This window comes from Fringilla coelebs (assembly GCF_963513975.1).
Source record: "Fringilla coelebs genome assembly, chromosome: 9".
NCBI classification, from domain to species: domain Eukaryota; kingdom Metazoa; phylum Chordata; class Aves; order Passeriformes; family Fringillidae; genus Fringilla; species Fringilla coelebs.
The window spans coordinates 14,290,332-14,362,183 of record NC_140067.1 but is presented as its reverse complement, the minus strand read 5'-3'; the positions used below and the strand labels follow the sequence as shown (position 1 = coordinate 14,362,183).

At 41.7% G+C, this 71,852-nt stretch overlaps 2 protein-coding genes across 2 annotated transcripts; both read left to right on the top strand.

The window, feature by feature from the left end:
- Positions 1-31,305: 31,305 nt before the first annotated feature.
- On the top strand, positions 31,306-44,381 carry SSX2IP (SSX family member 2 interacting protein; the record flags this gene model as incomplete). Its single annotated transcript, XM_084211123.1, has 13 exons — positions 31,306-31,348; positions 32,066-32,229; positions 32,480-32,680; positions 34,290-34,400; positions 35,643-35,778; positions 37,386-37,461; positions 37,539-37,710; positions 38,501-38,651; positions 39,828-39,964; positions 40,392-40,559; positions 42,627-42,768; positions 43,588-43,708; positions 43,888-44,381. 13 exons carry the CDS (start codon positions 31,306-31,308, stop codon positions 44,036-44,038), a joined length of 1,773 nt encoding a protein of 590 aa, XP_084067249.1. The 3' UTR covers positions 44,039-44,381.
- A 4,685-nt stretch (positions 44,382-49,066) lies between these two features.
- Positions 49,067-71,570, top strand: LOC311156951 (vitellogenin-2-like; the record flags this gene model as incomplete). Its single annotated transcript, XM_084211296.1, has 35 exons — positions 49,067-49,136; positions 49,251-49,271; positions 49,373-49,524; positions 50,806-51,057; positions 51,548-51,709; positions 51,800-51,948; positions 52,530-52,680; positions 52,782-52,939; positions 53,029-53,194; positions 54,056-54,181; positions 54,536-54,754; positions 55,682-55,899; positions 56,032-56,129; positions 56,412-56,536; positions 56,645-56,746; positions 57,396-57,515; positions 57,601-57,790; positions 59,025-59,118; positions 59,230-59,415; positions 59,956-60,100; positions 60,216-60,438; positions 60,517-60,692; positions 61,059-61,829; positions 62,295-62,345; positions 63,242-63,328; positions 64,353-64,565; positions 64,655-64,797; positions 65,191-65,329; positions 65,821-65,956; positions 66,404-66,590; positions 66,899-66,987; positions 68,037-68,134; positions 68,886-69,045; positions 70,416-70,577; positions 71,452-71,570. 35 exons carry the CDS (start codon positions 49,067-49,069, stop codon positions 71,568-71,570), a joined length of 5,658 nt encoding a protein of 1,885 aa, XP_084067422.1.
- Between the last annotated feature and the right edge of the window lie 282 nt (positions 71,571-71,852).

Below are 71,852 nucleotides of genomic sequence, written 5' to 3'. Positions count from 1 at the left end.
GTGAACTATAGGAGCAATACTTCTGATATGATTCTTTCACAGTTTTAGTGAGCTCTGAAGATGCATGAAGATTCTAAACTACTGGTTAATGGAAGATTATAGAGGAAGGGTCCTTTTAAGCTTGACATATTTCTTATGCTTTTTCCCTATGGTTCTGACTACAGGTCACCATCCAAGCAGATGCAGGGCAGGATCAGCCTTTGGTCCTGCCCAAAGCAATGATTGCTTACAAGACTAGAGCCAAAAAAAGAAAATATGTGGAAATGTTAGAAAGAAGAAGACAGGAACCTTCTGTTATTTATCCCAGCCTATAATTCTAATTAAATCACTTGAAAGAAGTGATCCCATTTTCCCCCTTGCTCCCACTCATGCTGGTGCAGCCGTTTGTGAGATCATATTATGAACTGTAGTAGGTCTGAAAAATAACCCTGGATGTAACATTTTGCTAGTAACTACAGAAGATTTTTTGTTTGTCATGAGCCAGCAGCTGCATTATTCCCTCTGCTTGCTATGTGGAGTCACACAAATTATTTTTTTCTAGAAATGCTATACTTTGCAGTGACTAGGCATGCTTCTATCAGGGAAAAATAAATCCATCTGGAAATGAGGAATTAGGTCATGATAGTTCCTCCCCACCCACAAGGTCTTTTGGAAGACAGGGAATTTAGACTCATTTGCTTTCAGCCGTGATTCAAAACATCCTGCTTATCTTTCAAGTACCATTTGGTCCCTGGCTTCTTTTGTACACATTTTTATAGTATTGAGAGTGTTTTTTCATTGCAGCAGGCAGAAGCATCTGTTTTCTTCCAACCCACTTAGAAGCACTACTTTGCAGCTCACAGGTACGCTGTTGTGGATTGTCTCGTACGTGCACCCGTGCATCTCCTCCTGTGTGAGCTGAAGTGAACCAACACCCAAACCACCCTCTGCTGTACTCAGCACTGTGAGACAACTGAGTTAGGCACAGCTTTTTTTCTGAACTGGCCTTTACTGAAATCCCATTGGTGCACTTCAGGTTCTGATGTATGGCCCGGTAAGAAAGTCAACATGCAGGATAAGAAAAGCACAAATCACTTGTTAATCTGTTCTCCACAACAGCTGTATTTGAATTTAAATGTTAATTTCATTGCAATCATAGGTATGGCCTAACTCCTCTAAAAATACCCCAAAGAAATAAAGAAAAACTCCCATTAAATATGCTATGGCAAGCAAAAGAAGCACAGCAAACCCAGCATGATATCTGTAGGCCAGGAGTAAGTCAGCACACTTATCACCCCTGGCCTTTAGTTTCCCTGACTTGCTCTGAGATATAGGAAAATAAGGAATTCTTGTTTCTGAGCACAGGTAATTGCTTAGGGGTTTGGTGTGTGGTCTCCTGAGGACATGTTTCTCATCTAGACAGGTTCTTTAGCTTTCTTCCTAAAGCTTCTGTGGAAGGTGGTGGGATACTGGCCTGGGAGCATCGTTTTATTACCCATTATTGCATTGGTAAGAATATATATATATATATATATATATATATATATATATATATATATATATATATATATATATCTACTATATTGTCCCTAAATATTAAGATTCTTTTCCTTATGCTAAAGACTCTCACAGTTGTGTAGCACTAATTTTATCCCCAGGTTCCATTTGTATTTATGTAAACAAGTGCTTGGTGTGTTTGCTTGACTTAGATTTTCGTTAGCAATATGCTCAGTCGCTAAAAGATGTCAAAATGCACGGAAGTGAAAAGGCTTGATCTCCAGAGATGGAAATGTTATTAATGCTTAAATGACTCTATTCAAATCCCAGTTAACACATCAGTTGTTATGAATGTTAGGGTATTGGCTTGTGCAGTGCACTCTGTGATGCTGGCCTGGGATTTTCCCACAGGTATAAATGAGTTAATTTAATTAGAAATGTAAGGGCTTGTGCCTGTAGGGGTGAAAGGCTGGTGAATGGTGACCTTGCAGTTGGTCCCCCCCGTGCTTTAACTCAGTGCCCCTGCTGCCAGTGGCCCCTTTTCTGTGAAAGGAGCCCTGTGAGTGTCGGCAGTCCTGAGATGAAGACATTTATTGGTGTGGTCTAGATGGAAAGTCCCTGCTGTATGGGAAACTGTCCCTATAGCAAGAGGCTGGCTGACAAACACACCAGCCCCTCTCAGACACAATTACTGATTTTAAAGAGGAGATATTTGTGCTCATACCCACAAATGTACAATATTGGATCATGTCCCAAATTTGACCTACATTTTTTTGGTCCTGTTTTCTCCTTTATAATCTCTTTGCATGGTCCATGTAATTTTTTGTGTGTTCTGCTTTGTTCTTCAAAGCACAGATTAAACCACACTTCTCTCTAAACAGATAAATTCCAGCAGTATTGAGTCCTATAGCTACCCTTCAATTTCACAGACCAGAGAGCCACAAAAAGAAGTAAAGATGGTTGAGCAGAGATTTTAGTCTTGAGTTTTTGCAAGGTCAGAATACCAAAAATAACAAAAATAGTTTTGCTTGCATGTATGGCTTAAAGATTTTGGAAAAAAATACTTTGTTGAAAGAAAAGGAAACCCTGAGCTTATGGCTGATTCTTGCAGTTAAAACGTGAGCTGGAAGCTCTAAACTTTTAATTTGTGAGCTTTTTGGGCAACAGAAGCAAAGAAATCTGTTTTCTGATTGGTTTCTCTGAACTGGATAGAAGCTGCATTGTGCATTCAGCTCCTTCCCAGCACGAGGGGATCCAGGCAGGAGGGTGGTCTCCTGAACCCCTTCCCCCACCTAGACTCATGCTTCTGTTTCCATGGGCTCCAGGAGCCTTGCTGATTTATAGGAACGAGACCAAGGCCAAGGATGGAGGAACTTCTGCAGAGTACAGTGTGAGATCTGGCTGGAGACTTTCTGGTAGGTGCTTGTGCCTCTTGTCCCCAGTGGTGGCTGAGGTTGCACCATGGTCCTTGCTTCCCTGGAGCACACTCTCTGCCCAACTGTTTATTTTCCCAAAACCTGTTGGTAAGGCAACGCCTTTAAATCTTTGCCACTCAGCCAAGCTTTTTGAAATGGAGTGATGATTTCAAAAATTTCAAGGACTAGTCAGGCAAAAAGTGGCACACTGCCCATGCCTCATTCCACTCAGAAATCAGGATACAAGTGTTTTATGGATGCAATTTTATGCTTGCCTGTGCATAGGTGAGGACTTGCAGGAAAAGGATGAAGGCAATCCCCAAAGTGGCCTCCCAGCAAATCCCCAGCAGGCTGATATCCCATCACTGCTGTGCCTCTAATCTTTGCGCCCAGTCAATGCCAGGAAAACACCAGTCTGCCATCTTCATCCATTTTGTAGTCAGCAAAATCGTTATGGAATTTTTGAGGTGAAATAGTCTTGGCTCCTCTCTGCAGGAGTATGAATATGGCTTCTCCCAAAGGCAGCAGGATGACTTGCAAGGAGCTGTGAGTCCATCTGTAAACACAGAGTTGTATGTGAAGGAAAATCAGGCTTCTGTGGTCACTCACCATGTGTATGGTCTGCTTACTTTGTGATGCCTGAGGTTCAGAGGTTTTGCAAAGTGACTTGAGGATTTACCTCTGAGTTCTGAGACCTTTCATTTGGTGGAAGTGGTTCAAATGAACCAGAATCACAGAGGGATTGACATGAGGGGGCTCAGGGGATGCAGATGGTCACAGGAGATGCCCAGTGCAGAAATCTTCTTGTTAACAAAATCTGCTGCTACTGACTCCTCCTTGCACTGTTTGTGTACCAGCTGGGGGTGTAAGTTGTGGTTGTGGTTGTTTTTGTCTGATTGGGATTTGGTCACCCTGAAGCTGTGTGTGCTCAGAGGCTCAGATGTCTTGCTCAGGGGCAACAGGACCAGCTGCTGATGTTCAGTGCCCTGACAAGGGTAGGAAGATGAAAGGAATATTAGGAGGTGACACCTCAGTATCTCAAGGGATTGAAGCCCAAATAACTCACTGAGGGTTTCTAGAAAGGAATCTTGGGTGGATGACAATTCACTTCTCTCTCTCCCCCTTCTTGTCTTGCCTTCTGTCCTTTCTCACCCTTTGCAGCAGCAGTACAAGCTTCAGAGTTGAAGTACAAAACCTTTTGGCCAGTCAAGCCAAACGTTGATTAGAAGAGGTGCCAGGGATGAGATAACACTTGGATTTGGTATGAGCAGTTCATCCTCCCCTGAGGCAGTCAGACTGAATATTTTGACTTGCTACAATAATTTCCTGTGCACTGATAACCACTGATTCAGTACAAATGGTAGTAACAGGCTCCATCAGGAGCTGTCCTGAAGGGCTGTTGATTCATTTAATCCCACAATGAAGATTGAGTGAGCTATTATTTCGAAAGGCAAGTTGGATCCAGCGTGTATTTGTATCAACACGCCAGAGATGACACAACCAGTGCCTCACCCAGCCCAGCAAAGTGGGGCTTTGCTAATGTTTCGTTTGGTCTCCATGTTTGGCTGGGAGACAAGCAACGCTCTTTTGATGTGTTGTTTCTATGAACAGTACGCTGGGAACATTCTCTGTGACAGGGTGGCACTCCTGTGTTCTGCTCACTTGATTTCTGTGCACCTCCCTTCTGCCTGGGCTCCAGTGGGAGATGCCACTGTGAGAATAAGGACCTAGGGCTTCTGGAGTTGCCACAGTGACTGGGACTGCTTGTCCACCAAATGCAGCTGGGAGCTCCTCACAGTCGCTGCCAGAGTTTGGGAGCAGGGAGGAGAGCCTGTGGGTGGCCTGGCAGAAGGAGCCCCGGTCAGACCCTGTGCAGTATCTGGCTCCCCCCTGCATGTGGGCTCTTTGCAGGCTCCTCGTGACTGCTGTCCTTGGAGAGCCCACAGGCACTCAGGCATCTTTCCAGGTATGAGGTTCAAATTTTTGCCCTTTCCTTTTTAAGGAACATTTTTGATATTTTCAAAGTTGAAGCAACTGGAGCTTTCTTTTATCTAGGAGTGAAGTTGACTCAGCTCTGCTTTGCCCAGTTTTATTTAAAGACCATGACTCCTACTTCTGAAACATTACTCATGAATGCTGTTATTGCTTTATCTGCTTTTCCATCTGTTAGATGCCATGGCCTCAGCAGCACAAATACCATAACAGTAGCAGCTGTCAAAGGTCTATTTAGGCATCTTCAAAAAGTAGTAAGACCTGATACCACCGAAGATAAGCCAAGTTTTATTACAAGAAAGTTTTCTTTGGGTCTGATTTTAAAAATGTTACTACTTAGAGCACCACTGGAATTTTACTTTTGATAGGAGGGAGGTTGCACTACTCTATTATTTTAAGTATAATTGTTTGCTTATTCCTGGTTTAAACAATGCTGTCTTATTGTTTATAACCCATGTACAAATATATAACCCTCTGTTGGATGTGTCTGCAGTGCTCTGTTTGGTGGCTTCCCAACTCTGGGAGTTCCCATAGGATAAAAATGGATCACTTGGGCCAAACCCGTGTCTCATATTCTGGGTAACCCCCATGACTTCATGACAAATCAAAAGTCTAATTATAAGCATAGCTCATGAAGCTGGAGATGCCCTGAACAAAGTCCTGTGTATTACTTAGAAATGCAAAACTACGATTCAATAGTGCATTTAAATTTGAATGATAATTGCAGCAACAAATTAACCTTGTTTATGCTAATTGAGTGGATCTGAAGGCTCCTTGAGGACAGGTGTCCCATTAATAACATTGCCTAATGGACTGCAGTTCCTTCAGAAGCCTCACAGGCTTGACCAGGCGCATGGAAACAACCAAAGAATTCTGCAACACTACGGCTCCATGGTGCTGCACACAGACCAGCCGCATGCTGGCAGGAGGCCTGGGCACCCTGCTCCTGCTCCTGGCTGCTCTTACACCCCTGGCCCCATGGGCTCAGCTCCTGCTGGTCCTTCGGCCAACCTGGAAAACTGCAGGAGAGCACAGTTCTTCCTGTCACAGCCCAGGAGGGACGGGGATGATGATGGAATGGCCACCAGCTCCTCTGGGGGGTTGGTCTGCCCCAACAAGTAGTCACAGAGGTGAGAGGTGCCCTGTGGCAGCTGCACATTACCCCAGATCTGAAGGACACAGCAGCAGCACCAGCAGCCTTCCCAGCAGCTCTGGGGCATCTCCCTGCTCACGACTGTGGATGTCTAAAAAGCACATTGGAGAAATGCATGGTTTAGGGCTAAAGCCAGAAATGGGAAGCAGTTGTGCTGGGGCCCAGGCTCTTCCTGGTGATACCAGCTGCAGCCTGCAATCTGTCAGGTAAGGTGTGCTTTTGGTGCAGCTGTTTTTTTTCCCTGACAGGGCACCCTTGGTGCTGCCGTGGGGCAGCCGGCAGGAGCCACTCTGGGAGGTGGCACGGCACGTTCCCTGCAAGGTACATGGCACTCCTGTCCCCTCCTCCCCGTGTCCTGGTGCCTGCCAGGACAGCCCAGCACCTCGGTGGCACCCTTGTGTGGTGCCTGCTGGTCCCAAGGGCTCCCTCCCTGCCCTGGGGACTTTGCCCAGGGTGCTGATCCTGCCCAGCCCTCGGGAGCCCCTCGGCAGGGACAGGGCAGGGGGTGCCGGGTGCTTTGGGGAGCGGGCGGGCACAGGAGTGTGAAGATGGGGCTGTTGATAAGGCTCCAACCACCAAACCGGTCTGGAACCGTGTGATTTGGCACAGAGCACGGAGCTGTAGCTAACAACACAAAAGATGAATAATTGCAGGTCATGGCATTCATTCTCTGAATTTAAAAATGATTAAGCTCTTGGTGAGGGCAGGCAGCTGCAGGTTCGGGCTGCCTTCGTCCCCCCAGCCGTGGGTACCATGGCACTGACGTGCGGCCGGCGAGCCCGCGCCTCTCCTCCTCCAGCTGTGCCCTTCGCCGGAGCGGGGCTGCTGCAGGGCCCGGCTCTGCCCCTGCTGCCCCGGGCTGAGCGGGGATTGTGCACGGTGTGACCGCCAAGGATGGCCCTGCTGCCCCGGGCTGAGCGGGGATTGTGCACGGTGTGACCGCCAAGGATGGCCCTGCTGCCCCGGGCTGAGCGGGGATTGTGCACGGTGTGACCGCCAAGGATGGCCCTGCTGCCCCGGGCTGAGCGGGGATTGTGCACGGTGTGACCGCCAAGGATGGCCCTGCTGCCCCGGGCTGAGCGGGATTGTGCACGGTGTGACCGCCAAGGATGGCCCTGCTGCCCCGGGCTGAGGGGGATTGTGCACGGTGTGACCGCCAAGGATGGCCCTGCTGCCCCGGGCTGAGCGAGGGATTGTGCACGGTGTGACCGCCAAGGTGGTTCTGCTGCCCCGGGCTGAGCGGGCATTGTGCACGGTGTGACCGCCAAGGATGGCCCTGCTGCCCCGGGCTGGGGGGGGATTGTGCACGGTGTGACCGCCAAGGATGGCCCTGCTGCCCCGGGCTGGGGGGGGGATTGTGCACGGTGTGACCGCCAAGGATGGCCCTGCTGCCCCCCAGCTCCCCCCAAGTCAGGAGGTGATGTAAGCAACAAACCTGGCAGGTGTAGAAAATATGACCAGTGAGGAAAGTCTGAAATAATCGAGCTGGACCCTTGGCCTTTCTCACTAGAGAGGATAAGCACCATTAGTGAGTGTTTCAAAAAGAGATGAGTGTGCATGTTGGAGCCTCAGGTGTGGTTAGGTGCATCTTAAACAGAACAACCCTAGGTTTCATCCAGTACTGTGTTCTGGGATCTTCCTGTGCTATTGCAGATGCTGAATTGGGGTTTTAAACTTTTCACCCTTCTTGTTTTGCAGGATGGAGTGGGAGGAAGGCAGGCTGGCAGCCACAGCACAAGACCTCACCACCACAGCTCCCAGACCCCACTACCAGTTCCACTGCTGATCCTGAGCAGCATTATCTGCAGGTAATAATCTCACAACCCCTGGACTTCTCGAAGGGGTTAACAGCTAAACTCTTTCCTGAACTGGGCTGAGGTCTCTATGTGAGTGGAACTAAAGATCTGCTAAGTAATATCATGTTGCTGTTAAGGCGGCAGGAGGGATAAACTATCCTGGCTCATATATAAATATTTGCACTTACAAACAGGAGCAAGGGTAACTGAAGAAAAATGTGAAAGGCTCATGTTGTTACCGTTGTTTTTTGCAGTTTTCTGTCCTGCAATGAAATACCTTTTAGATAATTCTATGGCAACCACAGCATAACAAACCCCACATGGCCCTCTGCTCAGTTACTTCGACCAGCACCAGAATGCAGGTTGGTCACGGAACCTCGAGAGCTGCTGGTGTTTTAGCCAAAACACAAGTCTGCAGGAGCTGAGTCCTGCTTCTTTCTTTGCCAAATTTAAGAAAATAAAAATAAAATAAAAGATGTTATATACCAGGCAGTTACAACAGGAGAGATACAGAAATAACCTGCTTTATTAGTAAAAGACAGCTCTGAGCTGAGTGCTAGGCCACTCAGTAATTAAAAATCATCTTGGAACCATGAACCAAGCTGTGCCTTACACACTCCCATTTCAGACCGAGCAATTACATAAAACAGTTTAAAACAGACACTAAAAGCAGCAGACATCCGGTTAATAACCATAGGGTACATTAGGCACATTAGGGCACATTAGAGGTTTGCCTGTTTACTTGCATTTTTTCTGCCATAAAGAAATCACATACTTCATGACCCTCTCCTCTCCAGGGCTGAACGTGCTGCAGACATCCGGTTAATAATCATAGGGTACATTAGGCACATTAGGGAACATTAGCAAATAAGAGGTTTGCCTGTTTATTTGCATTTTTGGGGGGATAAAGAAATAACATTGTTCATGAGCCTCTCCTCTTAAGGGCTGAATGTGCTGCTGGTAGAAGGCTGAGATGGGTGATCAGCAGAGGTTCATGACTGCCAGTAGCAAATCCTGTAGAAAAAGCGAAGGCAGAGTTGTTAAGGATCATCTTCTCAGAAGCAGGAGTGGTGAGCCCTGGAGCTTCTTCCTCCTTTACCAGCACCTTGTAGGTGGGTGAGATGGGGTGCAATGAAATGAATCTACACAGAACATTCTGGAAGGAGAGGCTACTAGGGCAGGAAACCCCTCCTGCCCAGCAGAAGAATGAGGCTGTGACTCAGGTGGTGCAGAGCTGTCTTCCTGCTGCTCTCCACAATCGTGGGTGAGGCGGGTCTGTTTTTGCCAGCCAAGGCAAATGCAACTGCTCCTGGAGATTAAAACAGGTAGAGGGCGAGTAGGACCTACAAACCAGTGCCAAATCTGAGGCAGAACTGTTCCTGGCAGTATGATCCCAAGCAATTGAGTAGATTTAATTTTAAATGCCCCTCTCACTATGATTTTCTCTGCTTCCTCCAGGAGGTTTGGTTCATTAGGTCCATTAGTGCAATTAGGGATTCAACACAGCAGATCACTTGAAAAATATCAGTCCAAAGGTCATCTCACTGATGGCTGATGTGGCTTCTCTCTTACTCCACCAGAAAAGCTGCAGGAAAAACATGAAGAATGTCCAAGTGTGTCCTTCCCTGGAGAAACTTCCTTTTGCCATGAAAAAGCAAGGGTGTTCATGTGGTGCTGCAGTGTGATGGCAAAGCAGAGCTTACAGGGCTGTGTGGTGTGGGGCCCAGCCACTGCTGTCTCTCCCAGCCCTCACATCCTGGGCACACCATCCATACAGGAGGAGCTAGGATGGTCTCTTATCTGGAAGCAGAACACGAACAGCTGGAGGAATGGCTGATCCATAATGGGGGTCATCATGGCCCTGTATTCTCTAAAATGTGCTTGTGGGTAGTGGCAACACACATGGTGGATGTCTCTCCTGAGCTGCATCCTACCATGGCTGCTCTTGGCGAGCAGGGGGCCTGGGAGTGAATCAGGAGTCAGGTTTCAGCCTTCCTTAGGCATCACTTTTCTTCTCTCACGCCTGGAATGGAGCTGGTCAGGGTGTGAGGGAGCTCTGGCACCATTTCAACCAAGCTGCAAGCCAGAACTGAGTTATTTCTTGTTGTATGCATTTGGAAGAGGCCCATTCTCCATATTGTCCTGCTAGTAATCTGCTGAATCAGAGGACAGTCAGTGCAATGAGAGGAAAATCTCTTGTCAGGGAGAGAGTGGTGGCATATGCTAAAGCTGTTATGAAAATTTTGCCTGGTTTTGGACAGCTAGTTTCCGTTTGATAATGTGGGAGATGATCAAGATCCACTTTTAGATTTCAGTACGGAATAATCTAAGACAGCAGCTCTTGATGTCAGTGGGAAATGAGCCTATTTATGCCAGACAGAATTTGGGCATGGCAGACCAGAACAGCCATATGTTGCACAGTATTATGCCACGCTCCATGTACGTGTCGTGTTAGCTCCCTACAATTCAATATGCTCAAAGTAGAAGCAGGCTGTGCTGTGTTTCAGGATCTTGTGCAAGCAGCAAATCCTGTTAGGAGAATAAAGCTGCCTAACCCACGGGTTGCTTGTTGCACGCTCGGCACCATCAATCACCGCTCTGCCACAGCAGCTGGGGAAGGTGCCAGGGTGCCAGAAGCGTTCTGGCAGAGAGCAGTGCCAGCAGGGCTCATGGCCACCGCTCAGAGTGCTGCAGCCACAGCCCCTGGGGGACCCCCTGGCCCCTGCCATGCACAGATGCTTTAGTGGGAGATGTGGCTGAAGGGAATGTGCAGCTCCACTGAGCCACCACATCCTACAGCTTGGTGCGCTAAACCAGAGTTTGGCAGGTTTCCTCTTGTGTTAATATGCAGGGCAGTCAGCTAGGGCAGCTGTTTGGCTTCCAGGAAGGGCAAGACATTCCCCTGCATCTGGAATGACTCCAAGGGCCACAGCTACATCCAGCTGCTGTTCAGCCTGCAAACAGTGTGTGCAGGACATATACCTTTCAAAAGGCTGTACTGGTTTTTCCATTAGTTGAACACTTAGGAATCTTCCAGAGGTTTGAGTATTTTTCTCATACAAACTTCATTAAATTGCACAAATTCTTCCTGAGACCATTTGTCCCATCACATCCACAGTCTATTCAATCTACTGTCAGTCACCACATTCCAGCTTACAAACCTGGCCAAACAACTACCCCTGGCACTCTGTATGCACAGTGTTACAGGGCTGTCATCCCCTGCCAAAGGCTGTGAACAAGTCAGAGCTGAAGAGAAACAGAAAAAGCACTTCCTTTAAACAAACAAACAGGCAAACCAAAGAAAGAAGAATCAGGTCAAGTTTCGACTGCAAAGGCTTGGGCTATAACTAAAGTGCAGATATTGAAACTTTTTAGACAATAAACACTCCTACAAAGACTTCTTTTATTAATTCTTTAAAAAGCTAAATTGTACAATAACACACACAGATTAAATTGATAGAATATTTCTTTTTCTATTTAATTTACTTAAGAGCCTGCAGTGGAGACTAATTGGTACAGCTGTGTGGATTGTCATCAGCCATGCACTGCACAGGAGCCAAACATTACAGCCCTCTGTGAGACAACTTTTCGGACAGCTGCATCTCATGTTGCCATGGAAATGGACCTGAGCTCACTGAAAGCCAGGTAATGGGCTCTAAAATCATAATTCCTTACATTGAAAAATTGCTGGGGGGACCCTGAGTAATAGTAGTAATACTAATAATGTCTCAGCTTGTGGAGCATTGGTCTTTGTTGGTTTTATTTTGTAGAAGTGTTATGTTCACATCAGTATTTAAATTATCTGGTCAAGGCTAACCCTTCCCTTTGCATTGCACCGACTGACCACAGTGCTGCAGCAGTCAGATGCCATTCAGACCCAGCAACAGGGAGAGCATCGCTAAGAAAATGGAATTGAGAAGGAGGATTGTTTGTTTAAACTAACCAGGCATAAGGACACAACTGACCTTTCCTTTTATCATCTCTGTTCTGTTGCACAACCATTTTCCATTAATCCAGAAGTGTTTGCTTGATCCACTGCCATTACAATTTGTGATAAAGTTCAATAGTGTTATGTCCCACATTAATGTCCTTTCACTTTGCTGTGTTCAGCAATCTTCAGCTTTGCCCTAGTTTCACAGTGTTCTTAATTGTACTGGAAATGTTTGCCTCTAGCATCAGAGTAACATCTTACTAATCAAACAATACTGGCAAGGAAAATTTTGCTATGCAGATAAACTTGACCATGAGAATTTAAACTGTAAAAACATTTAAAGCATTTAGGGAAAAATTGTTCCTGTAGTCACAGGGTGAAATGCAGGGCTGCAAACAAAGAAAGAGTTGGAAGCCATCTTCTCAGCCTATGGTTTTATGAAAAAACCTTCTGCATTTACAAGAGTCCTGCAAAAAAAAAAAAAAGGGGCTTATATGCCAGTCTTAATCTTGAGATATTTTAATAGGTTGCTTTCAAGTTATTTAACTTTATTGAATTAGAACAAGGGTAATTTTTGTACCTATCTATTTGCTCTAGAGAAACAACATTGTCCACCAGAAACTAGCATTTTTTAAAAATTACTGTAGCATACCAAGATATGATGCTGAAATGATTTAAAATCTGAGTCTTGAGCCTATCAAGATATTGTAGCAAATTGAGATATACACTTTTAATTCCTGGAAAAATTTTCTCCCTTGATCTGCAGACACCATACATTGAAAGACTTCTGAAATTAAGAGTATGTATGTACTCTCCACCTTAATTTGTGGCATGCTCTTTTTTACTTACTGATCAGCTGATTTGTGGGTAGATTCATGGCATTTCAGACTATTTGCTTGCAACATGTCCTTTGCCAATCCTTTGTCAAATTAAAGAGAAAAATTTGTAACCATTTCAATCCATTTCCCAAATCTGACTTGCCTCCTTATGGTGCCTAGCAGCACTCCTCAGCAGTATTTCCAGGCCTGTGCAGAGTGTTCCTGCTGTATCTGTTTAGAAAGATGCCTGAACTTGGCCTACTATAGTCAGAAGAGCTCTGTGGCAGAGATGGGGTTTGCACATTCAGAGGGGAGGCTGGTGATGAAGGAAGCTAACACTTCTGCAGTAAAAGTCATTAGGCATGCAGCCAAATTCAGATCTTAAAATCTTCCTCTAGGCCATGCTTGTGAGATTCAGGGTTGTTTTAATTATATTGTTTCTTTCAAGTAGATTTTATAGGAAGAGGATTGCTCTGTTTTCCTTCAGTGACTACTTTTTTTCAGAGGCTCAGAGGTCAAGTATAAGATCTCTGGTGGTTAATTAATTTCTGCATAACCTTCTCACACACCCATTATTGTGTGGGGTTCATATTTTAGAATTAGGATTGTGACAGGGAGAGCTGAGCTGGTGCAGGCTGCCACTTGCAGAAGAGGAAGTTCTGTGAGCCACTCTCCAATCAGCACAGTCACTGTGTACAGCCCTGCCAAGCTAACACATGGCCTCTGGATGCTCAGGAGATAGGGAGTGCCTGTCCACAGGGCAAGGGTGATCTCCAGAAGAGACAGTCAGCACAGAGTTCTAGGAAGAGTCTTTCACAAAATTTGTTTGTCTTTCAGCGTGATCTGAAAACTGCATCCCCTTTTCCTCACGTTTGCTCCCAGTTTCAGTTTGGATGAAGCCAGGGGCAGATCTCCCTCTGACTTCAAAGCAGCAAAGTCTTGGCATTTAGAGGAAAATCAATATGAAGAATAATGATGCAATATAAACACTTCTGTTATAGATGCATAATGTAAATAACACTCTTTTATAGCATTTATTTAAATCCCCAGGCACTGGTAGAAAATAGGTCTCCAAATAACCTAAATAGTTTGGCACATTAAGCCCTCAGCCCTTACATATATTGGTAGTGTTTCAAAGAATGCATTTTTAAGTGAGCAATAAAAAGCAATTAGGCATGTAATTGTTGTTTTAGAGATTTAATCCAATTCCCACTGCAGTCAGTGGGAGTCTACAATCACTTCAATGGGGACGGAGTTGGGACCTGACACATTTGAAGGCAGGGAGGGAAAAAGAAGGGGATAGGCAAACCTGAACAAAATCAGAATTGGGAATTTCATAAGCCTAAAGAAAGTGCACTAAACATTTGACATAGAAGACATCCTTTTGTTGGGCAGAAAGCATCTACTAACCACAACTGAAGATTTCCCCCCTCCCCTCCATACAATGCCCCTCTTATCACATGACAGCCATACAATTAAATTATGGAATAGTAAACTTTTCTGAACTCCTCAAAGAAGATAACTCTGTTTTTCTCTGTCAGATGTCCCACCACCTAATTATAATTAATTGTATTTCTGTATTTTTCAAGAAGCACAAATGCTGTTAAGACAATGTATAAACCTGAAAGGGATAAGCACTTATATTTAGGACTTATATTTGATGTATTTAGGATAGACATGAATGCTATCAACACAGGCAGACTGAAAGCTTCAACACATTTTATGTTATTATTTTCAATGAAAGTAAAAACTGTATTTAGTTTTTAAGGTGGAAATTGGAAAGATATACTGTTCAGAACATTCACAATTACTTGTGAGGGTCATATATCAATATATCAGTATCAATATCATATATCAATATCTACCCTGCAGAGATCTGAATCCAGGTTAAGTATTTTGTTTTCCCCTTGGCTGATGTGCAAAATATATTATGACTATCAAGCTACGTAATTCAAAACCAAGTTCCCTGTTTGAATCTTTAAACTCTTGTCAGGATCCTATCTGATGGGAAAAAATATTATGCTTGTTACAAGATGTTAGAGTAAGTTTTTTGCACTTTTCTCCTAGGTATCTCAGGATCTCATTTATTTACAGCATTTTGTTTCCTGCAGGACTGAGACTGCAGCCAAATATTTTGTCATTACTGAGTCAGGGTTAGGTTCATTGCTTTGGTTGAAATCTGAATGGAGTAAACAGAAGATGGATGTAAATGAGCTACTTGGAGCTCTGGTGGAGAGAACACCCCTTTCTTTTGGTGCAGGAACAGAGGCAATGGGCATTAGGATGATCAGCCTGGTGTGAATGGAAGCTCTCCATCCCCAGTTTGAAGGTAAAGCTTTAAACCAAACAGGGCAAATCATATTATCCTAAAAACCAATTTCAGACTAGGAAGAAATGGTTTAAAGCCACACAACACATTTTCCTAATAGTGAAATGGCTAGTAAGGAGACATGATGCAACTGACTTCAGTGACATGACAAAATGAGTTCCCAAGGATTTATAGCAACCCAAGTATTACTTCTGGTGATTTATAAAGCTGCACACAGATCTTCCTCCAGACAGCCAGAGGAACCGAAGACAGATGCAATGATGTATTACTGTTTGTTTGACCTCATTTGTCACAAGAACAGGGCCTTTACAGCAAACGTGTTTGCATCAAGGCCAACTCTGCCCTCCCTACAGTTACTTGCCAACTGCAATAGGGCCTTGGAGAATTAACATTTTAACTATTGGACTTTAGAAAATGTATTTTACTCTTTGTACAGCAATGCAAATACACTCTGTTTTCAAGGAAAAGTACTATCTACCTCCATTCCAAAAAAAAAAAAAAAAAAAAAAGCAGTCAAGGACAGACTATGAGCATATCACAGAATCTCAGTGAAACCCTGGAGAAGCAGGGCTTTGAATTTGCTGATTGACCACTGGATGCCACTATTGTTCCACTGAAATGAAGTGCAGCGTTGTCATATTCTGACTGGCTTACTATCCCAAAGAGGAGAGTTCAAATAGCACTGGCATGTGCAATTTTCTGTAGAAAACAAGCAATTAGATTTGAAATTATTAATGCTTTTCAGTGTGTTTAGAAATCTGATTTTTCTCCAGTCTCAGAGCCCTTTCCCTGCAGGAATCTCAGCACCAGTCTATCCCTTTGAAGGCCCTGGCAGACTACCTCCATGTTCTGACTAAAGAGAAGCAATTCTAAATCCACACTCTCATCATGCAGAATATTTAGGCATTATTCAGGAAAAGAGGAAGAGATGAATGACCTTACATTAGCCTCCAAAAATTCAGAGACCTGAACTGGAGAGATGGTCATGGTACTGCGGTCCCCAGCTGGCAGAGCTGCTCAGAGCCTCTGTCCGTGATAAGCTCAGCCTTGGATGTCACAGAAACATTAAGAAGACAATAATGTTACAACATTGTGAAATTGCTGCATCTCTGGGCCTGAGTTATCTTGCTTTTAAAATCTCTGTACTGATTTTAACATTTTAAACTGTAGATTTATGTATTTGAAGCCAGACCGGCTCTGCCTGTCTGCGGAACCACAGGGCATGGATTGCTGTATTTCTCACCATCCTCAGGTTTGTGTGTGCAGCTTGTCAAGATCTCTGGAAGCCCACAGGGAAGTCCTGTGGCTCTCTCTCAGGACAAGGAGCAGTGCTGAGGTGCTGCCATGACTGCTCTGCAGCCTTCCCCCCTGAAAGGGCTTTCCTTTCACCCTTGAGATAAGCACAGGGTGTAGCACTGCCCCACGCTTGCATCCCACGACTCTGGATCCCTGTACTGCCTCATGCTGATGTTTTCCAGGATTAAATTCCCTCAGAGCTGGCACTGAGCCCTGCTCCAGTAACAGAAAGTCTGAGCAGCAATGTTGCTTGTGAGCCCCTCTGCTCTCAGCTTTTCCTCAGTAATTTTCCCCTGCAAGTTCCCCACACATCAACCATTAATCCCTCACTGTCTGGGCCATGGAGCCATGGTGTAGATTTTTCTCATTTCCAGGAGATAACTCTGTCAGGAAGGAATAGACATTCTTCTCTTAACTGCTCTACTTGATATTCCAGAGGCAGTCACCTCCAGCAAGAGGTGAAGAAAACAACTGCAGGTAGTAATGCCTTAAATCCTCTGCTCTAAAACTTTGCACTAAATCAGAGAATTATGTTATATGCTGGCACCTCACTGTACAACTAACTCCCTTTCCTCCAGATAGTGTAAGAGGGAAATATAGGAGCTTTTTTCCCCTCATGAAACCCATACACATTCCTTCTATTGGCAATTTCACACACACACACAAAATACTGGATGTTTGAAATTAAAATCATGATTGCTTTATTCTAGCTGTGGAATCCCTAACCTCATTTTTCAATTGCCTTTCAAAATCCAGCAAGTGTACTTGAGTCACCAGGGAAAGACAACTGCCAGCTATGTGGACATGGAGCCAGAAATAACAGCATAATTTATGATTGAACCTAAAACAAATCACCATGATTTTTTTATTTTGCAGTTTTCAGCAGTTCAAGTGATTTCAGTATGACAACAAACCTGCCCCACCATGCTTTGTGATCAGTTTCATTCCAAAAATGCCCTTTTTATTCATGGTGGATTCCTTTTATGCTCCAACGCAGATGTTTAAAAATATTTATTTGGTTTCATTTCAAAAGGGCACTGCTTAAGTTTTTGCAAATCCAATTGTACAATGCAGAACACCAAATTTCAGTCAAAAGGAACCTGATATCATCATCATCATCATCATCGCGTTCTAGAGGACATCACAGCCTGGACAATGACTGCAGAAGTGCATAAAAGGTTTGTTACCACAGCATACAAGATTAGATGTTGTTTCTGCAGATATTCAAAGAAATAAACTAAGCTTATGGAGTGGAATATTCCGGTGTTTCCTGGAATGCAATTCCTGATAACAATTTTGCAGAAATTACTTCACTCAAGGACATTTTTAAACATCCATTTGTTAGCCTCAGTCTGTTTTTTTTAAGCAGTTCACTTTATTTCTTCAAATAACAGAAAACTTTTCTTTAAATATTACCTTACAGCTTGGTAAGAACAAGTTACTCATCACTGTCTTTCCAGTTCTAGACAGACTGATTGCACCAGCTGTATTTATCGTGTTTGGACTGTGTGTGCTGGTGAATGAGAAGTTTCTTTGTGCAGGCTTCAGATCAAGAACTAACAAGACAACAACTCACATTACCAAGACTTTCTTATTATCTTTAAACCTTTAGATTTAAAAATACTTTCTTCAGTTTTTGGCCTTTGCATTTCTGCTGCAGGCACAGCGTGCAAGAGGCAGGCCAGCTCTCAGCAGAGACAGCATGTCTGGACAAAGATATCTGAGAGATACTGCTCTCCCCCATACTGTTGTCCCTCAAATTATTTTAAACCATGTTTGATTATATTTTAAGATATTAACTTGAATCTTGCATTTTTTCTAAATAGTTAAAGGGCCTTTCAGCTGGTAATCTGTCTTGCATTTTCCTTTTTTTTCCTAGTGCAGGTGATGGCACTTGTGCACGTGAAGTTTAAGTTGTACACAGGCACCCGAGCATCAGCACTGGCCAGACTGAAGAGTGGTAGAGAACCACACACACAATTGTTCCCTAAATTTTTGGTGTGCTCATCCTGAAAGAAAAAAGAAAGGATTTTGATTGAAGTCTCTTTAACTCACCATAGCTCAGCCACTCCAGTGGAGTGACATGAAGCAGAGGCATTGTTCAAAACTAGTTGCAGCTGAGAATGCTTCAAAACTGGAGTATCAGCTGTGTTCTGTGTGGACAACTGCAGTTTAATGGCTCTGCAAGCTAATCAGAGATCAGCTAAAGAGAGACTACTGAAATAATTACATTGTGCTGCTTCTCTAACACTCCCTGTTGCTTTGTGGGCATCAGACTGAAAGGACAGTGCCGTGGTGAAATATGATTCTAGAAATTTTATTTTCTTAAATATTTCAGCGTATGGTTGATAGTAGCACCGGATGGAAAGCTTTTAATTCTTCTTTTTACAGTCAAAAAATTATGCTGCAGTAAATTTCCTCAAGGAAGCAGAAGATTTGTATTTACATGCAGTGCCCTGGTAGCTCTGAGGCCTGTGCTGCTTCATTGGGCTGAAAAATGAATGGTAAACTCAGCTGAGTGTGTCAGGAGCACATTTTTATTGAAAGTTCATGTTCTAATGATCTGAAATTGGAACTAAGAAAATAAATTGCAGCCCTTGGTTATGGAATGGGTTTCCCTAAAGATACACTTAATACTTTGGTGCTTAATTTCCCAAAATTAACACCACTCCTGCTCCCTTTTCTCTGACAGCTCTTCAGAGTTTGGGATTGTGTGTTTATTTTGGGGCGCTGAATTATGACATAGATTTATTTGTTTGCTGACAGTAAAAAAGTCTTGTTTTTATGACTGGTGAGAGATCAGATAAACCACACACTGTTTCTGCAGGCACCAAACTAAGGCACTTCATTTATTGCTTTCCCCTGAAATGCTGTTTTGCTGCTTTTCACAAGCTGTGGGAGCTTCTCTTCATTTCCCTGGTGCTACCTTTGGCTCTTCCTCCTTTACAAATTCACTGCAAGAATTTCAAACACTTTTGAGCACCTTAGTGTTTGGCAATGGCATTTACACAACTATTTCAGCAGCTGGTCTAATGAAGGAGAGCAGTTAGATGCACACAATTCAGTGACATTTGGCCCTGCCTATAGTGATATCTCACAAGTGTGAGATGCTGAACAAATTTTTGTGAAGCTTTTTCAGATGGAGAGCGAAGCAGACATGCAAAATATTGCACATACTCTCCAAAGATGATGTATGTGTAGTACAGGATAGGGTGGGAAGGAGAACAGATGTTTCATGGCATGAGTTGCTATAGCTACTAACATCAAAATTTGTCATGAAATATCTGCATCACTGAAACTCTTCTAAAGAGTTCAACTACATGGCATTGTCTGTGCTGCTCCACACTTCATGGAAGAGGTCCCTTGAATTACTGTCTGAACAATTTCAGAAGGGAACCAGAGTTGCTGCAGGCATTGTGGCCAGCTGATGTTTTATCTTCCTCCAAAGGTCTTTGGGGTAAATTCAGTGAAAGTTTACTTGGTGCTCGCCTCCCAAAATGGAAGAAAAACTCGAGTGCCTATGGTGCCCTAATCATGTGTGGAGGTAGTTAAATGAGGGGAATCAGCTCCCATCTTTAATCAGAAATAAGGCTGCAGAGAGAGAAAGGTGTGGTTGCTGTTCCCTGAAAGGGATTAGGATCTGATGCCTCATTGACACTGAAACTGTGGAGTCCCATTCCTCTTCCTGTTCTTTCTTTTCTCTTTCTTCTGTCCTAGATTGTTTTGTACTTGCTCTAGCAGATTTGGAACACCCTGTGAGCCAATTCACTTGCTAAGCTGCTGGAACTCTAGCCCAACAAAAAATTAAAATAAATAGAATTAATGAGCTGAAGTGACTCAGATGAGGGTGCAATAAAAACCAGGGCCTGTGGAAAAGCATAACTATATTGACCATCTTGGAGAGGAGCAGTGAAATAGTGGCAGTCCATGCTTTAGTTGGCATCTTGTCACCCACCCTGAGGCAGTCTTGTTCAAAGGTTTTGGCTGAGGTTTCTTTTCTGTGGAGTCAGCATCCTTTTTGTGTTGCACCCACTTGGATTCCTGAGGCTTAGTTTGTTTTCCATGGCTTTGGCTTGGCACAAAGATTTACTCTGACAGGTAAGAACAACATCTCATCTGTGGATGGTTTTGTGACTGTTGGTGTCCTTGGTCAAACTCCTGAGAAAAGATAGCCATCTTTCTCTCTGCTTTTTTTAACCTAACAGGGATTAGTCTGAAATTTCACTGTCTAAGTGCAGGAGCAGAGGAAACTTTCTGCCTGAAGTGGAACGTCTTTTAAATACTGAGCCATGAGACTCTCATGTAGTGGGACACTGGGGGAGATGAGGGAATGGATCACACTTAAGGTGGGCTTAAGAAAGTAAACTCCTGGAACCTGCTGTAGGTCTCTGTATCTTTGGAGCCACCAGTGGGCTCCAGAGCCATCTATTAAGATCACTGCATGACAGGAGCTTCTACTGTGGGAGCTGGAACTGAGAGCAGACCTTAAAGCGCTTACCAGAGCAGAGCACAACCCACAGACTGGCTTAGGAGGTTATTTTTACACATCTCCACAAAGAGACACGAAAGCCCTGGGAGCTGGGCTTTGTCGAGAGGCAGTTCTTCCACCGAGGGACAATGAAGGAGTCACAGGCTGCCACCGGCCTATTGCATAACCGGATCAGACATTTTAATGAGCTCCTGCTCGCCCAGGCTCCCTCAGCCCTGCTGATTGGTAATCAAGCAGGACACTGCTATAGAAACCACTCCAGCAAACTGCATTTCTGAATGTACTTAGGAAGATGAGTTTGAATTGAAATGCAAACAAACTGTGGATCAGCCCCTCGCTTTCTGAATTGTAGGAGCCTGTTGTCTTACCGTTCATGTTACGGTTTAATCCAGCTTGAATTTAAGTTTCGGGAGGTATTTTGTACATTTCACTTCATAAAGCAGTTTGGTTCTTTAATTTTTTCCCCATTATAATTCTGAATCCCAATTTTTAGCAAATAATTACAAAGAAGCAATTAGAAATACATCTTCAAGATTTCTCTAATAATTTATTCTATAAAGTATGTTTATAAAAGAAATTGAACTACAATGAATTTTTAGGCTAACAGTCTATGTGACAGAGTGGAACAGCTATGAAATAACACAAGTTGTTTGGTTATTTTAAAACAGAATTATAAAGCAAAATAAAAGGAGATGCCAGATAATTCAGTTGATTAGACTCAGGCTAGCCCAAGTAAAGAAGGAAAACACTGTTTAAATAAAGAGTTATTCTTAAAATTTGGATTCTTGTCAATCCACTGACATCCACTACAGGCTATTAATGATATTACTCAAGAGAATACAGGAAATAGTTGATGTTATCCTTTACTGTATCCCTTAGGATTCCCTTAGGGCTTCTGAAGATACCAGCCTTTCTCTGTACCAAAATCCTCCTTATGTCACCCTGTTAAGAATCCCTTTAGAAAGCTGTGTTTTACTTCTCACCCCCATTTACAAAGGCTATGTTACACCAAATTGGTGCATTATCAGTGAAGGATTGTGTTGGACTACGGTTTTTCATAAGGTAAAATTTTCTGATTCGTTTGCCTGAATGCATCCCACAAAGACTTTTCCTTTCCTGGCCAGCCTTTTAAAAAAACATAAACCAAACCTGATCCATGATGCACAGCAGAGTGCTTGGGGAGCTCTCCTTTGAATAGCATCAACTTCAGGAACAGCTGCTAAGATCAAATGGACAAAGGGAATTCGGCACCACCCATGCCTGTATTATGTTTTAAAGCTCCAGGAGCTTAATCCTTCCTGTGAACAAGGTCTGTTGTCCCACTTGCCATTACCACTAACATATTCTGTGTAAGTCAGCTTCCTCCTCGGAGTGCACCTGTGGCAAAGCCGCAGTATAAAGAGCCAAAGTCTCTCCAATAACCAGAGTGATAAAACGGAAGGTTTCTTCTGCACTGTGAGGAATTATTTCCTACAACCTGAATAACACTTAAAAAAAAAAACAGTTATCAGAAAAAATTTTAATGCTTTTACAAAGGTACCAAAAGCCAAAACAATAATCAGTGTTTCTGCAAGCTGATAGAGCATCCTTCTGACACAGCAAGAAACAGTCAGCTTGCTTGCCCCAAATTCTTCTTCACCTGCCTGGAGAGGTAGTTATGGTCTGCTCATAAATGGGAGAAATAGCTTTATTTCCGATATGTATTGCAGGACTATACTTTAGCCCTGGAAGTCACTTTTTTTTTACTTTTGAAAGGCTGATTTTTACCTTACTCAGCATTTTTCCATTCTTAGGCTGACTTTTGAAAACAAGAAATGAAAGAGAATCGAAGCAGGGCAAGCAATGTGTGAGAGATGTAGGGAGGTTTGTCACAGCTGCATTTGTGGCAGGAAAACCTACAAGGCCCATCTTCTTTAGCAGCTCCATCCCTTGTTGCACACAGAGCATTGTTCTGTCTACATGGTGACCCTAACAGTGAAAATGCTAATGGTACTACTTGTGTCCTATGTTACCACTTTTTTATACTGAAAATACTCAGAAAATAAACAAAATTTGCCATCTTGGGTGGACAACTGAATTTAAGAAAATGTATGTAACTACAATCTATTAAAAATAAATATTTGATATCCCAATCACAGCTATTTCTCTGTGGTGGTGGTGTCTTTCCAGTCACAAGTAATTTTGTCTACTGCATTCTAAGTCTCTTTTCTGTAATGTTTTTCCCTTTTTTTTTTTTTTTTTTGTTTCTCAATCTGGTCTATAACACCCTAGCTTTTGAAGAAAAAATAGCAAGAACAGTCATCAATCTCTTCCTGCCACCAAAAACCTGGAAATAAAGTGTCCCAATAAATTTACTAGGTTAGAAAGCTGTAGCAGTGCTGGATGCATGGGGATTTCTCCTCAAAGCATTCATGAAGAGCAACCTAACAGGCCAGGTTATATCCGTGGAACTAATGCATATTCATCACATTTCTACTACATATTCATTACATTTCCTGAATACATATGTAGATGCTAATTATTTCCATTAACTTATTTGAATATGAGGTCTTTTGAGCATCTTTGGTGGTTGTTTGTGAACACCCCCTGCCCCAAAATTTCCCTTTTATGGTCCCGGATTTAAATCTCCTTTCCTTGAGATCGCTTTGTTTAATGCTTGTGATTACTTGCACTGAATCCTCCAACAGAGTGTAAAGAGAATATTGGACCTGTTCTGGTGACCTCATCCTAATTAAAAAAATACCACAACAGGTTAAGATTGACAATATTGAAAATTGTTGTTTATTAACCCAGAAATACATTGAATGAATACAGGATGAGAACTTCAAATTTTGAAAGGCAACATGTCACATATTTAATGGTGAGACATTGGGAAGCTGAATTGATGTTCTCTGAGGAATAAAGCATGTGCCCGGCTGGGTATCTTGGTGCTCCTTCAGCATCACTCCCAGCCACAGAGGAGGCTGTCACTCCCAGCCACAGGGAGGCATTTTTGTGGCATGGCACTGGGAGAAGAACCCATTGAGAGGAGCTGTGGAGAAGGACGTGGGGGTTCTTGTGGAGGGGACATGAGTCAACCCAGAAAGCCAGCCCTGTCCTGGCTGTACCCAAAGAGCCATGGCCAGCAGGTCAAGGGAGGGGATTCTCCCTCTCCGCTCCCGTGAGAGCCGGCCCGGAGCACTGCACCCAGCTCCGCGTCCTCAGCACCAGAACGGCGCTGCCCTGGGAGAGCGGGTGCGGAGGAGAGCACGCAGATGCTCAGAGCTGGAGCAGCTCTGCACCGCACAGAGAGCTGGGCTTGTTGGGGCTGGGGATGGCACAGGGCAGACCCCATCACACCTTCCCGTCCCGAAGAGAGCTTTTCAGAGAGAGAGAACGCCTTTGGCGCGGGCAGAGCGATGGCACAAGGGGGCCGGGTTCACACCGCCCGAGGGGCCGGGGCAGGTGGCGGAGGCGCGGCCGGGCCCTGCTGGGCCGCGCCGGCCGGCAGGTGCCGTTAATGGTCTCCCGGCAACGCCCGGCCAATGGCGGCGGCCCGGGGCGGGGCGCGGCGCGGGTTTAACCCCGCGGGGCCCGGCCGGGGCCGCGCCGGCCGCGGGGCTCGCTCGGGAGCCGCTTCCCTCCGCCTCCCTGCGGCCGCAGCAGGTGGGGGGTGCGCGGGCTCCTCCGCCCCGGCGCGGGCGGGGCGTTGGGCGCGGCGGGTAACGGCGGCCGCCGGCGGGGCGCGGGGGAGGCGGCCGGGGGCGGAGGTAGCGGCGCTGCTCTGCCGGGCTCCGCTGCCGAGCCCGGGGGTTGCGGCGCTCCCGTGGTCTGGGCTCGCCCCGGGCCGGGGGAGGGCCCCGTGCGGGGGCGCGGCAGCCGCTGGCCCGGGCGGGCTGTGGCTCCTGACATGTGCTCCGTTCTCTCAGGCTCCGGCTGATCCGCGGGGGAGCCGCGGCGGGGCTGGGGCTGCCGGCGCTGCCCCGGCGCTGTAGGGCCCGGCGTTTGCTATCTCTGTGAAGCTGCGAGCGGCAGATGCTCTGAGGTGAGAGCCGTAAAGCTTTCTACTGAGTCAGGGAATTTGTGACTGCTCGGGCTGAGCTGGCGGCTCACGTGATGTAAGAGTACAGGTTTCGTAAGTGACTTGGGCTCTTTTTCTTGTTAATCTTACTTAAAATTTTATTTATTTGCTTCAAAGCTGCTTTAAATTTGAAGATCAAATCGTAATGTAGGTCTAGTTTGTAGTGTTCCTGCATGCCCAGATTCTGTAGAACGCTCTGCTGCTTGCGGTGGTGAGTGAAATAGTTAAGCAGAGCTCCATAGGCTGCCAAGGTATGATAGGAATTTCAGGGCAATGACTTAAAATAAGAGGTATTGGAAGTGTAATGTGAACGTATTAGGTAAATTTTAATAGTGAACTTAGAAAGGAGACCTAGAGAAATTATTTGATACAATGAATGGCGGTTTCAGATTATAGGTGTTTATGGGGAAAGATGTTGTTTCTAGGGTTTGGGGTTTTTATTTGGGAGGGGGGCTGGGGAAGCTGTGATAATAATATCAGTTATAATTTGGACTGGAAAGACCACAGGAGAGGGTAACACCAGGCTCAGGGGGCTCAATATTTCAGTTCTGAAGCTGGCAGCAGATGCTAAGGACAGTTGGCATGCTGTACGGTTTGGTTGTACAGCAATGCTTCTATCTGTGCATCCTCCCGAGATGCTGCAGACTGGAGTTGAAGGATTTCTGAGCAGAGGCTGCATCTGTCTTTTAAAATGTAATAGATGCTGATGGATGTCTTCCAAAGAATTGGAGGCAGTTTACGTATTGAGTATTCACAGCAACTCACGGTGATGCAAGTGCACAGTTTGTGTTTTATGTGGAAAAAATGCCCTTTTTTCCCAGCTTTTGCACTGAATGTTCCATTGCGTTCTTTGTAACTGCGGTGTTAAAAGAAGCAAAGCATATTTGTTTTCTGTATGTTGGTCCTGTTTCTCCAGCTGTTTCCTCTTCTAGTTGAAAAGTCAGAGCTTATTAGTTCCTTGTATGAAAGCGTTGCTTGACCTTTCTTGCACCATGTTTAGGTATATTCTGTCTCTTTTTACAGGGAAGGTTGTATCTCTGTGAGATATTTAAGGTGCAGAAGCTTGGTATTCATCAGGAGACATGGTGGTCTCTTCTGTCCTCTGCCTCAGGGTTCTGTTAAATGCCTGGGAGCTGTTTTTTCCAGAGGACTAATCATAGGGACTGGGATCTCTTCTTGCATGATAATGCCTAACTAGAGTCTGTTGGTTTAAGTGCATGGCAGAGTTGGCTTTTTCATTGTGTTAGTTTGGGTTTATGAGCAAGGAATTTCAGCTGCTGATTTTTATTATCCATTTGTTCAGTTTGAGGAGAACTTTCTGCAGTTTGTCATTCAACCTGTGTTTATTTTTGGGATTAACTCTGTACAGTACATGAGTATATCATGTGTTATAGAGAGATGCCTGCACAGACCCCTTTGGGACTAATTTTTCTCTTTGTCACTTTCATACACTTTGCTCAGCCATCTATAACTTGCTCCTACACTTTGCCCTTTTCCATTTATAATCAGTCATTAATAAATTCCTTAACATCTTATTTTAAGAGCTTTTGGAGGGAACATTGTGAAAAGCTTTTTGAAAATCTAGTTATGCTCTCTTGCCCAGGTGTGTTGGATGATTCCTTCTTCCAGAGCACTGTGGCAGACTGGTTAGTGTTCCTTCCTTCCACAGAAGGCAGGCTGACACTTCACCAGTCCCATTTGTTTGTTTATCAAGTCTTTTCTGTGACATATTTTGATGAACAGAAACCTAGAAATTACAGGAGAAATATTCCTTGAGTTCCCTGGTAATCTCTGGAGAAATTATGCAGTTATCTTCTTGCCTTCCTTGCCTGATTTAGCTTTCAGGTTGCATGCTGCTGAAACATGCAGGTTTCCTAATTTCTGATCTCTGGAGTACTAGCTCTGGCTCTGCCCAGGAAATATCTCACCAGCTTTAGGAAGTAATAGGACAGTGATTTGCTTTTCTTTTAAAAAGTTTTCTGCTTGCAGAGAGCTGTAAAGTTTGGCTAAAGCTGACCTCAGGAAGAAGAGGAGGACATGCAGAAGATGGTTTCTGAGGTTCTCTTGTCTGTGACATAGGGAGGTTTGCTAACAGAGTGTTCTGCTCTGGCTACATATAGTAAATGGTTTGTGAATGCAAAGGGAGAAATGGAGTTGTGAAGATTAACAATAGAGTTATTGTTTAGTGATAGGAAAATGCTAATGTGAAATCCACTGTGTTAGTTCAAAATGGGGTAGGAATTTGGGAGCCAGATAAAATGTTTCCATGTGTTGCAGTTTTTTCAGTGATTGAAGTAACAGAATTTCAGTCATCTCTGTATGTAGCATGTAGAGTTGAATCTTGAGGTAGTACATCAGATTATATTCCTTGTAACCTGAGTGTTTGAGGCGAAGACCCTGACAGATCAGTCATTGAACACTGAATTTTATCAGATGCAAGAGTATATTCCTGTGTAATTATATGTGTTGAGAAGACTGAATATTACTTTTCTTAAAACCCTTGGTAATTTTAATTTTTCCTGTTCGCTTTTCTAAGTGAAATGGAGGGGGAAAATGTAGCTTGGATTTTTGGGTATGATGCATTCAGAATGAATGGAGACTTCATACCCACAGGCTGGGTGCTTTGACTTGATTGTTCATGCTACTTTTGACAATACTGGGAAATTCACCTGAAAATCTGATATTGCTTAAAGTTTCCATGGAATGTGGATAAGTTGAGGGATTTCTTCACGCTCATTTTGAAGCTAGTAGATTAATGATTAAGTTGTCACGATTTTGTAAGTGTGGGAAGAAAAATCTGGGCTCAGATTTAATTACAAGAGCCATCATTAAAATTATATTTTTAAATAAAGGTCAGTAGAATTAATAGATTTTTAGAGAAAGGTATTCTTTTTACTGAGCCCTTATCATTGGATATAATACATTTATTAGGGCTAATGATAAGCTGTTATTAGGAATTGTGTAGAGAGACAATAAATGTCAAAACTCTAGGGAGGAAATGCAGGGACTTTTATGGCAATTACATGAATGAAAGCAAATATATGTTATGACATTAGCAGGGATGTATTTGTAAACCTTCATTGTCATGTCTAGAGTGCATCCTAAATTTACTTAGAGTTCTGTGTCTCTGTCTATCCGGATAAAGGCCATCTGTGTGACATCTGCTGATTATTAGACAAGTGTCAAAGCTTTAAGCAGCTCCATAGCTCCCTTTGGGTGTTATTTTAGTAGAAAAGAATCACATTGGTCTTCAAGTAAATGCTAAGTACCCCCACAGTTTTACAGGTTGAAACACATGCATGTCACAAGTTGGAGTATTTGAAATACACAGAGAAGGAATGGTAGACTATTTCTGGTTGATGCTGACTCCTCAAACTTTCTTCTGAGGTATTGCTCCTCTCCAGAGGTGCCTTTCCATATCCTCCCTACCTTGGCAGGGGTAGAAGTTTTCTGGCTTAGCAGATAGTGCATTTCCCACTTGTGTCACACCCTGTCTGGGTTAAGGATGACCAGATGGTGCAATGTGATCACAGCACAGCACTGTGGCAGTTCACTGCTGGTTGGCTGAGTGTGTTTTACAAACCCAGTTACAACTGCTCCTTTTCAAGTTTAAACATGATATTTAGAAATTTTAAGTGTGCTGTTTTGTGTTAAGTTTTTTAGTTCTTGTTGCTTATGATTTTCTCAACTTATGCTTGTGATTTTCCCAATTTCTTGTTGCTTATGATTTTCAAGTTTTTATATAATCTGAACTCAGGCTTAATTATCAGCTTTCTGTCTTAAATCTTGGCACATTTATTGTCAGTTCCTCTCCTGTCCCCCAAAACACGAGCCAGTAATTTTATGAACAGCTTCTTTCAGCTCTTTGAACGTATGAAATATACTGATTTTGAGCTTTAGTTGTGTTCTTGAAAAGAAAGATGTATTTATTAATGACTTATCTAGAAGTTTCTGGAAATACTTCTGTGGGTTTTTTTGTCCAGAAATTCCCAAGGTGGCTTTCAAAGAAGTTCTGGTATGTTATTACCATGACAGTGCTTTTTTTTAAAGTTCCTTGGGGTTTTTGTACTTCACTTGTTCCAACTAGCACTTAAATGCCTTGGTTTCATTTCTACTTCCTTGGTGTAGTCAAACCCTCTGTGATTTTAGTGGGGTGTATGCTGGGGTCTTTTTGTTAGATGCAAGATTTTTTTTTTTTTTCAGTGAGATGGCTCTGCTGTTGTATTCCCACTTTGGAAGTTGGGTCTCAGAGACTCATTTTTGCCCAATCCATCTGTGTCTTGGCCTCCAGGAATTTCTTGCTTGGGAGAGGAAGCGACACTGCCAATGGGGGCAATTGCCTCTAGAAAGCAGTGGGTGGTCATTTTGGGCAGGTCATTGAACCTGGTAGGGAATTAACTCTCACAAATCCCTGTGCACAGGGTAGTGTTGCTAGAGCATCTGCTCTGAATGAATCTGCTTCTGACTTGCAGGGTGCAAATTCAGAGAATCATTGCCTTCCTACACCTGGATTAGTGCTGCTTCCAGTCAGACATTGTTTAGGGTGACAGATGCTGTGTCAGAATAGTGCTGTCAGTGCAGAGAGACCTGGGGGTTGATAATGCTGTGTGTTCAGGGAGTGTGGGCGCAGTCTATTAAAGAATAAAAGCCAGTTTGTTTGGAAGTAGCGGCATATCTAAAATGAGAAGTATTTTTGTGGACTTTCCAACAGTCCTTGATGGAATTTGTATCTTAAGGTTCTTAATAATCTTTTGAAAAATGTTCTAAGATTGCAGGGTTGTGATGTCAGTAATGAAAACTTACTTGTGCCTGAATTTGCTGCCTTTTTCTCTTGTGTTCATGCATTTCTCTGATGGATCCAGCAGAAGAAAAGTAGAATGTAAGAAGTGTGCTCTCTTAATACTTACTGACTCTGAATTTTGCTTTAAAGGCACTGTTGTCTACTTAATTTGTGAGCATCTTGCTTTTATGGGGGTAAAAAATTTGAAAAATCTGCATAAATCAAGTATAGAGAGAAAGCAGAACAAACCATTTCTTTAACAAGAACAGCAACTAGAGCAACTAGATCATTACATTGACTCTTTTCTTGCTGTCTTGTGTGTACTCTCTGATCTGAAAGTTTTCAGGAGCTACTAAATTACAGCACATGTGAGGAATAACTGTTAACCTTTTTTCCCATGTATGTTTATGAACCTAGGAAGAAATATCCATCCAGCTGGATAATTATTTGCAAGTTTTTTTTAGTGCTGAGCATTCTGTAACATGACTGTGCACCAGTATGGTCTCTTAAAAACTTGGTGTTTCTTGGGACACTGTACTTTGTGTTTTGTCATTTGATAAGGATTTTTACTGTCTTTGTGTTCTCAAGAGACCTTAGGGCTAACAAAACACTCCCCCCATCCCTTCCCCTCTGTCCCCACCCAAATGATATTTTTTCCACAGTGATAAAACTACAATGTTTTGGTGTCAGAAATTTAGAAGTTGCTTAGCCAAAGTGTGTTTATTGGAATATTAGCAAGGGATTAGGGAAGAACATCGCTGTGCTCTAAAATCTACTGAATGCATCTAAAACAGACTTTAGACTTTGTTCCAAAGTATTGGTTGAAACAAAGGGGCCTTCTTTTCTGTCAGGTGGAAAGTTTGTTTCCCTGAAGTATCATTGTTCCCCTAACAGCTGATGGGTTGTGCTCTCCAAATCTTTAGCATCCGAGCTGGATTTAAAGTTTCCAGCAGTGAGAGATAATTAATGCTATTATGTGCCTTCTTACTGTGTGGTGGAGGTGGGGTGAGGGGACAGTCAATTTGTTCTTTCTTTAGAGTGGGTGGCTTCCCTTTGGTTTCCAGAGGGACAGTGCTGTACTGAGCCTGTGCCAATAGGGTAAGGCTTCTCCTGTTTGTTTCCTTCAACACTTTTGGGGTTTCTGCAAAGAAGCAAGCAACTTGCTAGGGAAAGGCAATATTAATAAATATGTAAGTTAATTTAAAAGGTTAAATATTTCTTCAAATTTCTTTTGCCCTCTGCCAGTATATCCTCTCTGAAGCCTTTGTAATATGTCTCTTTAAGTAACAATCCCATTTGGGCAGACGTGTTAAAACCTCATGTAAGTTTGCAGTAATGAAATTGCTTCCTGGTTATATATGGCAGGAAAAATATTTGTCTTGCTCTGTTTTTTCTGATGTACATCAACAGAAACAGCTAATTTTCTAAGAGTCTTAATTTTCATGTGTGCATAGCATTTTGGCTTTCGTTAAGGGTTTACATGACAGTTAAGGATAAATATAGATAGATGCATCATTTTACAGTGTACTATTTGCTGTGCTTATTGTGTTTCAGATTTAGTGAAAAGAAGTAGAAAACTTTCACGTGGTTCAAGTTCAGTAGTCACTCTCCTGTGCCTTCTTTAACCTTCTAGCTGTATTAGCTGCTTTTGTTAATCTAAAATGCTCTTGCTATTTTAGGAGATGCCTACGTAACACACGTTGCCAGCAATTGTACTGAATACTTTGCTGCTGAACCAGTTGCTCAGGTACCCAGCCTGTCTCTGTTGCTATGGGAGATTGGAGGACTATTACTGTGCCGCTGCTGTCATCAGGTAAACTGGGAATATTCGGAATTTAGTTGATTTGCTGATTTTACCAGCAATGTTATAGCAGCTAGAGAGAGACTGGAGTTCTGTGCATGACATATTTGAGCAGCATGGTAAATAATACAAACAGTGCTTTGTCTTGGTTTGAGTCCTTACAGAAATGCTAATGTAAAATACTGTACTTGCACATGTATGGAAAGGTTAAGAACTTGCAGTCACATTTTATTTTTTATAATCACGCCTATCAATGTATCTTGTGTTTTCAAAGATTTCTTTACTTGTTCTATATTCTTTTACTTTATAAATCGGTTACAAATTTGTTAAAGGAGTAAATATTTTCTTGCCTGTTTCTGCCTAGTGGAAGAGTAAATTACAGCATACAGTTAATAAGTACAATAATACCATACATTCTATAAGAATGTTACTGAATGGCCATTTCTTGCACCTGTGTTGTAGTTAGTCAATAAAAAGGAAGTGTGCTTAGTTTTTTCTTGGTGGATGAGTAAAATTTGAAAGGTACAACAATTTAAAGTGGTATTGAGTCTAAATCTTCAGTGGAAGTTTCTGTTTTATATGTATCTTGTGAATTGTTTAATGTCCTTCTAGATCAAATTCTCAGTTCTAGAATCTAAATTTCTGTAAATAATAACTTGAATACATAAGGGTTTGATTTTATGATGTGTTAAAATAATAGCTGATTTCTTCTTAATGTTTAACTTTTAGATAGCAAAAATAAATTTCCATATACCTCAGAAAGGAAATCTCCTACAAGCATGAGCTCAGAAGTGCTACGCTTGTCACTGCCTTCATCCAAAAGCATGCACAGCTTTTTCAGTGCCTTCTGCACAGAAGAGAATATTGAACAGAGTATATCCTATATTGACAGGGTAAGCCAGATCTTTCTGTTTATTAGAGATTGTCACCTGCACACAATCAATTGTAGTAAAAAAGATTGATTGGATTAAGAAGGCTTCTTCCTCAGTGCCCAGAAGCTGAAGTTGATGGGAAGTAAGAGTCACATTTTCTCCCTTCATACAGGATTTCACCTGATACTGTTTCTGTCTTTTGGAGAATGGAGGGAGATTGATCCAGTTATTAATCTCATTTGCCCCCCTCTCTCCCCTTGTCTTTTACCAGGAATTAACAACAATGGGGTTTCCCTCTATTTATGCGGAGTCCAAAGGAAAAGAATTAGATTTAATATCTATGGTAAATTGTATGAATGAATTGCTTGTACTGCAGCACAAGAACCTTCGAGCTCAGGAAGAAATAGAAATACAGCATCTGAAACTGGGAAGTGATATGGATCACTTGCAGAACTGCTATTCTAAGTTAAAGGTAGAAAACAAGATCATTCTACTAAAATTATGCAGCTCTTCTTTTTTTGTTTTTTTTTTTTCCTAGCCAGTACTAATTTACAGTTGTATTTTCATGTGTATTTTGGGGATTTTGGAAGTCTTTTTTTCCAAATAAAAATGCCTTAAAGTTAATGAAATATGAGCTAACAAGAGAACTTCTAATTACTTGGAATTTTTGCCTCCTTTAATCAAGGAAGGGGGCAGACTGTTTGAATTGTTAATGTACACTTTGGGTGAAAACATTAAATACTTCAGTTCCTATCATTTAGTATTGCTCAAAAGGGTATGCCCAGCTCTTAAAGATAAATTCCCAATGTAATTGTAGCAAGTAAAAGCACACATAACTCTTCTAGTGTGGGGTTTTTTAGTCTTTTTCCATATCATTAGCTTTTTCCATGTGATTTTTTTTTGTTGTTGGATGCCTCGAACATCCAACTACAAAGTGTCTTTGTAAGAATTGCTCAGAAGCTGTTGTCAAACCATGAGTTACTAAGCTTCATTTTATCACAGGATAAACACATGCTCAAGGCCAGTCCCTGTGGAGCAGCTGATATATCGGAAGTTCCTGGGTGCACTTGTATGTGCAGTCATATTAGAAAAGACTTGACTTTCTCTTAATTCTGTCAAGAAATAAAATATAAAAAAAGAGAAAATATTCCAGTGCATGATTCAGTGCTTTTTTAGGTTTGCTTTTCACTTGGGCTGGTCAGCACTGTCTCCTTGAAAAATACTGCTGTAGATTTTCAAAATTGTAGTAGCCCTCTTGCTGAGATTGGTCCTTTATGTAGAGGGATTTTGATTACAGATGAAAAGTAATCTGTAACTGCACTGATTTTTATACAAACACTGTAAAATGTTAGGTTCTAGAACACTCTAGTTGCTTTCCCTAGATGAATAGCTGTAAGGGGAGAGAGGGAAATCTTCTTACTGCATGAATCCCAGGGCATCTAATTGGCTGTCAGCTTGTGAGGTTTCTCATGTGGATTCTTTGAGCTACCATACAGCAATCCTGTTGACTTCCACTGTTGTGTTACCTGTATTTCACTGTGGTGTGTTTAGAAGTTCTTGTTGCTTAAATATATCTACACATTTGTACCTCAGTATTCATATGAAGGAAAAGTTTGTATTTGGCTTGTCATTTAAGCTGCCAATTTTAGGTCTGAGTCTCATTCATGGACAAAACTTTTTTAAAGATGCTAGTTTTGCATTGTCTGTAGTAATGACATCATCTGTCTAGCCTTCTCTGTATATGTGAAATGTTCCATTTGCATTGTTATGGTCACAGTCTGTATATCTGTGTTAATTGTACCCTTAATTATTCAACAGAAATGCTCCAGTAAAATTGTAATTCCAAATTCATACAGGTTGCTTAATATCCACCTCACTCACAGTACAGATATGCTTACAGAATCCTGACTTAATGAAGAAGTCCTAACTGTAAAAAATATCTGTTAAATACCAAGCCATATCTCATGTGAGGTGGTTTGGAAGTTTGGTTAACGTGGCTTATTTGTTTTGGTTGGTTGGGGTTTTTTTAAATCTTATGCTTTTAATTCTTATTGATACTGAACTATCAACACTTTTTCTAGGAACAGTTGGAATTATCTAAAAGGGAAATAGTTGGGCTTCAGGAAAGAGACAGACAACTGCAAAGCAAGAACAGAAATTTGCACCAGTTACTTAAAAATGAAAAGGATGAAGTGAGTTGTTTTGTACATTAACACAAGTCATTATATAGATATTGAAGAATATTTTTTATGCACGGAGTCTTGTAATTGCTCATTTTGAATGTGGTTTTTTGTTTGGTAAATGTTGTCTCTCAAGTCGACTGGCATGTTGCATATGGATAAATAGGTTCTATATGGGATAGGTCCAAGTTACAACAATAGTAGAGAGTACTGCAGAAATGCAGATGTGCAGTTTTCTGGGATTTTCTGTACAGCTTTATCTTAGAATGTTCAGATATATAAAAAAGTAGGAGGAGCAACAGGATTCAGTCACTTAAACATTTGTGTCTAGAGGCTTGTGGGGTTTTCTTATTATATTTTAGAGGGGAGCAAAAGACCGATAAGGAGGGAGGTGGGGGGGAAACCCAGCTCAAAAACACCATCTCATTAAACTTAAATATCTTGAAACAATTAAGACCAGAAAACACTTTGACATCCATGACATTTCTTAGTTTGGCATTTGTTTCCTTTATGCTCCTTCCTTAGCATTGTACTTCACATGGCTCCTATGTTTTTGTGAATGTGGCTCCTCTAAGTTTCTGTGAATGTTCTGTGTTCATAAACATGTTCATACAGTTGGGAATAACAGTACTAACTGTTCATAGTGCACTTCTTGGAGTTCCAGCTTAAAATATTGAATGTGCTGTATGTTTGTAAGGTTTAATCATAAAACTAAAAAAACCCAAACAATACAACCCTAGGAATTGATAGTACATATCAAAAACTTGCTTTATGATGTTTTAATGTTCTTTTAGACAAATGGAATAGTCTGTCTTTCAATGTCCTGCTGCCCCAAGGAAGAGGAGTTTATTTTTTAGTGTAAAGCCTAATATGCATGCTTTAGGATTGGAATAAACCTCAATCCTGAACATGAATTACTGAAAGTAAAGATACATCTTTCCCTGCTCTGTTCAATAAGGGCATTAAAGCTTATGTGACTTATCAGAACATGAATTCAGTTGTACTTCAGAGGAATTATAGTATTATAATCTGCTGTTTATGATATGGGTTTCTGCTGAAAAGAAATTACCTCTCCTGAGAAATCTGAGATCAGAATCCATGGGGTGGGGGAGCTCTTCTGATTCCTTTTGTCGCTTCCTTTCACCAGAAAAACAGTTTAATAGAAGTTTTGTTTTGCCTCGTGTTTTGGTTTTCTGAAGAAATGTATGTTTATACTTTAGTGTAAGAAACAGCCTTTTGTGGCATTGCTTTTAGGTTCAGAAGTTACAGAACGTAATTTCAAGTAGAGCTACACAATACAATCATGATATGAAGAGGAAAGAGAGAGAATATAACAAATTAAAGGAGCGTTTACATCAGTTAGTCATGAATAAAAAAGACAAAAAGTTAGGTAAGTAGCTCTTTGAATTTTACCACAGCAAAATTAGCATATTCTGTATGTTAACCAGAGCCACTTTTAAGCATTCTTATCATTAAGGGCAGTGTGGCCCTCTTGCAGATTTTATTTGGATGTTAGAATGTTAAAGAAAAGATGCAATATTTCATGTTAACTGACTGTGTAAGACTTTTCTGCATTGTGTTCCATGAGATTCCTTACCAAGCATAAACCAAATGCTGATCTTTACATAATGAGGTGGGATTGTTTTTTGGGGTTGTTTTTTTTCCTTACTAAGGAAAATGTATTCCTAGGTTTCCATAGGAATCAGTGCCTATGCTAGAGCCATCTCTCCTCTATTTTCTTGCTACTGTTGCTATCACACAATTTTGGATAATGTCATAAAGACTGTCTTGTTCCAAGCAGTTGCCATCAGGAAGGCATGCTGCATGAGCTTTTACTCTGGAGATACTCTGCTTGTGGTCAGCACAAGTAGTGAGAGGTTTGAGAGGAGGTAACACAAGGCAGATGTACCATCCTGTACTGTGTGAAATGAGGACAAACCAGATCTCCTTTATCATGACTACTTGTATGTTGTACTGCCCAAAAATTGTGTTCAAGACATTCATCAGTGCTGTTTACCATAAATACATGGGTAACCATGAAAATGGGTATTTTTGTTGGGTATTAAAAAAAAATGGACCTTTTGGTTCAAAGATCTGGCCTGAAAGTATTTATATAATATATCTCCAGTGGAAGGGAAGTCTGGCTCTTGTCCACCTGCTGCTCCCAAACTCAGCTGTTTGCCAGCTGTAGCGAATGTTTTAGTAAGCTCATTGAATTCACTAAATCTGAAGAAAACTATTCCTGTTGTTGCCAGGATGGTTCTCTGCTTACTTAGTTTTCTGTGAGTCCTTGTGCTTAAGCCAAGCCAGGTTAGGACACAGTAGAAGGGTCACCTATTTTGGCTGCAGAAAATCTTTAGATATCATTTCAGTAAGCTCTAGGAACTTCACCCTGAGGTCAGCAAAACTTAAACACTCTTGACTTCTGGTGGCTAGTACTAGTTCAAGTATCAGTGAGGTAAAAATAGAAAGGGTTTAAAACTAGTTACTGTTTGCTTGATAGCTAACTAGCTTGGACCACCAATCTGTAGTCTTATATTTGGTTTAGATTTCTATTGTTGATATGGTTGGGGTTTTTTGATTTTGTTTGTATTCAAATGTGGACAGAAGTTTTGAGGAATACCTTAAAAAACATTAATAAGTTCCTTACCCTAAACAGGAGATAAAACTGCCATTATTGCCAGAATGAGCATAGATTTGATACATTGATATAAAGGTTAAAATAGGGATGAAGGTGTCATTAAAAATGCATTTAAAAGATAAGACAGGATGAGAATATATCCTTCTGAGTATCAAAACTCCAAGACTTATCTTTTTTCCTTTGACTGTGTTATTTTTGCTTTAAGCAGAGCCATGTGATTTAATGAGTCTGAAGTTTGAGGGGGATATTTGAGTAATATGATCTTTTTATAATAACTACATATAAATGCAATGTCATCTAAATCTTTATCTATTTGCATATTGTTTCACACTTTGAAATATCCTTTTCATTTGTAGCTATGGAAGTTCTAAATTATGTTGGTAGAGCTGATGGGAAGAGAGGTGCATGGAGGACTGATAAGACAGAAGCCAGGTAGTTGTCTTAGAACAACATTAATTGAAGCATGTCTGAGGGCTGGTATGTTGTTACTGTAAGATTATTTCTTCTAGAAATGAAGAAGAAATGTACAAAGTGCTGTTAAGTGATTATGAACAGCGCCAAAAACAGCTTTTACTGGAAAATACTGAGCTAAAGAAAGTTCTTCAGCAAATGAAGAAAGATATTATTTCGCTTCTTCCACCACAGAAACAAAAACCTAAAGAAAGATCTGAAGATGGGCTGGTAAGTATTCTTCAGTTAAAATTTAATCTCCACAGTAGTTTGGTATAGTGCTGAAATAATTTGATAGTTACTAAAAAGAAAGTAAACTTCTTCTGAGACTTGCAATGGATTGCACATCGTGTGCTTTGTGTGAAATTCATCCAATATAAATGTAAATATTCTTCTCTCTGTGAACAATATACAGTGTATTTTTTCCAGTAAGTAAATTAAAAGCTTGAAAATCTTCTTTGAATGAATGTAAATGCAGCAGCTACTGGTATGTAATTCTATATTGCAACACAAAATACTGGATTTTGGATGCCTAGGGGTTTTGTTTGTTTGTTTCCAGACTTTAAGTATTTCTTTATACAGGATGTTTTTATTGAGCAGTTTACTGCCATGGCTGTGTAGAGCAGCCATGTAGGTTCTCTCACACCTTCTTTGTAAGGTGTGAGTACTCTCCTGGACTGAATGACTTGCCCCCATACTGGGGCAGCTGCTGCCCAAGTCTGGCAGCAGAGCTCAGCAGTCTGAGCCTGTCTGGGTTGAAGATGTGAGTGACTGAGCCTTGCTAGCTGACCCACAGTCCCTGTGGTGGCCTTCTGGAATCTGCCTGGTCACTTGCCACCTCAGCATTATGCTGCCAGGGAGCTGAACTCCCTGAGAGTCAAATTTCCCTGGGTGGAAAAATCTTTATGTAAGGGTTTTCTTTCTCTTCAGTAAATTTGAATCTATGCACATATTTATATAAACAAATAAACATATTTGGAGGGGTGAAATGGTGTGCAGCTTCTAATTTCTGCTTGTACAGGTGCTGTCAGACCAGGAGGAAGATATTGGAGAATTAAATAAAGAGAATATGTGGGAATTATCTTGTGAAACTGTGCGAGAACAGCTTACCAATAGCATTAGAAAGCAGTGGCGAATGCTGAAAAATCACGTTGAAAAGCTGGATAACCAAGGTTGGTGTTTAACTGTGCATTATGTGTACATATAAAATACATTTTAGAAAAGGTGATGCAGATGTGGCACTTTGAAATAATTGGATGCAAAATATGTAATTCCCTCTAAAGAGCCTGGTCTTGCCACAAACTCTGGGACTTCTTGTGGCATTCTAAAACAAACCCACTGATGGTATGGTGCTGGACTCTCCTCATTTCCAGCTGTTAAACAGCATTAAGACAGCTAAAAATATATAAAATTCTTTCCTAGTATTATTTTTCCATGCAAGTAAATGCAGCCACCACCACAGGGATGTTTGCTGTCAAGAGTAAGGCTGAGAAGGTCATGCATGCAGTTGCAAATAAAACAGCAGATGGCCTTTGAGAGTATGTTTACACCCTAAAAAGGATTTCAAGAATGCTTGTAATACTTTATTTGGTGTAACTAAATGAAAAATAAGCATCAGGAAAAATGTTGCAATTGTTTGCTCTTTTTTTGGAGTCATCCAGGTTTTTTTGGTTTATAGAGGTGGCCACAGTATAGCCTTTTGGGATTCTATTAATGTTCAAATGCTGGCTTTAGGGGACCAAAACTTGTCTTATTACAATCATTGTGATTTAGCTATGCATTGAGCTAAATAAGCCAGTGTGTAATTGTACAAAATGCAACCATTTCTGTAATTCATTCCCTTACTGGAATCAAAACATGCACCCAGTGTTTGTTAGCTCCATTTCTCCTTCACAGGACTTGAAGGAAAAAGCTTTCTTTTTATATCTGTGATAAATATAGTTACTGTTATATTTTTATGAGCCCATAAGCCCTTCAAAAATGGGCTCAGAAGAATGGGCTCAACAGCATGTCAGTGAAAAAAAAAATCTTTAGTTTTCTTGAGTTTTCTTTTAAATGACCGCTGAAACAAGCGAGGATTGCTGCAGTGTAGATGGTTGGTTTACCTTGGGATGTGAAACAGCCATGTTTTCATTGTGTTTTGGTTTTTTTTCCCCAACTGGATTTGATGGATTTAATTACTAGTGTAGCACCAATTTTGGAGCTCTTGTCTCTGAAAGAACTGCTTTTGTGTACACTGTGTATCTGTCTTTCACGCTGACACAAAGAGTCTGAAACCTTCCAAGGTGTCTCTGATATGAGGCGTTGGGGTTTTTATAACTTTTAAAGATGCTTTTTTTCTCCCTTAGTGTCACGTGGACATTCAGGAGCTTTGAATGAAAAAGATGTCATTTCGAGAGAAGACCATGAGCAGGAAACTGGAAAGTTAGAGTTAGAGATTCAGCAATGTAAAGAAATGATCAGAACTCAGCAACAGCTCTTACAGGTAGTAGGCTGTATTTTTTTCTTGTTTTTCTCAATTGAATCCAAGTGTATTTTATTTAACGTTCCACTCTTCTTGCCTTGCCTCTGTTGCCTCTGAGCCTTGCTCCATTCCTTGATTGTGCTTTTAAAAGAAAACAGCTTAGTGGGTGGTCTGAGTATAACTGTGCTAGTGGCTTGGTTAATAATGTAAGGGCTTTTTACTCCTGGAAGGAATAATTTTGGAGGCTAAACAAAGGTGAGGCTGTCTGAACAGGGACATTTTGATTGCTATCTGAAATCTGCCCCCACTATCCACCAAACTGATATCTATACATTGTTTCCATATTAAACTTCATCCATTTTTCTGATAAAACTGAAACTGTGGAAATACCGTACCTCTTAAGTCTCTCCCAAATTAACATTTGTCTTTTGTTGCTTTATATCTACAGCAACAGCTTACATGTGATGATGACACCACTCTGTTACTACAAGACTGCTATTTGTTGGAAGAAAGAGAGCGTCTTCAGGAAGAATGGAGACTATTTCGAGAGCAAAAAAGGAATTTTGAGAAGGAACGAAAAAGTTTTACAGAAGCTGCTATTAGATTAGGACTTGAGGTATTGGGAAAGGGAGCTCTTATGGAAGATGAATTACAAGTGTTTCTTTTATATGTGACAAAGTGCAGCCATCCAGCAATATCTGTTTCTGATGTCCATAGAGAAGGATCATTGCCATACTGTATAAAACAGATCCTTAGTTGTCCTGGAAGATCATTCTCTTTGCAATTGAAAAAGCCAGGTTTTTTGTGTGTATTGGAAAATACAGTTTCTGCAACTGGAACCAAACCATTTTTGTTTCAGGTTTTGAAATATCTTAAGTGCTTCCAAAATTTATTAACTAAATCCTTTGGATACTTGTAAAGTTTGGTTTCCTACAAAAGTAAGGCCTATGCAAATTTCAGTCAAATTTGGCCTCAGGGTTATATCTCAAAGGTACTTGATTTCTAAGATTTGGTGAAAACCAGGGACTTTTGCAAAAACACCAAGTAATTACTATGCTTCCCTTAGTAGGGTCATTATCTGTTCTGGTTTTGTAGTTAAGCTGGGCAGTAAGCCAGTTCAAGTCAGAAAGATACTGGCAGTCAGGGTAGATGTGTCTGTGAACGAGCTCTAGCGCATGTCCTCTGGTCTAGCCCATAGTTTGGGTCAAAAATGTGAAGGGGCTTACAAGTTTGTCAGGGAGAGGTCATCATGATGCAATTGTGGAACTAGGATGGTACAGGTATGACAGGAAAAAAGAAATGGACTTTATTGCTTGCAGAACAGCTTGTTTTGATGTGCAGAGCAGAAAGTTGGAGTGGGATGTGATTAAAATTTATAAAGCTGTGGATTCAGTTTGAACAGATGAGAGCCCTACTGTTGTTCACCAAATCCCTTAAGACTTGGACTAGAGGGGACTCTTAATTTTGAGATGAAATCAAAAACATACCCAAAAGGTAACTTTTTTAATAGTTGGGTAGTTGACTTCTGGATTTTTTTGAAGGAGATTGTAAAGGCAATGCGTACCATCAAGTTCAAAAAGCGCTTGCCTGAACTTATGGGCAGCACACTGACAGACAAAAATAGGGCACAAGGGGTTGCCTTTCAGTATCTGTAATCAAATGGCTTTTGGATTGGAGCCTGTGAGGGAATGCACTGCAGAAAGGGACCGTGCTCATAAATAGCATCTCTTGTGGCCATTGTTGGAGACAGAATACAGAGCTAACTGGCCAACCTGTCTGACCCAGAATATAAAATACTCTAGGTTTTAATTAAGCTACTGGGATAGCAGTAGTTCACATGGTAACAAATACAAATTATGAGTAATTTAATTTTATTTGCGTTTTAGTGAGTTAGTTATTTTTATGTTGCACATTGAATTCAGCTTTAAAAGTAATGAGTGATAATAAACCATAATTGTTTGTCTGGAAATGTTTAGGACTACATTGCAGCATAACTGCTCGTGCTTCAGCTTGTCAGAATGCTGAGGTATGAAATGAGAAGCAATGCTGTGAGCTTTGTAGGTGTTTGTGAAAGTTTGCGTTGGAGTGCAGCTTCCTCTGTTTTTCTACTGACACAGAATAGGAGCATCCTGTTCCACTGATGGTTTTTGGAGATGAAATAGCTTGTTGCTTGATTCCAGAGCCATTGGATCTCTTGGAGGTTGCCTGTTAGGCATTATTTTCTTTTTCTGGGCTTAGAGGGGCTGGAAAGGGAAACAACCTGTTTGTTTTCTTGCCCCAGTTTTAGACAGAAGCAGTCAGGGCTATTTTCAGTGTAATTTTTCCCTGTTTAGAATGTTTAAGAAGTAATCATTCCTGGTAGCTGCCTTGGATGAGGGCTGCTCCAAGAGGTAATGCTGCTCTGGGGGGATGGGGGCACAGGAGATGGTGTCACTGGAGCGTAGAGCAGTAAAGTGAAAGGATTACTCTGACCTCTGTGGAACTGGCTGTGAGTGCCTCCTCAGCCAATCCTCAGGGCTCAAAAGCTTGCTCACAGGCAGTGTTTGCTGTGTTAGGCTGCTGGCTCTCCTTGGTGACGTGGACATGCTACAGCCTTGGCTTTCTGAAACAGAATAGCATCAATTTATTGTGGACTAGGTTTTTTCCTGTTGTCATAAGTGTAAATTGTCATTTTTTTTCTTAGAGAAAGGCATTTGAAGAAGATAGAGGAGCATGGCTGAAGCACCAGTTCTTAAGTATGACTGCTGATTGCAAGTCTGAAAATGTGACAACTCCAAGTGCCTTGTTAAAAAGCAAGTATTTGGTTCAGATTATGTTCTTGCACAGTTTCTTTCTCTTCCTTTCAACTAGAGGTCACAACTATGAACAAAACAATTAAAAAACCAAAAGGTCTCAAGAAAAATTTTACCATATGTCTGTATGCCTCTGCATATCAGGGCAACTGATGGTTCAAAATTTCCTTTGAAAGAGGGAATTGTGACTCCCTTCCTGATAATTACTTACATAGTGATTTTATATTTGTGAAACAATCTGGTGAATATCAAATACCTGACAGCCCAGCAGATAACTTTCAGGTGCTTTCATAAATACTGAAGAACATGTAATCATTCTGGTTTTCCACTTCATATAAAAGCTTTAAAATATAAATGTGAGAAGGGATTGATCTGGACCTGCTAAGTTTGCCATGTCTTTCCATTGACTTGAGTGATGGTTAGTTTCATGGAAGCAGTAAGACATCTAACTTCATTTTGGTTTTGTTTTCTATATTCTGCCAAGTTGGCAGGTTTTCATGTTGGTGTTATGTCTGTGCATGCTGGAAAGGTCTTTATTTAAGGAATAAAAAAGCTTTATTAATTGTAAAATGAGAAATTACACTTGAGTGACTTCATATGACTACTTGTAGTGGTGGCTATATATGCAAATGCTGCATTTTCAAGTTTAGAGTCCTAATTTTAACATAACTTCATTCAATAGCATTTTAAATGTTATCCCTGGTCTATATCAATGACAGTTTTATTATAGCTTCTGCTTTAAGGTCTTTGTGGTTTTTTGCTTTTTTTTCTTTAAAGCAGAGGACACAAACCCTTGAAGGACTTGCTTTATTTCCAGTGGACTGCAGTTTAACTGCTGTGTGTCTCTCCTAGGTTCCGACACAGACACTCGTTTAGCGAGATCTGCATCTCAGCAAAGAAGACCTCCCTCTGCATTGAGTTCTACTCTTTCATCAGAGCCTTGCCAGATATCCCAGTGTATTACACAAAACAGGTTTGTGAAACAGTGCTGTAGATGGTTTGTGGAGTGCTGAACTCTGTGGAGAGCACAGTGTAATCTAAAGCTTATGGTTGGTGTATAACCAAGGATATTGAACATGATATCATAAAAACAATCCTGTTTCCATTCAAAGCATTATTTATTTGCATTGTAACTTCTTTTTCTGCTTCCAGTGTTGCATCAGAAAAACCTGCTGCAGATTGCATGCCAAATCTGTGGGTGGAAAGTGATGACAAAGAAGAAACTGAAGAATGCACAAAGTCATGGGAAGACTCTGGACTTGGCACTCTATGTAGAAACTTGCACATGGAACAGCTTCCTTAGACTTCTAGGGTTGCCTGCTGGGATTTCTGTTAGAGACTTGTTCATAAACTTATCATTCTAAATGAAACAGAATGCTGTGAGTTTGATCATTCTTCTGGAGGATTATGTGGTGATCTGAATTGTGGTGTGTTTCTATGTGTATGCACATGGCTTTTATTTTTTAGATCATTTTTTGCCTCTTTCTTGCAACTCTTGAAAGAAAATTTAAGAATATATAAAAGCTTTCATATTTTTCTAGTAACAGAAGCTCTAATTCTGTGAATAAAGCAATGGTCTGAAACTTTGACTGTAATGAAATACTGGATTCTAATGTTACTGTTCATCACAGGCAGAGATAGCACTTTTAGAAGTTGTTTAATTATTGGAAACATTCATTTGTCTCAAGTACAACTGGCATTAAATCCTTTTTTGCCTCGACTTGAATGTACAGTATACTGTAGATTTTTAACAAAACAGGTTCTATATTTATTGTGTGATTTGAAAATACCTCTTTGATATCTCAATGATTTAAAGTGCAAATCTTTATATATTTGTAAATAGAACAAGTGGTTATGCTGAGAAACCATGAAATGAGACACATGCATACATGATTATTATTTTACATGGCATTTTAAATTGTTTTCTAGTGATACTCAGTTTCAGTTTCTAGGATACTCAGTCCTCCATTAGGACTTTCAATGTGGTTCAGTCAGGAACCAAAGTATTTCAAATGTGAACAATAAACGTGTAATTCTATATTAAAAAACCCTGGTTCTATGATTTGTGTGCAGTAAACTTTTAAGCTACCATGCTTATAGGGCTATATACAATGTATACAAATCTGGTGCTGGTTTTGTATTTTGTTGGGTGTTTTGTTTTGACTCCACAATGTTATTTTTTGTGTAGCCTTGGGGAAGTCTCTTGTTTATAACGTAATAAAAATAGCCAAGTTAGAGGTAAGATGTTTCAAGGTCTCCTTCACCTTACTCAGTGTGTGTGATTTTCCTTGCCCAGTACAGATCCATCTTTTCTTGTTGGGTTTTTTGTATATGTGATCATATATAGCTCTGCATGTGTGATCACTTGGATAGCTCTGATCCTTGTGTAATTGCCCTTTTGGAAGATGTCTGAGCTTAAACTGCCTTTCTTGGGGTCAGAGGTGGGAAATTAACTCAAGTTTAGAATCCTTCACTGAATGATATTGCTGCTCTGCCCATTTACTTCAGAGTTGGATGGAGTGTAGTGATTGGATTTTCTGGAAAAATAGCAGTAGGATAATACAGGGAGGAGAAGAAACTGCAGTTCTCAAAGAAACTGAAGTAAAAAGCTGCAATTTCTGCCGCAGTGAATCCAGTCCATTGAGATGAAGTAATAACCAATGTGAACTGCAGAGGATGATTCTTGTGTGGTTTTCATGTAGCACCTGTGAGGGAGCAGAAGTGGATGTAATGGTAACACCAATGCTATTGTCTTGGGGGGCTTCTTGCTGCACGGGTAGTCAGGTTGGAGAGACAGCAGCATATTTCTGTTTCTCCTGTTCTTGCCCAACAAATGGGTGTTCAGAGTCATGTCATTCACTGCCTTGTGGCAGTGTACAGTTCCTGTTGGTTTCACATTTCCCAGGTGTTGGGCAGCTCTTGCCTGAATTTTACTTGTGGGAGAATAAATACGCTTTAAAAAAACTTAAGTGAAAATTTAATATATTAAGAGTTCTTATATTAAGGGAGAACAGAACCCTGCAAGCATGATTATGTTCAAGCCAGTAGTGGCTGCAGCTCTCCATGGCTGAGGCAGGATCCAGATGCCACCAGGGGCTGCTGCTGTTCCATTGTGTGCTCGTGGGTGCCCTCCTGGGACTGTTAATTGTGTTTGCTTTATTGGGCCTTCCTTCTTCTGCCTGGTTTTCCTTAAAGTAACTTTAAGGATAATAATGCCTTGAAGAACAAAATAACTAACCCATTTAAACTCCTGTTTCTGTCTATTGAGTGATTAGCAATTAAAAAATGTTTTGTACTAATTTTTTGCTTTAGAATTGTGTAACCCATCTTACAGAAGTGGAAATATGTGTGAATGTCTCCATGGAAGAACTAACTGTGCTAGAAGGGTGTTTGCAGTTGAGCCCTGAGCTGGCCTCAGGCTTGGTCTGGAAGTCTGGAGTACAGATTCGGTCCTGTCTGTGTAAAGAAGTGAACCATAGCTAGAGTTTTTGGATTTCTCTACATGCAGTGTCTGGGAAGATTTTAAATCTGAAACTACTGCTAATAATGATGTGAATTCTGCAGAGGGTGACATTGTGGTACTTAGAGCTGTTAGAAGCAGCTGCAGGATCTTTTTCACTCCAGAGATTTGAAGAGCAAAGGGGGAGACTTCCTGCAGGAATGTGATACAGGTGTGTCCCTTCACATAGGTGTATATTTGAAATAATATAGTGAGTGCTCTTCTCAAGGAACAAGTAGAGACTCTCAGCAAGTGATGGCAGTACAGCTATTGTTAGCTACTCATGCATGGTATTGAAAAGATGAGTGGTTCTCTTAAACTGTGGTGTTTCTCAAAAATCTTTAAATACAATATTCATTGCTGCTTTTTCAGTCTGATGAACATGCTTTTACCATAAGTATCAGTCTGATTAGGTCTGAGTACTTGCTTTCCAGGATTATGTTGGAGCTGTTAATTTTTTTCCCTTTCATCCCCAGTGGCTGAGGCCTATGCAATATATAGCTCCTGCAATACAGACTGTATAGCAAAAAACCTAGTAAATGGAAATTTTTCTTAAGAGAACCTTTTCCCTACAAAGCAGCTGTCTTCCTGCTTTGAAGAACTGCTTCCACCAGATTCTGCAGGCATGCTTCACTGCAGGCTACTTCACTTGTAGCAGGACAAAAAAAAAAACAGACAATGTTCTAACTTATTTTCTCGGGCTTGTTTTGTGTCCAGGTAGGTTTCAATCAGGTCAGCTGGTCGGTTTCAACTGATATTTGTAGATAATACCAATACCAACAGGTTATTTTTGAAAGGAAAGTGGCAATACTGTGCATATTGAATTAGCTTAATTATTGTGCAGCTTTTTTTTTTAATTTGCAGTTATCACTAAGCTGTCTGTGAAGCCTTATAAGACATCTTGGTTTTAGATTTTTTTCTGATTTGCAGGAGAAGTTGACGAGAAGATATGAAATAGTTGTGTCAAAAAGTTGACCTCAGAAGAAGTGTTCAGATTATCCAATAATTTATTTATTGCTTTCAGAAAATGCATCTGATATCTAATGTTCACTATGCCCTACAAAGCTGCACTGTAAGGAAAACCTAAGATCCCATGGTATATATTTTGTTTTCATATTTTGTTGTAGTAGTTTTCAAGCTGTCAGTGTTTGTGGCTTTACTCACGTTTCAAGTTGTACAAGATGTACAACTATTTGGTGAGCATAAAAGGTAAGTTTGTTTTAAATAAATATTTACTAATAAAAAATTATTTACAACTGTATAAAAGAGCTTGTCCCTCGAGGCACAAAACATGCTTGTACCCTTGAACATGATGATAGATAGAGAGATAGATAGATAATCATGAGAAATGAGACATTTCTTGCAAGTGTCCACCCTTCATCCCTCAAGTGTCTTCTGCAGTGAGCTGAGTGGCAGTTCCCAAAGTAGTTCACACAGCCTGAGATGGATTTACAGTCCATGTGGAATCTGAAAAAGTCAAGACCTATGGGACTGGCAACCTAGGAACAGCACTTGCTGATGGAAGACTGTAGAAACTTCTGAAATAGAAAATAAATGTTAATTTGTGGGTGTTAAAATAGCATTTGCCACAAAGCACGCTCGTGTAGTTAATCATATCCCTACAGGAGTTGTGGGAGTGGAAATAAAGTGTCTGATTAACCAGCATGTCAGAGATGTTGAATTTGAATGGGATTCATGGCTTCTGTGTGACTTCAGGCACCACAATACACCATAGGCTTTGAGTTGCTCCTTCAGAAACATCCTTCAGCTCAGCAGCCCCTGTGCATTTTTCTTGCCTTCTACTGCTGATCCAGATGTCACCTAGCTGGCTTTGGAAGACTGTGACCCTTGTGGGAGGAAGGGGTCTGGTCAGTGCCCCAGTGGCTCACCATGCTCTTTAAACAGGCCAGGAGTGTTTTGTGCATCTCCACTTGCCTCCAGGCCCTGGGGTTTCTAGGAGAGAGCACCTGTGTGAATGTGTGCCTGGGCTCTCTCTGTAACTCCATGGGGAAGCTGCCTGCAAGCCTGCATCTGTTCAGCTGCATTTGGGGATTGACTCCTTAGGAAATGCAAAAGTTCTAGCTGACCTGCACTCCCATTCCCCCTGCTTTGCTGGGAGGAGTCTCTGCGGCTTTTAATTGTTCAGATTTGGCCGTCATTTACCTTGAAAGATAAAATATTTACTGATGGCTTATGAAATCTTTGTTCATTTAAAAAATATTCCTGGTCATTGTGACCAGAGCTGAAAGGACACACTGATCCTCTGATTTATTTGAATAAATATATATATGTGGCATATATATAGGTTTTCATTAGGTTGTTAAATGTGCTTTGGTGCATGTAGGAGTATAATAGGAAGGGGATATCTGTCCTTGTCTGCAGGGGCAGCTGGAACCAGTGCTGAGGGAAGGGGAGGAACAGTGTCAGTGTGTGATACTGACTCTGCTAATTGGGCTGCAATCAGCTAGATAACAGTTTGGGTCAGGTGCCAGGTCAGCATAACCTGGGCAAAATCAACCTAATCTATGGTGGGACCAAATAGCAGCAGCCAGCTGTGACACAACCTAGGAAATTAAGTAACGTGTTTATTGTAAAATTATTGTAAGTGATCTAGTAAAAACTTATTGGGATAAGTTGAAACTTTCAAACAATTCAGCAATCACTTATGGGATGATCAGCGAGATGCCGAGGTATGCCTTGATTTCTGTTATTCCATCTGAAGAGAAAGCATGATTGCAAAAAGGGAGGTGTTTACATTAACTGATAAAAAACTTGAGAATTCAGCAGAACAGAGCCACGTGTTCCTGAGCTTTCTTCCATAAAAGTGTCACCATGTCTGCCACAGCCCCATTCACCTTCACTATGAGGGGGATCATACTTGCACTAGCGCTCACCCTTGTAGGTAAGGCTGCATATCCTTTCTTCACCTTTCTTTTCTAAATGTTCCTAAAGTTCAGTGGCAGCGATTGGCTCTAGATTGAACATTACTTACCTGGTTTTTCATCTCTTTTTGTAGGTAGTCAGAAGTTTGACATTGGTAAGTTAATTTTCTTCCATAACCTGTTTTCAGTGAATTTGCTGTTATTTCTATTTATTAGAACATACAAGTATTGTGAAAATGGCTATTATTTCCCTCAGACCCTGGATTCAGCAGCAGAAAGAGCTACTTGTACAGTTATGAAGGCTGGGTGTTGAATGGGCTTCAAGAAAAGAAATTAGCCAAAGCTGGTGTGCGCCTGAGCTGCAAACTAGAGATCAGTGGGCTGTCGGAGAACACCTACCTCCTCAAGGTACTGCACCTCCTAAGTGTGCCACAGCAAGCTAAAATCACAGTTTGAATTGCATCTGGCTGATGTGGGGTGCAGGGAAGCTGCAGGAAACACAGCTGGAGGCTTGTCACTGTAGGTGAAAGAGAATGAGCTGCAAGCTGCCCTTTCAGAGGGATGAGTCACTTACCTGTGCTCTTTGTGGAAGTTGTTGGCAGCAGCTGTTCCTCAAGACTTCATAGTGGAAATACAGCTGCTGGGGGTTTGCTAGAAAATGGAAAACTAAGGACGTTTAAACCTGCTCTAAAATTTGATTCTAGTCTTAACACGCACTTCGAACTCCTGTGGGAAGCCAGGACTTGGGTGTGTAAAATCATTGTCAAGAAGGCAACTAATGAAAATAGGCTTAAAAAGTGATACATGATAAAGGTAAGATTAAAAAGTGAAGATCATAAAAAAGGAGTATGTAATAATGTTTAGTGTTTGAGTAATGCAGTAAAAAACCTGTACATGGGAAATTATCCTTCTGCTGATGTCAGCAGTGATAGGACCTGGCTCAATTCAAAATAAATATGCTTCAGAAATGTACTTTTATCCCTTTAATTCAGTTACAAATCAAAGGGTCTTTTTGGAATACTGAATTCAATGGCAGCTGTCACCAGTTGTATTGCACTGTAGATCTTTGAAAACTGGGGGCTAGGGATTGCATTTCACACTATAGACTTTGTCCTGAAATTCTTGTAAAATGTGCATTAGCCTGTGCTCTGAGGTACCTAAGCTGGCAGTAACTTTGCCAAAGTTATTGAAATTGCTTCTAATTTACATTGTATCTCAGTGTTTATAAATATATTGTTCATTGTTAAATCATTTTGGTTGATTTAAATAAGTAACAAATATGAAGCAAATATAGTAAATTAGTTTAGTCCAAAAAAAAAGTCGTATAGGAATAAGTTAAAATGAAACATTCTAAAACAGCATATTTTTTTTACATTTAAAATGGTACAAGCTTTTAAAATGCTAAATCTAAAGCCCAACATTTCTTTTAAGGCTGACAAAAAGGGAGACTTTATTTGATACGTTAACTGCTTCTGTAAGATGAAATAGTACTGTTGAGCAGACAGGATTTGCACTGGTTTTACAGTAGTGTTAGCACAAGACAAAAGAATAAACTGCTCTATGATTTTCTAAGCCTACATTTGGAAGAAAAGAGTCTCTCACTGGTGGTTATCTTAATTTCTTCCAAATCATTTGCATATTTAGTACCAAAGGGATTTTATTCACCTAAGCACCTTGATTTCCTCCCAGATCCGCTCCCCACAGCTCGAGGAGTACAATGGCATCTGGCCCAGGGACCCGTTCACTCGATCTTCCAAAATCACCCAGATGGTTTCCTCGTGCCTTACCCGGCCCTTCAAGTTTGAGTACAGCAGTGGACGGGTTGGAAACATTTATGGCCCGGAAAACTGCCCCGATATTTGCGTTAACATAGTGAGAGGAATACTGAACATGATACAGATCACCATCAAGAAGTCACAGAATGTGTATGAATTACAAGAGGTGTGTTTCTTTCCATTCTAAAACTATTTTGCTGAAAGGATGTGTTTATTCTCTTTAGCTGGTCTTCCTCTGAGTTTCTGTCTATTTGCATCTACTTTTGTGTGTTTGTAGTAAGAAAAAAGTGATTTTCATTCCTATAGAAGTAAATGTGTACCTGGGCTGAATTCTTTCTAAGACATATGTCTTTAAGTCTTAACATGTAGTTCTTTGGAGAAAAAGAATTGTTATCCATGAATTTATTTGTTATATGGCTTCTGTAATACAGCTATTTGATCAATTTTATTTGCTAATTGTTGATATTAATTGATTACTTTTTCAGTTTAAACTCCATCCCCTAACCGAGTATTGCTCACATGCCTATTATTGAGTTCAATAGGAATGATTGTATGTAATAGTAACAGCTTTACTGAGAATCTTCATTAAGTAAAACTTCTCACACAGGGAAATCATGAAATAATTGGGAAGTCTCATTTCTGTATTCATCTGCCAGGCTGGGATAGGAGGTGTTTGCCATACACGGTATGTCATCCAGGAAGACAAGAAGAACAACCGAGTCTCTGTGACCAAAACTGTAGACCAAAATAACTGCCAGGAAAAAGTGGTGAAGAGTCTTGGAATGGCTTACATCTATCCCTGCCCTGTTGACATGATGGTATGTGAGATGTGGAAAGATCTTCCTAATTACAAACACGGCCACCACGCTCCCATTTATTCACTCTTTATTTACCCTGTCCTCCTACAGAAAGAAAGGATCATCAAGGGGACTGCAGCTTTCTCCTACAAGCTGAAGCAGTCTGACAGTGGTGCCCTGATCACAGAGGTGGTGTCTCAGCAGGTGTACCAGATCTCACCATTCAGTGAACCCACCGGAGTCGCTGTCACGGAAGCAAAGTAGGTGGGACGTGGCCTTGCTTCACAAAGTGAGAATAACTAGAGGTTCTGGCAGTCCCCTTCACCCCCAGCTGAAGTGAAATGAGACTTGAGCTCCACAGCAGTTGAATGGAGATGTGTACTCACACTTAGAGTTTCCACAGTCCAAAAAGTTCAGCAAACCATTTTCTTTTTGTACCCTGGTCAAACTGGCATTACAATTACATGGAAGGAAAGGAGAAAAGCTGGTTTGTTCGCTTACACCATAAGAATGCTACTTTACTGCTCTGTTTGTTCTGGAAAGGGGCTAATTTGTAGTGTCAGGAGGAAGAAAGTGTATGTAGAAATAAGATCATTCATTACACCAGGTAAGCAGACAGCGATTTTGCTTCTCCTCAGAAACAACTTCATTGTAGATAACTCCAATGCCATTTTGTTCTAGATGGAAAGCTTTATTCATTAACTAAAGGTTTTCTTTTGATAAGAAAACTTTTTAAAGAGTAAGACAGTTACCATCACAGTATCACTGAACAAACAAACAAAACTCACATGAGGATGAAGAGAGATAATGCTTTTCTCCTGTGACTCTTGTCTCTTGACAGACAACAACTCACCTTGCTGGAGGTGAAGAGCGAATGGGGGAGCTCCCCAGACATCTCCCTGCAGAGCTACGGAGGCCTTCGGTACCAGTTCCCAGCAGTGCTGCCGCAGATGGCAGTGCAGCTCATCAAGACCAAGAACCCTGAGCAACGGGTATTTTTTCCAAATTGCTTTCCTAATTAAAAATAAAACCCCTGATCATAAATTCCAAAGACTGTAATCATGCATGCCCTCCGTCTCGTGTTTTGTAACAGATAATCGAAACTCTGCAACACATAGTCCTGAACAACCAACAAGATTTCCATGATGATCTCCCGTACCGTTTCCTGGAGCTCGTCCAGCTCTGCAAGCTGACAAGTGCTGACACCCTGGAATCCATCTGGAGACAGTGCTCAGATAAACCCCGCTACAGGTATCGCATTGGATCAGCCTGGAAGAAACTCTTCTGGTTCTGTGACACCTGGGAGCTGAAATGAAGGATTTTTGAAAATCTCTCTGCAGGCGATGGCTGCTGAGCGCAGTTTCTGCGACGGGCACGGCAGAAGCTCTCAAATTCATTAAGAGCAGGATCCGCAGTGATGACCTCAGCTACCTTCAGGCTCTGCTCAGTGTTCCCTTTGCTCTCCATTTAACAAAAGCTGATGAACACACCGTTCCAATAGCAGCGGTGAGTAAAGCCATGTGAATCTTTCCTGGAATGATACTCAACAACCTGTGATGAAGTACATTAGAGGCTGGATTCTCCTCCTGTGTATGCTAATTTTGTGGAAACCTTGACCCGTGAATTTTTTTTGGCATGCCATTTGTTAGAGGATAGTTCTATGCCTTCATTTCTCTATGTTGATATAAAGGCCTTTTCTTATAAGAGCTTCTGGGAATAATTCCCATTTTAATTTTCAGGGATCACATGGCATGCCTTCTACAGACCAAACTTAATCCCTTTAATCTCTTAATTCTGAAACAAATGATGGTTGGGGTGTTATGTCACTTGAGCAGCTCTTTCAATTGCATACTAGTCCATGAAGTGGAAAATGCTGCAGTAAAAGTATTAGTGCAAACATCAAATGCATTGACACAATAATGAACCATTAATTCTGAGAAGGATTTTTGCCATCTCTAGCCAATATTCTTAAACAGGAAAAGCAGAAATTATGTGAAAATGCATCATTAATATAATTGAGTTGCACATTTTTCTAGAGGTATTCCATTTATACATTGATATTTATCCATAATCTTAACATTTTCAGTGTTCAGTTGACGAAAATCAAAATGTAGCTATGTAAGCTTATATGTGTATAAACTAGTGGGGAATTAAGCTCCTAAGTAAAGCTTCCAAATATATTGTCTACAACCTACTTTAATTTGTTTAGCTAAGAACAGTAATCATTCTGAAATTGATCCCTTCCAATAAGATCTGATGGTTTTCCTGCTCTGAAAGCTTTGTGAAGCACTGTATTAAATGACATGAAATGAAATGAAATGAAATGAAATGAAATGAAATGAAATGAAATGTTTTTCTTCTTCCCAGGATCTAGTGACAAGTTCTCGAATCCAGAAAAATCCCGTGCTTCAACAACTTGCCAGCTTGGGATACAGTTCTGTGGTGAATAGATACTGTTCTCAGACCTCAGCTTGTCCTAAAGAAGTTCTCCAGGTAGGTGGCTTTTTGCCAAGTTTTTTTTTTAAATAGCTTAGTAATGTTCATTATATTAGCTTAATTCTTTTTATATGCAGTATAAAAAGGGTAACTGGAAATATAAACACACATTTTGTAGGTTTTCTTCAGAACAAAGGCATCAAATGATTTTGTCAATGTAATCATTTGCTTCATCATTGAAAACACAGTTTTCACATTGCAAGGGTAAAATCCTGAGAGAAACCACTGCTGAGTGATTTTTATCAAAGCCAGTTGCTTTACTGTGGTAGGCTTTTCGGTGGGTAAGGGGGACACTGTGGACAGTCTGTACACCAGAGTGAGAAGGTTGATTGACCTGTGCTTTGTTTGCAGCCCATCCATGACCTGGCCGACGAGGCGATCAGCAGGGGCCGCGAGGACAAGATGAAATTGGCTCTGAAGTGCATTGGCAACATGGGAGAGCCAGCCAGCATCAAGCGCATCCTCAAGTTCCTTCCCATCTTTTCATCCAGTGCTTCTGAGATCCCCATCCACATTCAGATTGATGCCATAATGGCCTTGAGAAAAATTGCTTGGAAGGACTGCAAAACAGTATGTAGGATCTGGTAGATTTTCTTTACTTAGTGAATTACAATATGTACCATAAGTGTAATGATTTTGATGCTATCGTGTGTGGATTCAGTTTTTTCAAACAAAGATTATTTTTGAGAACAATACTACTCAGTTTTACATTTATCTGATGTTTTCTGCTAAGATGTAATGATATTTAGTCAGTAGGAATCTTCTGAATTATAAAAGCAGTGTTGCTTTTATCATCTGTTGTAACTAACTAAGTCCTGAGCTAGTTATAGATAGTAGACACTTAGCCACCTAAAAGTCAGACATATAATTGAAATTGCCTCTGTAATCAGGATGAGAGACACTTTCTGTTAAACTCTTGGGCTAAATGTCAGCATGGCTTTGCCTCTTTTAGACCCTTCCCTTGAGGCTGGGTGAGTCACCGCTGACCCACACTCAGGTTGCTGTCACAGAAAGTGTAGGCAAGACTTTCAGATCGTTTAGGTATTGTACCCATATGAGAATCCATTCACTCAGACTGTCTTTGGTGAACTGCTGAACCCTTTTAAAACTGGTCTAAAATAGTGAAGCATGCTCACTGAGTCAGTGGAGTTACTTCAAACAATGAATCTGTCTTATTAAGAACAATTTTTTCTTCCAAAGGTGTTCACTGATATTTGAGTGTCCATAATGCACAAAGCAAGGCTGAAGCCTTTTGGATTGTCATGGGTTGATAGATGGACATTTATTTCCATTTCAGTGGTTTCATGGCGCTGTTCCACCATGGTCCCTCCAGTTATATTAGTAAAGTTATGTGGAACCCTGCAGTAAAAGAGATCAGGACACTTTTCTGCAGGGATAATGATCCCCTCTCCCATATTTCCTGTGGGTTAGGTGTGGATCCAGTTTGCAAAATGGTTTCAGTTACTGGTAATTCCAGACCCTGTTCTGTCTCTGCAGGTGCAGGGGTATCTCATCCAGATCCTCGCTGACGAGTCGCTGCCCCCCGAAGTGCGGATGATGGCTTGTGCCGTTATCTTTGAGACAAGGCCTGCCCTCCCCTTGATAACAACCATTGCCAACGTGGCCATGAAGGAGAGCAATTTGCAAGTGGCCAGTTTTGTGTATTCCCACATGAAGGCTTTGTCCAAGAGCCGGTTGCCATACACGTACAACATGTGAGTAGAGACAGGAACAAAGCAGGTGCTCTTCAGCCAATTATGATCTTCTGCATGTGCTGAAACTGAAGTCAGTTTATTTACTGGCATGAGCTTGTTTCTGGATACTATTTCCTTTCTCATTTTGTTTAGATCTTCAGCTTGCAATATCGCCCTTAAGCTGCTGGCCCCCAAATTGGACAGGCTGAGCTATCGCTACAGCAAGGTCATACGTATTGGTGGTTACTTTGGTGAGTAAGTGTTTCAGTGATCAGGAAACTTTCACTTCAGAAATCCATTCTTAAAATATTAAGTCCTTTGGAGAAATATGGCATTCTTTGTTTCAGTGAGAAATTAAATTAAATGTGAAATTCATATGTTTAGAGTAGCCATTTAATAATTTCTGCCCAAACAGTTAGAGTTGATGTAATGATCTATCCTAAAGTTGGCAGTGGAAATAGCTGCAGAAATATGATCTTGAATGATAAACAGAGTGTTAGAAAAGAGGTGCTTCTTGTGTTCTTCTGCCATAGATAACTATAAAGTTGGTGCTGCTGGAGATGTCCTTGTTATGAACAGCCCAGGAACGATGTTCCCATCAGCAATCATTTCCAAGCTGATGGCATATTCTGCAGGGTCGGTGGCTGATTTGGTGGAGGTAAATATTTACCTAAGTCAATAATAAATCAAATTCAAATTAGAACTGCTCACAAAGTTTCCTCTTTAAGCATGTTTCAGACTGCTCCTTCTCACGCTGTTTTGGTAGGTTGGTGTCCGCGTGGAAGGCCTCACAGATGTCATCGTGAAACGAAATATCCCATTTGCTGAATATTCCACATACAAAAAGATAAAGGAGATTGGAAAAGCTGTAGGTATTTGCAGTAATACAACGTGTGGGTTGTGTGAAGGGGCATTGGCGATGCTTCTCACTCTAGCTAAGCCCTGTATCAGGAGGCAAACTATTCTCCTAGGAGTCAGCTCAAGTATTTCTGTGAAGGAGAGATGTGCAGTGGGGACTTCAGGGGACATTTGCCATGGCTGCAATAGCTTCTGCCAGTTTTTGCTCTGGCTCTGCCTCCTCCCCAGCTCAGAGATGGCTGCAGGAGGAGCACAGGAGGGAAGGGAATAGCAGGCATTGCAGCACAGTGTGTCACATGCCTGGCAGGCTTCCTACTCTCTCCCTTCATCTGCCTCACCTAGATTACAAGAATATGCTTTTGTCTTCAAGAGAAAAGATTCTTTTTTTTTTGCAGTGCTTTCAAACTGGGTGCAGTGGTACTAACGGCTCAGACCCTGTGTGTGAACATTTTTGCGTTGGGATACCAAACATTTGTGGACATCTCAATGGTGGAGGGAAGAGTGAATTAGTGCCATCGTGCTATCTACAGTGGGAAATCTCACAAAGGGAAAGGGCAGCTTGGCCAGTGATGGGTTTAGTTACGGGTGGTTTAGGACAAATTATTATTTACGAAGTGTTCCATGAAGAAACTTTGCTTGTCTCTTTATCTGTTCCCCAGCTGCTGGGATGGAAGGAGCTGCCGGCAGAAACCCCCTTGATATCAGCCTACTTCAAACTCTTTGGCCAAGAGCTGGCCTACATCAACATCAACAAGGAAGCGCTGCAGCAGGCCGTGAAGGTACCGGGGCGCCCTGCTCTCTCTGGGGCCCGGGGCAGCGCTGCCCTTCCCCGTGGCCCCGTGCTGTGTCCCCGTGTCCTTGCAGGCGGTCCTGGAGCCGGCGGACAGGAGCGCGCTGCTGAGGAGGCTGGCGGCCCAGCTGCGCGCGGGGCTGGCGGCGCAGTGGGCGCAGCCGCTGTGGCTGGCAGAGCTGCGCTACGTGGTGCCCACGGGCACCGGGCTGCCCCTGGAGTACAGCTCCTACAGCACCGCCCTGGCCAGGGCGGCTGCCAGCGGTGAGCCGGGCCGGGGCGGCTGGGCAGGAGGGACAGGGCCGGGGAAAGGAGCGGAGCCAGGGGGTCGGGAAAAGAACTGGGTTTGGTGTTGGAGAGCGGGGCAGTGTTGGGAGACAGGCTGGATGCACTGGTTTGTGCAGTGACTTTGAATGCGTTGACGACAGAAGAGGCAAGATGAGAACCTGGGAAACCAGAGAGAGACAGGCCTCAATGTTCAAGGCCAAAAAACCACAAGAGCTGCCTGGGGAGCTGATGCAGACATGGGTAGAAGGGGGTGGTTCCTGAGAGGTGCACACACAACCTAAGGATTCAATGTTGATTTAAAAAGAGAAGAAAATAGAAAACAATCAAAAGAGCGCTGTTAGTAGCATTAGGAAGGAGGAAGAGAAGAGGGCCTGTGAAAGAGATTGGAGCTCTCTTTTAAAACAACAAACATGCTAATCCTCATCAAGAAGTTAATTATGTGATCACACTGTGGGCTTTGCAGCAGACTTAAATTAGGCAAGACTGATTCCAATATCTGCTGACACCATGTAAGGAATGAAGGGTGATGAACATGTGCTTGTGCTCTCCCACGTACCCACTCTTTGCTGGTTTTTGGTTTGTCAGTTTGCTTTAGTAACATCTTTGCAGCTCTGCCCCTTGTGTGTCTTCTGTGTGCTTGTTTGGGTTTTTTAAATAACAACCTTATAGCCAAGTTGGGGATGGGCTGCAAAATGAGTGAAAGTCATCTGGGCTGTTGATTTCCAAGGGCAGTCCACAGCTGAAAATATAATTGGTGACTTGTTACAAGAAATCTTCCTCTGCCATTGGCTCTTGTTCATTGTCTTTTAAAATTCAAACTTTGTAAAAGAAGGCACCCTCAGGATTTCTGTGTCAATATTAACATTGAGTTGGTGGGAGCAGTTGCTGCTCTGGGGGGTCAGGCAGCCCCTGACAGGCAGCTCAACAGGCTGGAGAGGATGGCTCTTTTGGGTCAGCTCTTCAATTTCTCAGTATATTTTTATTTCCATTTTCAATGTGTTGCTTCAGAACCTTTGCCTTCATAACAAGCTTCCTCTATATTTTCAGTATTCTTCAGAATCGTGAAAGGTTTCATGCACCCCAAAGTCTGTCTTCTTTTCCAGCTGTATTTGCTGTACTAACAAAAACACTACCTCCTATTGGAAACTGCTTATGTTTGACTCCTTTCTTTCATTTTTACAATGTTTAAATATTGTTCTTGCATTTGCAGTTGATGGAAAGATAGCTCCCCCTTTAACTGGAGATTTTAGACCTTCCCAGTTGCTCGAATCCACTGTGCAGATTCATTCTGACATAAACCCCAGGTACGGCAGGTTTCTGAGGCTCTCCATATGAAGGAGGTTTTTAAGGGAAGGCAGAACCACATGGGTGAAAAGAGCACCTTCCTTACACCTGACTGCTGCACTCTGTTTCAGCTTATACATACAGAAATTTGCAACAATGGGTGTCAACACAGAATACTTCCAACAAGCTGTGGAAATTCAAGGCAAGGTCCTGACAAGAGTGCCAATGAAATTTGATGCCAAGATAGACATGAAGCTGAAAAATATTAAGATTGAAACAAATCCATGCCATGAGGAAACTGAGCTAGTGGTTGGAAGGTACAGTAACATGACTTCAGAATATTTTGTGTTGCTGAAGCCTGACAAAGTTCACTATTGACTGACCTCCCACAGAGGTCTTTAGAGAGGCCAAGTGATTCTTCAGTGTGTAGCAGAACCTTTGGGTAAAGCACAAAGGAGACAAATGGAGTAGCTAAAAATCAGAAGATACCTGAATTATTTACCAGTGTAATTTTTATATTAAATTGTTTATGGTTTTGTGTTCTTATTATTTTTTTATTATTTTATTGTCTTTTAAGGATTTTTATTTATGTGCTTGAAGGAATACATTTGGTGTTTTGAGAACTTTGTTGAAATTTATCCAGACTTTGAAAACCTCCTGCAATATAAAAAATTATATTTGTCATGAACTCTTTTTTTTTTTTTTTGTCTTCAATAATGTTTATATTTCTACATTGATATATAATTCCTGTGGTCAAATATCTTACCTCTGCGCTGTCACATGGTGCTTACAAGGATGTATGAATCCAAAGACGAGGGGCTGGAATAATTGACTGTTTTTTGCATATATCTCAACAGACATAAGGCTTTTGCCGTATCAAGAAATTTAGGAGAGCTAGGTGTTGAAAAGAGAACCGCAATTCTCCCAGGAGATGCTTCATCAAATATTGCGGAAGAACCTTTCAAACCATCAGCCAGAGCTTCCAGTGAAGACTTCACAAAGGTAACCCATTTTTTTGGCTTATACACTAATATTTACCCTCCCACAGTGGCTGTCTGTAGTCCCACTCTTGCTGTGACACGCTCCCAGTGGCGCTCACATCTCATCTCTAACGCAGCCGGGAGCCGACAGCGCGCCAAGGAAACGTGCCTACGGCTCTCCGGAGGATCTTGGCCACGTGGCGGGAAGAAAAGCTCACAAACGAGACGTTTGTGTCAAGCTGCATCACCTCGGCTGTCAGCTCTGCTTTGCCAGAAGGTCACGAGATGCCAGCTTCCTGAAAAACACCTACTTGCACAGGCTCATCGGAGAACACGAAGCTAAAATAGTCTTGATCCCAGGTAAAACGCTGAGCATCTTAGGCTTGGCAGTGCTATTTGAAGCAGTATGGCTTTCTAATGTGTGCAATTGGTGTGCAGTTGAAACAGATGCTGATATCGACAAAATTCAGCTGGAGATTCAGGCAGGATCCAGAGCAGCTTCTAAAATAGTTAATGAAGTAAACTCGGAGTCGGAGGAAGAGGGTGAATCATCTCTCTATGGGGACATTCAAGCCAAACTGAAGAAGATTCTGGGCATTGACAATGTGTTCAAGGCAAGTGACTTTGAGTATGGCTGTGGGGAACATTTCCCCCCGAATGAGGGCAAGAATTAGAAGTGCAGTGTGGGAAGCTGGCATGGCAAAGAAAGGCTGGGGCTGTTTTGGAAGGTGCCAGTGCCCCATGCTGAGGTATTGCTCCTGTGGGGTGCATCCAGCAAGGTGGGCTGGGCTGGATTTCAGCTGGATGGAGTGGATCTGAGGGAATTCTGCAGCCTCTGCTGTGAGTGAGGCAGCGAGGTGGTTTTTCCTTGAAAAGCTGGTGTGAGAACCCAGCTTTGTCCGACACCCACAGAAGTTTTATTTTGCAAAAACAGGACCAGATGTATTCTCTCTTTTGCACCTCTCGGATTGTGTTTGCAGATTGAAAATAAAACACGACACCAGAAGAAGCGACCTTCAAAGAAAGAAAACACTGTGCTTACAGAGCTTGGGGCAGACCCTGATGCCAAACATCCCTCCAGCTCATCTTCTGCCTCCTCAGCTGTCTCCTCTTCCTCATCATCTGCTGTTTCTCCTCGTCATAAAGAGGCTGGTGATGAAGATGAGAATAATCAAGAAGAGCAAGCAAGAAACAAAGATGCAAGCAGCAAGAGCAGCAGTGGTAGAAGTAACAGCAAGAGTAGCAGCAGCAGTGACAGAAGTAGCAAGAGCAGTAGCAGTGGCAAAAGCAGCAAGAGTAGCAGTAGCAAGAGCAGTAGTAGCAGCAGCAAAAGCAGTAGCAGCAGAAGTAGCAAGAGCAGCAGCAGGAGCAGCAGCAGTGACAGAAGTAGCAGGAGCAGCAGCAGCAGTGACAGAAGTAGCAGAAGTAGTAGCAGTAGCAGCAGCAAGAGCAGCAGTAGCAGCAGCAAAAGCAGCAGTAGCAGCAGCAGAAGCAGCAGCAGTAGCAAGAGCAGTAGCAGCAGTAGCAAGAGCAGCAGCAGCAGTGATAGAAGTAGCAAGAGCAGCAGTAGTAGCAGCAGCAGTAGCAGCAGCAGCAGGAAGTCATCAAGTCATCACAGCCACGGGCATCACTCGAGGCACGTGAATGGCAGCAGCAGCAGTGAGTCACTGAGCCACCACAGCCATGAACATCATTCAGGACATCTGGAAGGTGGCAGCAGCAGCAGCAGCAGTGCATATTCCAAAATATGGGTAATTTTGTCAGTAAATCAACTGATGCTACTAATCATGCTCCTGATGGCGACTGGCTTTGCATGACAAGTCAGGACATTAGGAGCTGACCAGTAGATTTTAGCAGCATAAAATTGAAAACTTTATTCCACAAACACACCTGCAATCATTGTCACAGATGTCTACTCCATCTCAAAAGTTTTCACAAGTTGTTGAAAATTTTGTTACTGTCAGGAAATGGGTTTTTTGACAATTTGCTGTCCATAAACATTGCATAGTTCTGTTTTAATTTTATGGCCGAAACATTAATGCTTTATATAAATGACTTCATCTTGCATTATGTGCTTGTGACTAAGCACACAGAACTATGTATGAATGATAATCAGTAAATTCCTTATTTAATTTCCAGTTCTTAGACTTTCATACAATTGCAGCATTTCTTTTCCTCTGAGACTTCTAATCATCTTGTTTTTGTCATTTTCAAAGGGGGCTCATGAGATTTATCAGTACCGCTTTAAATCAGCACACAGACAAGAGGTGAGTTTTTCTTTCCTCACTAAAAGAAGTATGAAATCTGTCAACAGTCAAATGGAGACTTTAATGGCAACTTGTAATCTTTGTTGAGGAAAATTACAGTACTGATAACATTAGAACTGTGGTGGTTCTTCTGAGATGGGTAAAGACAGAGACCCGTGTTCCCTTTTGTGCTGTGCACAAGAAGCCACTTGTGGCTGTGCAAAGGAGCTGCAAAGCCTCTTCCAAAGCAATAAAACAGACTGGAGCTGCACACTTTGGAGGAACTATCAGAGGCTTTGATCACCTGGTTTTGATTGGTTTTGATCACCTGGTTTTGATTGGCTTTGATCACCTGGTTTCTTGGGTTGGAATCACGGCACATACATGAGGATAGCGATGTGGACAAATGTAGGAGGATGCCTTATTTCATAGTATTTTGGTTGAGGAGATTCTTACCAAGGCATGAGCCAGCCAGAGCAGTGTATTGAGCCTAATGTTCCTCAAAAAGTACCATTTGAGCAGTGTGTGTCCACTCAGATGCTCCTTTCTGTTCAGTTGGTCCATTCAGTTTAGCTTCCAGTTCATCAGGCCTGTGCAGAATTTCTGATCTTTCATACTGAAGTGAGAAGCTGATTAAATTTGACTTGCTTTGGTCCATTGTTTTTTCATACGGGGAATTCTCATCTAGGTATGGTCCTTATGGGCCATGAAGAGTCAATTATGTGTGGGGAAACAACATTTTTCAGAGTTAGATCCTGTGTAGTAAGCAGGACAAAGCCAAATGCCATGACAGAGAGTATGGCTCAGGACTGCCTCGTGCAATTTCTTCAAGCATGCTTTGAAGTTACCTTCTTAAGCCTGTTGTGGTTTGATTTTTGTTTGTTTGTTTTTGTTTGTTTGGTTGTTTTTTTTTGCAGTTCCCAAAAAGAAAACTCCCAGATGACCAAATTGACAGCTCACATTCCTCTGCCAGATCCAGTCATGCCACATCTCGAGCTTCATGGGTTAGTTGCATCATTTTTATCATTTTTAGGGGGTTTTGACAGTTTGGAATAATGTCAGAGTGGCTGTGCACTGACAGTAAAATTGTATATAATAATAACAACAACAATAATCATGGGAAGGGAGAAATGCCAACCTCTTGAGTCTCAGTATCAGTCAAGACATGCACAATAATTCCCACATGCACCTCCCTCGGCAGTGAGGATCCTTCTTACTTGCATCACAGCCCTTCCCTCATGGAAATCCCACCCAACAGACGCCTGCAGAGACTCATTTTGGGACCTCTGCAGCCTGGAGGGAGATTGAGGTGCTGCAGTGCCAGTGTGAGGACATTGGTGGTAGCAAAAGGCACGCTCCAGAGGGGGCATGGAGCACCTGCAGGCAGATGAGTGCAGGCTTGAGGATGATGGAGTGAAGACATTGAAGGTCATGATGCACTTCAGGCTGTTCTCCAAGGGAAGGGGTTCTTGATGTTGGAGAAAACGTCCTGGATTATATTCTGTGCTGAGTTGCAGTGCAAACACAAAACCTGCCTGGCCCACAGAACTCCCAGTGAGGAGAAAGCCAGCACAGGACCCAGACAGATAAACAAGAGGAGATGAGTGGGGGCTGTTCCTGCTGTGGGAATGAGTGACGCATACAACTGGCAGCTGATGCTCAAACTGAACCACTTTCTTTTATTCACAGGCTGGATACCAACAATGAAGCCCAAATCATATAGTCATTACTGTGTTTTAATTATATGACTATTTCCATGGTATCAGCTGTAGCTCAGGAAATGGCACAGATTTTGGCTCATAAAAACACAGTGATAAAAGCCATCTGGCATGCAGAGGCACGTGCACATTAAAGACATGTGCATGAGGTTTTATAGGCATGTATATAGGTGTGATACATATGCTGGTATATATTTGTGGTTGAGTTGTTTATTTTTTCATTTATCCATCTAGATCTTGCATCTAAAATGTTCCATGGTAACTCTTCTATAATTATATGTTTTGCATGCCTTCTCCCCCTTCCTCTTAGCCAAAGTTTTTGGGAGATGTTAAAACCCCAGTATTGGCAGTTTTTCTGCATGGCATCCGTGATGATAAGAAGATAGGAGGCCTCCAGCTGGTGGTGTACGCTGATATTGACTCCCTCAGGCCCCGCATGCAGGTATTTGTGTCAAACCTCACAGATTCGAGCAAGTGGAAGCTCTGTGCTGATGCTTCAGTCCACAATGCTCACAAGGCAAAGGTAAGGCTCAAAACTGGCTTGTACAGACCTGTATGCATCACAGGAATGCTCCAGGCACTAAAAAATGGACTGTTATCCCTCCATCACAGGCCTACCTGAAATGGGGACGGAATTGCCAGGACTACAAGGTCTCATCTGAGCTGGTAACAGGGCAGTTTGCTGCCCACCCTGCTGTACAAGTGAAACTGGAGTGGCCTAAAGTTCCTTCCAGCATCAGATCTGTAGCAGAATGGTGAGAGTTGAGTCTTCAGTGACACTTGTTAACAATGCTGGTCAACTGGGAAAAATCAGCATCTGCACACGAGGTTCTAGCAGCTTAAGTACTGGCTGATACTTTATTCTCTGATCTGTCCAAGTACTGCCTTTGGACATAAAAGCTGATTGAGATTACATCTTATTTTAATGTACAGTAGCTCTTGATATTTGCCTTAATTACTGCAAACTGAGGAACAGATCCTTCCTTTCACTAACACTTGAAGAGAGCAGAGAATGGGTGTGAGGACATAACCAGGGATCCTGAAGATTGTTATGCTGCTTACACACAGGTGGGAGACAATCTAGCTGGGATGTGTGCAGCCTTTTTTTTCTCCATCTCACTAAATCTTTCTGATTTGAACTTTTGAAGGTTTTACAAGTTTGTCCCTGGGGCTGCATTTATGCTGGGGTTCTCTGAAAAAACGGACAAGAATCCTTCTCGACAAGCCAGGTTGATCGTGGCTCTGACTTCTCCAAGGACGTGTGATGTTGTTATCAAGCTTCCTGATGTAATTATGAAATATTTTTATCGCTCTTCTATTTTATTCCTAGTAGAAAAGTGTGACTGTTTAATTACAGTGGGTCAATTCTGAGAAAGAAAAAATAAGTTAGCACTAGTTTGGGTGCATATGATGAAAATTACTTTTATATATTTCTATCATTGTAATATTTCATGCAAGGATGTCGATATAGTGATTCTTTTCATGGAGAGAGATGTGGGTACTCATAAGACATGAGTTTCCATCTGTAGTGTCTCTATAAGTGTTCACCTCACCATCTTTGAAAGGGAGTAATTCATCCTCCCCCAAACAATACCTGAATGACTTCTCTCACACCATGAGAGAAAACTGAGCAAAAGCAAAATCCTCATGGACAACGAGTCAGATGAGTTGGGTTCACGTAAAGTCTTCACAATAAAAGTAGAAGAAATAGGAAAAAAAAATCCTAGCTGTTTGCTGGCACAGGTACATTTTGAATGTGCTTTTGAATTCCTTTTCAGATTACCCTCTATGAAAAAGCCATGAGGCTTCCCCTGTCACTTCCTGTAGGTCCAAGGATATCTGCCTCAGAGCTGCAGCCTCCCAGCTGGAATGTCTTTGCTAAAGCCCCTTCTGCAGTGCTGGAGCATTTGAAAGGTCAGATCTAATTGGGTTCAGAAGCATGACAACTTCAGTCTCACAATTTATTTGGACACCTTGTAAATTTTTCTGGCATTGTTTATCTCAGTTAATTAGGAAATGTTCTGTAATAATATGAGGATGGTTTAACTGAGAGAAAATACTGTGCATGTAGAACAGAAATCATCATTTCAGGGATCAAGATACAAATTATCTGAATTGATAAAATTTTAAATTTCTGTCAATTATATTTTTTTGTTAGATAGAAGAACACACTTTATATGCCTTTTTAAGAGTTTATGGGTGTTTACTATCCAAAAGTCCCTGTGAGCCATATGAAAAGATCACATAATGAAAAAAATACGAAGCTAAAATAATATGGCACTAAAAACAAACCACACAATTTAATGGCTTTCTCTCATGGAAAAGACAAAACTCACTGGCCTTTTTTTTTTTTTTAACCAGCTCAATGCTCAGTTTCCTACAACAAGGTCACAACCTTTAATGAAGTTCGATTTAACTACACCATGCCAGCAGACTGCTACCACATCTTGGCTCAGGACTGCAGCTCTGACCTTAAGTTCCTGGTGATGATGAAGAATGCAGAAGAAGCTGTAAACCTGAAAGCAATCAACATCAAGCTTGGCAATCAGTAAGTAACTTCTGCCAGATGCTGGGAGCGTGGGGGACCTCATTGCCCACATTTAGCATCAGAGGAGCTCCCATCTGAGCTTTCCTGCAGGGGCTAGCAGCCCACGAGCTTTCAGCACTCCCCTTAAATATTTTCTGCGCATATTGAATGTGACCTTGATGCTCTTATCCTGCATCTTAGGTGACAAGGGTACCTCTGATGTAATTTCAGCATTTGAAATGAGCTATTCAGGGAGCAGGGAGTTGCCTCTGTCACTGTGAGCCTGTGAGGGTGGCACAGGCAGGGTGTGAGCACTCTTGTCCTTGCAGTGAGGTCGACATGCGCCCTGCCAACGGACGGGTGAAGCTGCTGGTGGACGGGGCTGAGAGCCCAACAAACGTGTCATTGACATCTGCTGGTGAGTGAGGCAGCATTGGCTGCTCAATTTTCACACCTGTTTTGGGAGAAAGGACGAAAGAGAAGGAATCTTGAGAAGGTGATTTGTATTCAATTGGTGTTTCTTTGGTTTTAAGGTAATATTTAATATGTACTTTACTCACGTACAGAGGGACACTTAGAAAGATTGATTAGAGTGTGAAGCTCTTGAAGTAGCCTAAATAAGCAAGATATCATTAACATGAAGATCCCACCTTTTTGTACATCATTGCAGGTGCTGTTGTAGTCCCAAATTTGAGAAGATTTTGGCTATGCTATCAAATTTCTCTTGATTAAAAAAGTAGAGCTTTTCTAAAATCCACTACACGTGACTTGTATATCGATGTTTTTCCTGATTTGATTTGTAGGTATAAATTTGGCTTGCATTCTGCCAGGGATAGGTATGGAGAGCTGGTGATACAGCCTACTTGATTCTTCCAAAACAGGAATAGTTTGTTTCTGTGAAAAGTACAGGAAGACCTTGTTTCATCCTGTGCTGTGCAGTCGGGGGCTGTATGCAGTGTGGGTCTTCTGACTGAAGAGTTGCAATAAGTGAATTGGGCTAAATCTTGCTGAAATTGGGTTAGCATGTACCAGTGCTGAGCTCTGTCCTATTTGGTATGTACTTGGGAAGTGATATTTGTGCTAGAAATGGCCCCAGTGGCAGTCATGGTGTTCCTCATATTTCCATATTCCAATGCAGTGCACTCAGAGCCTGGCTAATCTGCACAAATACAGAGATACTATCGACAGCTCAATAACAATTTATAGACATAAATGTGATTACATTAGTAACCTCAAAAAATTAATAAGTCCATGACCATTAACATTCTCTTCCATCCTTTTGCAAACACCCATTTTCTATGTATGCCCATTTCTACATTGCTTTCCTCTATATTTTTGTTTCTTGAATAGGGTGATTGAGAAATTTTGAAGAAAAGAACATTTTAGAAATATGACAGTTGCTTTTTTTCTCTCCTAAAGAAGCTAGGTTTGGTCTGGTTTTGTTTTGTTTTGTTTTTTTCCTTCTAGGTGCTTCTCTGTGGATCCACAGTGAAAATCAAGGGCTTGTACTTCTCGCCCCAGCCTATGGCATTGATAAACTGTACTTTGATGGATACACATTCAGGGTATCATTCCTCCTCTTCATAAGATTGTGTATTTAAGATATTTCCATAGGATTCCCTTAAATCTGTATGTATGAAGGCAAGGGTGTACAGTGGCAAAGGCAAGTGCGTGCAGGGCACAAAAAACCCCAGAGGGAAGACAATGCTGCAGGACTGCACAGTCCTGCTCTTTATTTCTGAGTGTGAGAAATGAGAATCCTTGATCAACAAAAGTATTCTGTTCTTGCAGTACAGATGTGTGTTGGGAAGTGGCTCTGTGAGTGTACACACCCTGAGTCAGCAGTGCCTTTGCAAGAAAAATGAGTTTTCAGCTCCTGACACCGTTCTTACAGCTGTATAATTCTCCAAAACAGCAAAAATGCAGCCATTCTTGTTAGATCAATGAGTGGTGTAAAGTCTGCACTCAAATTAACATGAAGCTGGAACGTAAGGGGGTTGGTAAACTGCTTCATATCTGTCTCTTGTACTAGCAAAACAACCATCAGAAAAAAGCTTCAGCATATTAATAGTCTAGAGCATGAATAACTTCCCATCCTAGACTGGCACAGTAAGTTATAAAGACTGTATCACTTATAGGTTCTGCAGCCCCACAGGAGTTTGGCATCTGACTGTCAGAGCCTTTTGAATTCTTATCAAAGAGATTTTAAATGTTTGTGCGTTAACTTACACTGGAAGGGACCTGCATAGCAAAAATGTGCTCCATAGGTATCATATTTTTGAACTTGAAGTACTTCTTGCTTCTTTTCCCTCCAAGATCCAAGTTGCTTTATGGATGGCAGGCAAAATGTGTGGACTGTGTGGAAAATACGATGCGGAATGTGAACAGGAATACCGGATGCCTAACGGATATGTAGCTAAAGATGCAGTGAACTTTGGGCATTCTTGGATTTTGGAAGAAAGGCCTTGTAGAGGAGGTATGCAAGCTCTAATTAATTTAATATAATATTACTGCAGTTGTTCAGGAAATATAGAATCTGTTCAGAAAATTTAAAATCCATATATATTTTGGTAATTAAAAACATATTAGAAGATTAATTATTAAGTTATATGTTAAGTTTTAAAATTACTTGCAAGGTGAGAAAGAGATAAGAAATCACAGGTTAAACAAGCCAAAATATACAACTTAGTTGTAGTTCAAAAAATAAGATGAATCAAAATCTTTGTTTCAGTTTTGAAGTATTTTAGATGAGGATCAGAAAGAGGATAAGCTTCACACGCAATGCTTTTCTTTAAGCACAACCCCATTTTTTGGACATCAATTTTCAGCAATTAGTCCATCAAAAAATCAGATGGGGATTAGTAGCTATTACCAGGGCTGACCACCCGGTTTTTGAACCAGTGCAACCTGTCAAACAAAGCATTCATGTTTGGTATGTACAAAGTAGATGAGCAGTCCAGGGACTTAATTACATGGCTGAAATGAAAAAGCTGCATTTTAAGTCTTCCTGTAGATTAGGATCCTATGGTGTGCAGCTCTCAGCTGAGGTTATGATGCAATATCACACCACAGTGCTTGAGGAGAACGGGCACGTTGCATCTGTAGAGACTTGCCCGGTGGGAAGTCTCCTCAGGCCCTGGAGATGGCTTGTGCATGTCTAGCTCTGCATTAGCTGTCATCCTTCCATGTTTTTGTCACAAATTCTGGACAACAAACTTGCTTTAGATGGATATGGAGTCAACATACACATCCACAACAATATTTCTGTGGCTGGTGGTGACCACATTCTTAAATGTTTCCATTTAACATATGGTGGAAGCTGCTGAAATTTGAAGACATAAAATTTATATCTAGGAATGAATTGTGGTCTGTTTAGCTTCTCACTTGTAACTGTTTGTCCTGGGAATCCAAAATGAGATCAATATTACTTGTTGGCAGCAATGACTGTTGCTCTCTCTCTGACCAGTTCTGTGTCTGAATGACACTCGTAATAACGCAATTCTCAAGTGATTAATTTTATTTGGTCAGAAATCTCCCCTTTAGCCCCACTGCTGAATATTCAACATTTTAACACGTGGTTTGACAGCTATTCAGTAAGCCAGTTTACCTTGGAAAATGTTTATTGGAAAGTACTATGTTTCTATATCCTGATTAGCTTTCCAGGGCTCCATATCTAACAGGCTGATTTGAAAGATTTATCAGTCAGTAAATCTTCTTCACTTGAGATCCAAACACAGTCTTCACAGAGGGAAGTTTGCAGATGGGCAGTGCTGGCAGATGGGTCCTTCTGGGGGGGTCCGGAGCTTTATCCCGCTATCCCAAAAGCTGTTCCCCTGGCTGTTGCAGCCTGCAAGCTGCGGCACTCCTTTGTGAAGCTGGAGAGGGCGGTGCAGCTGGCCGGCGTCGAGTCCCGCTGCTACTCCACGGAGCCCGTGCTGCGCTGCACCAAGGGCTGCTCCCCCACCAGGACCGCTCCCGTCACCGTGGGCTTCCACTGCCTCCCTGCCGGTAAGGCGACAGAAATCCCACCGGGGAGGGCTGGGAAAAGTATAAACAGATTGTCACTTGACTGTTATTCCACTTGGGAAACGTGAATACAGCATCGCCGTAGGTGGGCATGGACTTACTGCCCGACTGCCTGAAGCCCTTTCCCTGCTTTACGAATAGGCAAACATTCCTTCAGTGAGGGAGATGGTTCTCTATTGTACATTTAATTGTTTTCATTGCATTGGGATTTAACATCTAAACTGAGTTCTCCTTTGTGGTGCTTAGGGCTAACAAAGTAAGGGCAGGACAGCAGCGCAGTCAGCGCTGCGATTCAGCTGAAAAGCTGGGTACTGCAGCATGTGCAGACTGAGCCAGAGAGGGCCAAGTGCAGCGCCCCAAAACAGAGATCCTTGCCTTGTGTTTTTTATATATCACTGCCTTTCAGTGTGATCCTACTTCACTGAGCTGATTTAGGTACTAGAAGGGCAGGTGTGGACAGGATTGTCGCACACAGGCCCAGAGATATAGGAGGATTTATTTTCTATACATGCATTGTAGATTATAAAACATTAGATAAAGTAGATACAGATTATATAGAGCATAGAGCTGTGTCTGTTTTCCAAGTTATTTTTTCTCAAAGATTGTAATACCCTTTCCTAAATGTATCATTAATCAAATTCTGCACGGAAGTAGTAGCTTTCAAGGTAGAATTGGGCTTATTAATGAAGTGGGTTTCCTGGAACATCTCTGTGTGACTTAGACAAATATGAATATGTAAATCAGTGAGGAACAGCCAAGCCTGCTGTAATTAATAACTAGTGCATGGTAAATGCTGTAGCTTGCAGAACTACTTGTGAAGTAAACTGTTTAATTTTCATTTCTCGTTCCCCATCAGATTCAGCCACCAGCCTGACAGACAAGCAGATGAAGTTTGACCAGAAGTCAGAGGATTTGAAGGACACTGTTGATGCACACATAGCATGTTCTTGTGAGGATGAAAACTGCAGCACATGAAGCTGTACCTGTGCAGCATAGGAGAAAACATAAATACTTTCATGTTTTTATTGTGTGGTGTAAAAAACCTTGTCTTAAGGAATAATAGGTACTAAATTAAGTACTCAAGGATCTTGTATGTGGAATCTTCCCGAGTAATTTAAAGTATTAAACTTTATTATTGTAGAAACTGTTATGATTGCCCATAAAATACCTGATTTCATAATAAATCCATGCATGGAAAAAATTGTGAAGGCTTCCTTATTTCACTGGTGGTGGAAAGAGGTCTGCATAGGTTGTCCT